The sequence below is a fragment of the Nelumbo lutea genome, chromosome 2, assembly GCF_056320005.1.
Source record: "Nelumbo lutea isolate HS-2025 chromosome 2, American lotus-T2T, whole genome shotgun sequence".
Lineage (NCBI taxonomy): Eukaryota > Viridiplantae > Streptophyta > Magnoliopsida > Proteales > Nelumbonaceae > Nelumbo > Nelumbo lutea.
In genome coordinates, this window is record NC_142685.1 from 50024770 (window position 1) to 50096858 (window position 72089).

Sequence of the window (72089 nt, forward strand, 5' to 3'; positions counted from 1 at the left end):
TTTCTTTTATAGCTCTTACCATCTTTACAGGCTTTAGTCCTGTAACTAGCCGGGTGAAGCCAACACTAAAAGACCCCATGAGCGAATTCACAAGTCACAGGCATCGCCACAACGGCACCCACCGCGATGGAAATCCGTGCAGACATTACCGGAGTAATGAAAACGGCAGGGGTCCCTGTGTCGTGCCTTCTCGCCGAGGTGAGCAAAGGGGCAATCAGTGTAGTCATGCCGTCATGGCTTCGACTACGCATGTGGTGTGCTCACGGAACGGGATCTGCTGTTTTCTGTACCGGATACTTTAGTTAATGGGGAGGGAGTGTTAGAACTGAGGGATTTTGATTAGGAATGGCAACCGGGCGGGTTTGGGGCGGGGCACCCCTCCCCGTCCCCGCCCCAAAGTTAAGATATTTTATTCCGTTCTTGCCCCATTCTTGGTGGCGATCGGGGCATACACTCCCATCAGGGGCGGGTAATCTCAAAATTTTCTCGCTTTAAGATAATTTCTTAAAAATTATTTATTTGTGGATAATTTATACATATAATATAAGAATTTTAGTATATTTTACGAATTAAATTATAATGCTTTGAAAATATTTAAAAACTGGAATTACGAGATTTTAAAATTTTAAGAATTTAGGAAAATTTTATAAACATTTTAAATATTAATATTAAATTTAGAGATATTTTATTAATTTTATTTTTGAATTCGAGTGGGAGAATTATATACAACACTCATCCCTGCCCTGTTGATAATTCGGGGAACAAATATTTTCCTGTCACTGTTTAGGGTAGGGGAAAACCTACTCTATTCGGAATGGGTGGGGCCTCAGTTTAAAAAAAAAAAATTATCATCCCTAGTTTTTGATCAGCTTTTTTGTTTTCTACCGGACACTTCAGTTAATGGCCAAAGGCCCATTAACAACCGGACACTTCAGTTAATGGCCAAAGGCCCATTAACGTTCTCAGGTTTTTGCTCGGACGACCTTAAATCCACGGATTCACAAAACGCGGACTCCGTCTCAACCGAAGGTAAGATCTGCTCCTCATACAGTCTCACAACGATCTTACACCCACATCCCACCGTGCACAATAGGATATGCCTGTGAAGTCGATGTGAGGCGCCAGTTGTGACCAGCAGATCTGGTGTCCAATGGTAGAAGACTAGAAGGTATTGTCTTCAAAAACCCTTTTTTCCTCTTCACACCCCCCAAAACATAGTAGCCCTCTTCCCTCCGTCTATCTATACAGAAACACAATAGCGGGGGGAGAGAGAGAGGTTTTAGTTATCATCTTCGGGGGGAGATAGAAAGCTGCTAAGTTAGAATGGCTAAGCGTGAGCTTTCTTGCACATTGAAGAACTTGAAGGTAAGGCGTCAGAGAGTACCTTCTTTCATGGCTTTATCTGAATACTTATTTGGGTTTATATTTCTTTGAACCTCAATTGGTCTATTCTTTGTTATGCCAGTTCATGCAAAGAGCAGCTCAGAAGGAGGAAAAATCTAAGAAGGAAGAAGAGGTCAAACCCAGTGGTCACTTTGTTTCGCCTGGTACACAGAACAGAAAATGGTATTTTCCCTTCAAGTTTTTTTTTTTTCTTTTTTTTGATTGGGTTGCCTTCGGTTTTTCTTATAAGAGATTATCTGGGTTGTTTCCCTCAATCCCCAAATCCCCTCCCCCGGCCAAAAAAAAAAAAAAGGAAAAGGGGAAGAAGAAAAAACAACTCTTTATGTTTATTTCCTAATATTTGTTGTGTAGTAGTTACTTCATTCATTTGGTATTCTAATTTCTCTTAATATCTTAGTCAATAACTCTTATAGATTATGGATTTGAACCTATAACCTCTCCTTCACAAAAATGGCAGGTTACCATTGAACTATTACACCATTTATATTCTTTTTTGTTTCTTTAATATCTACATTGACCAAATATTTATACGCATTTTTTTTTTTACTAAAAAACATGATAAGCCTTTCCGGTTTTGTGAACAGTCTGAGTCTGACAAATTGATGCAAAATACATCTCCATCTGTCTCACTGCTCCAGTGCCCTTACGCCTCAACAATAAATTGTTATTCACCTTTCTATATTTATTTATGGATTGCATAATTAATACCCCCTTAAAGATTTTTTTATTGTTGCTGTTAATTATTAATTCTTACATTTACCTTATGGGTGAGAAATACACATAATTGTTGTAGTTAGATATTTTGTACTTTAACTTTGGATGAGTGTGCAATGATCAGAAATCTGAAGAATGACTTGTTTGAAATTTGTAAATTGGTATCTTGAATGAATGACACGCACAAAGAAAATATTTTATTTCTGCACACATATAGATACAAGGCTAACCGATTTTGGACAAGTGGGAGGCAACGTGGCTTACTTACAAAGTTGTTGTAACCGCCTATGTTTTGGCTAATACCCCCCTCTCAAGTTGGACGTGGGAAGCAACGCCCAACTTGGATAATATCTGTTGAAATCGGTCTGCACTGAGAGCTTTTGTAAGAAGGTCAGCTGGCTGAAGGGCGCCAGAAATGTGGAAGGTTTGAATTTCCTTCTTCTGGATATGTTCACGTACAAATTGACAATCAATGTCAATGTGTTTCGTACGCTCATGGGTGCTAGAAGGGTAATGTAAGATCAGTAAGGATTCTCATAAGCCACAAAAGTTCGCAAGTAGCAACCGCCATTTCCCGATATTCGGCTTCTGCAGAGAAATGCGAAACTGTATGTTGTTTCTTGGTTTTTCAAGAAAGTGGTGAGTTTCCAAGAAAGATGATATATCCTGTGGTTGATCGCCAAGTGATTGGACAACTAGCTCAATCAGAGCCACAGTAACCTTGAAGCTAGAAGTCATTGTGTGGTGATAGAAATAGTCCATGTGCCAGGGTGGCCTTGAGGTAGCGAACAACACGAAGGGCATCATCCAAGTGTTCCTGATGGGGATCATTCATGAACTAACTAAGAGAGTGGACTGCAAAGCTTAACTCGGGCTGGGTGACTGTAAGATAGACCAATCGACCCACTAAGCGCCTGAACCGGGCAAGGTCAGTGATGGGCGGACTAGAGTTATCATGAAAATGCTTCTGTTGTTCCATAGGAGTCGGGCTTGGTTTACAGTCAAGCATGCTTGCTTCAGTAATGATGTCAAGGATATACTTATGTTGATTGAGGAAAATTCCATCAGTAGTTCCGGAGATTGCAATGCCCAAGAAATAATGTAAGGGCCCACGGTCCTTTGTCTTGAAGCAACTGTTTATGTGGCTTTTAAGAGAAGCAATGCGAGCTGGATCATTCCCGGTGATGATCAGGTCATCCACATACGCAAGGACAACAATGTATGAGTTGGACTGGTGTGATGTGAACAAGGAATAGTCGGCCACTGACTGTTGGAAACCAATGTCGAGGAGAGCTTGTGTGAATTTTGCGAACCATTGCCGTGAAGCCTGCTTAAGGCCATAGAGTGACTTATTTAACTTGCAAACACAATGATCATTATAGGTAAGAAGACCGGGAGGGGGCGTCATGTAGACTTCTTCATGGAGGTCTCCATGTAGAACGGTGTTGTTGATATCCAACTAGTGCAATTCCCAACACTTTGCGGCGGTAACCGCAAGTAAACAAAACATAGTCACCGATTTTGCAATAGGAGCAAAGGTATCATAATAATCCAATCCTTCAACCTGAGTGTAGCCCTTTGCTGCAAGATGTGCTTTGTAGTGATTTGTGGACCCATTTGGCTTTAACTTCAATTTATAGACCCATTTGCAACCTATGGCCCATTTTCCAGAAGGGAGATCTATTAGGGTCCAGGTGTTGTTACGGTCCAGTGCTACAAGCTTGTCGGCCATGGCTGCCTACCAATGAGGGCATTTGGCAACTTGAGAATACGTTGTAGGTTCGGGGGGACGATGGGATGTAGGGGTGAGTAGGGCATGGTGGGTTGTGAGAGATGTAGGAGGTCACACACAAAGTCTTGTAGATGTGATGGGAGGTGGCGTGTGCGAGTGGGGCGAGAATTAATGGGGCCATCAGTAGCATGATTGTGATCAGGCCCATTATTTGTGTCTTGACATGCGATGGGACTGTTGTTGTCTATAATGGATTCAACAATTCTCTCATGCACATGGTGTCCATCACTATGTGAAGGAAGATCACATCCATCACTAGGTTGAGGCATAGGAATTATAGTAGTTTCAGTTGAATCAATAGCCAGGGCAGCAGCAAATGGAGAAACAGATTCATAAAAAACTACGTCCCGTGATGCGAATATCTGTTTGGTGTCGAAGTTGAACACCTTGTACCCTTTTTGACCGTGTGGATAGCCAATGAACACACATTGGGTTGAACGAGCAACAAATTTGTCATGGGGAACTGGTCTGATTTGAGCATAACATAAGCATCTAAACACCCTGAGGTAGTTGTAGTTGGGGGGTCGAAGATGAATCTTCTCATATGGAGATTTTCCTCCCAACAAGGGTGTTGGTGTGATGTTGATGAGATAGGTCGCTGTAAGAAAGCACTTGCTCCAAAAGGAAATAGGTAGGCATGCTTGAAAGCGAAGAGCATGGGCAACTTCTAATAGGTGTCGATGTTTGCGTTTGACAATACCATTTTGTTGTGGTGTGCCAACACAAGACAGCTGTTGGATGATGCCTTTTTGCTGAAAAAAATCTTGCAAGGGGCCAAACATGAATTCTAGGCCATTGTCAGATCGAACTTGCTGAATTGAGTATTTAAATTGTGTTTCTACCATTGCAAAAAAAAAAGGTGAGGTAATGAAAAACTTCAGATTTATGCCTTATGAGAAACGTCCAAGTACATCTAGTGTAATCATTTACTACAGTGAGAAAGAAATGAGCATTAGTGTGAGACGGGGTTTTATAACCACCCCATATATCATAATGTATCAACTGAAATGGACAAGTAGTATGATTATGACTAATTGGAAATGGACTTCTTGTCTGCTTGGCACGGTGGCAGGCATCACAACATACATCAAAGGGTGAAGGAGAAAGTTCAGGTAGCAAAGACAGACAAGACTTGGAAGCGTGACCGGGGCGCCTATGCCACAATTCATAGGATGATGCTGAGTTGGTAAGATGAACTGAGGTGGGAGGAGAAAACGGATGTAGTAGAGACCGTCTCAGAGTTAACTCGTTCCAATCGTGATCTTCGAGATTGGGTCCTGTATGATGCAATGAGTAGAGAAGAAAGAAACAACACAGCATGACTGTTGAGTCAATTTATTGACTAAAATTAAATTGCAAGTAAAAGCTGGAATGTGCAATACATCACAAAGAGAAAGACTAGAAGTGAAGGAAATTGTGCCATGGTGTGTAACAGAGGTAGTATCGCTAGTGGGCAAGTGTACATATTTTGGAGTAGGTAAAGGAAAGTAATACGAGAATAGAGACATGTCAGAGACAATGTTGTCGGATGCACCACTATCAAGTATCCATTCTACAGAAGAGATAGGGATGGTTTTACCAGAAAGATTGGCTGAGATATCGGTTGAATCTTTATTGAGGAGAGAAATCAATTGATTGTACTATTACAGAGACAATCCAATAACAGGGGATTCTTGACCAGAAGTTGAAGGAGCAGTGGTCATTGTGTATGAAGTTGCTTTGTCTGATCCGGCCCGTTCTTGTAGAGGACGAGCATTCTTGTCAGTTCCAGGAGGTCGATGGTTCCAACCAGGAGGATATCCATTGAGCTCATAACATTTGTCCTTTGTGTGTCATTGGCGTTTACAGTGGTCACAGTAAGGTTTGTTTCGTCCAGAAATACGAGTTTGAGGTTTGGAAGCAACATGGAAAGTTGCAACATCAAGAGCCGATGATCCTCTCAAGGAAATAGTTAGTTTGTGTCGCTCCTCTTGGATAACTAAGGCATAGATTCGATTGAGAGGTGGTATATGGATCGGATCCAAGAATCTGTGAGCGAAGCATGTTGAAGGAATCTTTCAGTCCCATGAGAAATTGATGAATCTTCCTCCTTTCCCGATTAGCCAGAAAGAATTTCACAGTGCCACAGTTCAGGCCACAAGTACATTCAGGTAGGTCGGTGAGTGTTGCTAGCTTGTTCCAGAGAATTTTCAACCTTGTAAAGTATGCAGCTACAGAAAGATCTCCTTGCTGGAGCAAGGCAAGATCTCACTCAAGTTGATAAATGCATGGAACATCACTCTGGCCAAACCTTTCTTGCAACTCACACCAGATTTCTATTGTAGATTCAATGAAGGCTATGCTGTGGTGGATTTCCTTTGCTACTAGGTTTAGGATCCAAGAAATGACCATTGAGTTACATTTGTCCCAAATCTCTTCTTCTGGTGAGGATGACAGTGGTCGTGGCAATGAACCATTGACGAACTTGTATTTGTTCTTAGCTTGAAGTCGGTCTTCATTGCTCGTTGCCAGGTGTGAAAATTATCACCAGTGAGTAGATCAGAGACAAGAATCCATCCTGGATTATCAGATGGATGGAGATAGAACGGCGAGCTTGTTGGATCCGTTCTGGCTTCCATGGACAAATTTTGACGCAGGACGTTTGATTCTTGCTTCGATGCCATTGATGAGTTCTGATACAGAGGAAAGAAAGAAAACAGGGGAGACAGAAGGTAGACGAAAGTGCAGATCAGGGAAGATCTGGCTCTGATACCATGTAAACTGGTATCTTGAATGAATGACACGCGCAAAGCAAATATTTTTTTTCTGCATATATATAGATACAAGGCTAACTGATTTTGGACAAGTGAGAGGCCACGTGGCCTATTTACAAAGTTGTTGTAACCGCCTATGTTTTGGCTAACAAAATTGGGGTGGGGGTGGGGGTAAGAAAGAAAAAGAAAGAGATAAGCATCTCATAGAGGGTCACTCTTATGCTAGGGGTGAGTGCTGGAAGTGAGCTTAACATTTAAGTGACTTTTCATTCCTTCTAGCAAATGCTACTGTACAAGATGTCATGTCCTTGATTTCAGCATGCTTTGAAAATTTTGTTAGCGTTGATCGAGAATGTGATAATTTGGCTGACATCAAATGGTGACAATTTGATAAGTACACGGGGACTTTTTTTCACTCATTTAGCTGTTTCTTTTCTTACAGCATAGTCATAATGGAGGGAAATCCCCATCCAGGGGCGCTGAAAGGCCGGATGTCATTTCAAAGTTTTAATCCTTCTATTGATGTGAGTATAAAAACCATTCATAATCTGTTTACCACTCTCCTACTTTTGGGACTTTTACCTTCCTCATGTGGAAGCATTGTCTTGGTACTTGGCAGAAATTAAATGAAGCAGCAGCAAGTCTTTGTCAACCTACCACAATTTCTGGTGATCATAATGGAGGAACTTCTTACAGGTTGGTGACTCAACCTTGTATTCAAATTCTCTATATCAGTTCATTTACTGGTAATGCTTTGTATGCATTGGTAGAAGATCAGATCAATGAAGTAATCACCCATAGATAGTTGAACATTAGAGGGTATTAAGGTGGTTGTATTTCTGTATAAAGAAGGTTCTTGGTGAAATTTCTAGCATGAATTCATATAGGTTATAGACATGCTTTTTGTTTTTTATGGTTCTTCTGTTCAACTTGTACAGAGAAAATGAATTTTCAGTGACCAGGTCAGAGTCCTATGGTGTAGCTAGACCAGATAGTGATTCTGATGGAGACCATAAAAGAAAACAGCTAGATGTAGAGACTGAAACACAATATCCCGATAAATCACAAAGAAATGCAAGTTCGCTAGGTGACAACAAAGGCTCTTATAAGCAACAGAAGCGTGAAAAGCTGGACTGGAGTGTTCTAAGACCGCCAAAGGCTCAGACCAAGAGGGACTGAAAATTATTAGGTGCATATTTTCTCTGTTGTGTGTTTTGTTATTCTATGTACCTTCATGTTCTTTTATATTTAAATCCATAGTTTAAAATTGTAAGCATGGTATCTCAGTGCATCTTGCAATTTTTGTTAATTCATTTTTTTTTCTTTAACTAGTCATTTTAAAATGTTCAGTTATTTTTTGTTTCTTGGCAGGATTTAAATTCTTCTATTTTATTGCTATTACTAATTTATCATTTGCTGCAAGAGGTTTTTAAAAGACTTCATGCAGATTTGATGTTCTAAACTAAAAATATGGATTTAATTGTTTAAATATAGACTTTCTGTTTTGGCAAACCATTGTTCAGCTTTAGAATCTGTGTATGACATACCTAAAGGATGGTATAGCATCGAACTGTCTGGAAGGAGTGTTTCATGTGGGAATTGTCTGAATGCTTGTAAAACCCAGCATTGTTTTTTTTTTTTTTTTTTTGGGTTCTGGCATTACCTGTATGTGCTCTTGCAGGAGCCTCATCTTACTAAAAAAGTTTATTTAGGCTTAAGCCATAGTTTTGAACCTCGTCGCTTAGGCTGAATCATCATGATCATTGTACATCCTACTACTTCGTGTATTTCAATTGAACCATTCCATGCATTGCGATATTGGAATTAAACTTTTTTTTTCTTGAAAGGTGAGATTTTGCTTTTTTTTTTAACATTTTAATCGATGGAATTACACCTGAAAATTAAAACATACTTTCTTTTTCAAAAGGAAAAGGTCCTAAGTGCCTAGGTGGTTGCTCATATAAAAAATAGGGTTATCATCTGAATCTCCCATTCACTTTTCTAATATTCTCTTGTGATTACACTTACTTTTTGATGCCTCCAGAGACCTATTAGACACTTTTATCCATAACAATATATATCTTCTGTCAAGTCAACATTGGTGACAAAATCAACTTTAATTTATTTCTCTCTCCTATTATTTTATTCCATCTTAACTCTTCCCACAACCCCCCAACAGTTCAAGTCACCTACCAATGGTTCAAGTCCAGTGAATTGGCAAGCAAGCGTATTATCAGCATTTTGGTTCAAAGGATATACATGAATGGAGAGCCAGAGAGGCATCAATCATCATCATAATTTTGAGACAAGGTTCCTTTTCTAACCTCAAATGTATGACAAGGGAGCCGTCGGTGGTATTGAAAGAAAAGTGAGGGAGAGTTTGAGATAATAACCCTGGAAAATAAGATTGGATTTGAGTACTGAAGAGGGGTTTTCTTATTTACATTATATCAACCCAGAAAATAAAGTATTAATAAGCTCTGCACCATTTGCGTAGCAAGTGGAAAACCAAATAAGCAGGGCAGCAAAAGGAATAAGGTAAGAAGAGAACTGAAAAACCAAATAATGTTTAAAGAACCATTAACATGAACTTATTTATTTATTTATTTTTTAATCCCATCCATGTTTTAATGTTAAATAGCAAAAAATTTCAAATAGGAAATTCCGTTCCAAGTTGGGCATATTTTTTTGAGGAAAGCCTTGCTCATATATTATTTATTTATTCAGAACAGGAAACCAGATATTATTATTATTATTATTATTATATAGTAGTAGTAGTAGTAGTAGTAGTAGTATTACTATTATTATTAAGTCAATGAGGTCTTATTTTGCGTAGTACCAACCGCCAGATATCCACGATGCTTCTGATAGTGATTTGGGGGGGGGGGCTGTTTTATAACATCAATGTTTTTGTTTTTGAAATTACCACATTTGCAAAAAATAAAAAAAAAAGGTTCTTGAACTGTGTTTTTATTTTGAGAAGCAGAATCAAGTTGGTTTTGTTTCAAAAGAAAAAAAAATCATGTTTCCGAGATAGAACAACAAATTTTTGGAGTACAAATATTGCATGATTTATTATTTATGTAAGATGATGAGAGATCATTAGACAAAGACATGTTTACCCAAAAAAAAAACTCAAGCTCAAGAACCTTTTAAAAAAAAAATACATATGCAACTAAAAGTGGTTTTTTTTTTTTTTTTTTTATGTTTTTGGAATCAATTTGTCTTTAAACCAGTTGGTTTTAATTTGCTTTTGGAACTTCAAAGAAAAATCACATTGAAGAACACTGGAGAGATAAAAGAGAGTAAGAAGCTGATGCATTAGTTGGGGATAGCGTTATGTGTAGAGGACTGGCGTTGAATACTTCTCACTGCACTACGACCATTACCGTTAAGGCTATGTTTGGTTTGAAGGAAAAGGTAGGGAAAGGAAGGGAACAGGGAAACCTATACAAGGTTTCTTTACTTTTCCCTTCCTTTCCCTATCTTTTCCTTCAAACTAAACATAGTCTAAAAGAATGGATGAAGGTAATTCATGTTGAAGAATGCAAATGTCATGCAAGGTGTCAACCAGTTGGTTGGTAAGGTCTCCTGCTGGTGGAGACTTGGGATGGAATCCTGCCTGCACCTGGGTTCGGGGATGGGCTATCCCTATTGTGTACTCATTCTAAAAGAAAATAAAAAAATGGAAATATGATGCATTATGCAATGTGAAGTTCATGAAAATGAAATTTTGATTTAGTTTTATATTGATAAAATTTTACATCTGAGAAAAATCTATTCTGCTGAAAAGACATGGTAGTGGAAGGGCTTTGATCAATCAACTCCTGAATTTCGATAAACACTAGTTAATTGGTTGCCAGTTTTCATGATAGCGGTTGATTGATTATAAGTTTTTTTTTTCGTTTTTCGTTTTTGTATTTTTTTTTTCGGTATCATGGTCAAACTCTGATATTCTTACAAAACTTATTTGGTTTTAATAAGTATAAACATGAATTTCAAAATTGGAATCTATCTGTTTTACATTTTACATTGATCAATTTTGAGTGTTAAAAGTGTGATTTCATTTTTCAGAAATAAACTTTGCTCGCATTTTGAATGCAAATATGTGAGAAAAGAGAACTTTTCTGTTGTTTTTAGTATAAAAATGTATTCTTACAAATGTATACAAAATTAAACCGAAGCGCTAATTTACTTTGCTTCAGCATTTACACTCTTTACCAAACAAGTAATGAAAGACAAAATTTTCAACCCATTTGTGATTTAAATGATTTAATCATTTGAACCATCACTTGACCCCTTTTAGGCTTTGATTTTCCTAAAAGACTAAAACCCACTAATTCATCAAAAGCCGCTGACTTGCTCAAAGACCCAGTGACTTCGATGATTGAATTGTTGACCTATTTTATCCAATCAATGAGTCATGGATTATACATTACAATATATTGAAACTTCTAAAGGCCTTAGTTTTGTACTCGTGGTTGTCAAATTGGGGTGATTTCTTTTATTCCGAGTAATTTTTCAAGAGTCATGCATTTCATTCGGCCCTACCATTTTTTTTCCCAAAAAGAAAGCTCTCTTGGCCTCAATCCATCCAACCAAATGGTTGAACCGCTGATTCATGACTAAAAGACAAAAACGGTTCTAACCTTCAGATTGATTTTTAAAACATTGAGTGAACTTATGACAAATCCCCTCCGTAATTGGCCATTCTACAGAGATCATATCTGCTCTTCATACATGGTGCCTCACACCGACTTCACAGGCACATTCCACTCTGCATTGGGAACATCTCTTGTACTTATGTGTTATTATTTACTGGAGATATTTTCAATGCACGGTGAGATGTGCCTATGAGGTCGTTGTAAGGCACCCTATGTGAGAAGTAGATCCCACCTCTAGGAATGGCAATGGGATGGGTTCGACCCCGATTATGAAATTAACCCCCGTCCCCATCTCTGATCCTTGTCGGGGATAAAATTTGTTCTCCATCCCCGATCCCCGATGGGGATGGGTTTCCTGTGGGGACTTGAATCTCCAATTTTTCTTAAATAACAGTATTTTTCTTAAAAGCATGGTATCAACTATCTCCATGTTTTTTGCATGGTTTTCAAAACTGGACCGGACCGGACAATCGGACCAGAAAAACCGGGAATCGGCTAGATAATCGGTTATGTTTTCCCCCAAACCGGATTTTCTAAAAAAAATGTTGATTTTGGTCAGCAAACTGTTGAATCAGGCAATTAATTGTTCGAACCGTTTAAACAGTTTTGACCTTTTTTATTTTTTTAATGGTCGGACCATTCAACCCGATAACCAAACCCCTGACCGGTTTGGTTTTAAAAACCATGGTTTTTTGTCAAGAAAATCAAGTAGCTGTCTAGACTGTCTAGTTGACACATGTAGCTTTCAATGGGCGAGTGTTTTTGGATTATCATGGTTGTTTGCTTTTTATCTGTTTTTGTGATTCTCGGAGATGTATTACCCTCCCTCTCGTGTAACTAAACAAGGTTTCCCTTCAAACATCAGAACTGGACTAAGCCTCCATCGGATTTCTTTAAGGCTATGTTTGGTTTGAAGGAAAAGATAGGGAAGGGAAGGAAAAAGTAAGAAAACTTTTACAAATCTTGCATAGGTTTTCCTGTATTTTCCTTCCTTTCCAAGTTTCCCTATCTTTTCCTTCAAACCAAACATCACCTAAGCTAAACACAGTTGCATCTTGCAGGGCCCACCACAGCTGCGTTGGGTTTTGTTTTGAGAACATCAAATGGGATATGGTAGCAGCTGGTGGAAGAATGGTACAACCTTCTATTTTAAATCTTGAAGCAATGGCAATGAGAAGAGGTCTGGCGGAGGCGCTCAGCTGTGGTGCTCGGTTCCTAGATGCTACTCAAAAGATCTGATTGCAGCAATTTCTCTTGATTCCAAGGTTTTTAAAATCGAATTGGACAATAAACCGGTTAGGGTCCAGTTTTCAGGTCGAACGGTCTGATCGTTCAAACCGAACGGATGGCCCATTCTGATAAAAAATAAAAATAAAAAACTGGCCAAACCGTTGAACAGTTCAAATGGTTTGATCGTTTAGGTCAGCAGTTTGCTGACCGAATCAACAATTTTTAAGAAAATAACGGTTCTAGGGTAAAATGGAACCGGTCACCTGACCGGTTCTCAGTTTTTCCGATCCAACCATCCAGTCCAGTCCGGTTTTGAAAACCATACTTGATTCAGAGATAGAATCTAGTGAAGTTTGGCCTATAATTCATGACATGAGTTTTTGATTCAAAGGTTTCAGCATATTACCTTCTGTTGGATTAGCAAGACTGCTAATCGAGTAGACCATAAGGAGGCAAATTTTTGTTCCCGTTCAAATGGTTGGCATGGTTGTGCAGCCCTTGGACCTCCTTGGTTGGAGACATTACTAAATGAAGAAAGATAAGTGGTCTGCTATATTGTTTTATTATTTTTATTATCAAAAAATCATAAAATTAGGTTAGCTTTTGCAAAATGGCAACCGGTTGATTTGCAAGATGTCCTGTTGGTAAGAATGAAGGGAAAATCAAAGGAGGGGGAGGGTCGCCACACCCATGCATTCATGGAACAAATATAGATTTTGACCAAAGGATCATCATCATGATTTTCAAAACCGGTCTGGACTAGATGGTCAAACCGAAAAAACCAGGAATCGATCAGGTGAACAATTCTTTTTTACCCCAGAACCATTATTTCCACAAAAACTATTGATTTGGTCAACAAACCGCTGACCCAGACAGTCGAACTGCTCAACAGTTTGGCCAGTTTTTTTTTTGTCAAAACAGGCCATCAGTTCGGTTCAAATGGCCAGACCGTTTGACCCAGGAACCAGACTCCTAACCGATTCATTGTCCGGTTCAGTTTTAAAAACCTTGATCATCATCATCATCCAAGCCTTGTACCAACTCCCAAGTGAACCAGCCACCCCCAAAACAGGGGAAAAAAAAACACGCAGTCTTCATTTCGTATAGCAGAAAAAAACTCGAGTAAATAAAATATCCTGGTTTTATTCACTACTTCATGCTTTAATGTATGAGGTTGATCTCTAAACACTTAGGACCATCTAAAGTTACAAAATTTTAAAGGCGGAATCATGACTAGAAACTTGCAAATACAGCAATTTCAAATGTTGCTGCCAATGACTGGTGTAAGCTCCAAATTGATGATCAGGACACCATATCTCAGAAACGAGTAGAAATTTGAGAGAAGAGAGCCTTGAAATCTTTTGTTGGAGTACCAGTCCCCTCAGGCTTTGAGGCCAAATCAAATGCCTTGAACTTGGATTCTTCAAATTGCAACGCCTGTCACATATAATAATAATAATAATATCGTGACAATTTTTTCACTGCAATATTGTGACAATTATTATCATAACAAATATAAAAAACTTGTTACAATTATTATCATAATGACCATGAAGAAAAAGACTTCCCAGTCATATTAGGTGGGGCAATCAATGTTAAGGGCCCGCGAATAGGATCTCATCACAGGTCGGTCAACGGAGAGAACCTCTTGTTCCCCTTGTTCCTCCCTTTTCTTGAGGTACCTATCTTGGCGCCTTAATGGTGATTGTCCAAGAGATCACCAACTCTCCTCTGCTCTGTCTTGACTGAGAAATTCGATGCTTTATTGAATATCATTAGCTCCTTTAAATAGGAGATTACAAGAAGATAAGAATCCTACTTTTTGGAGCACTCCTACTGATCTATACTACTGAATTTAGATAATAACACATAACAGATAAGACTCCCTACTAATCCATAGACTCCCTACTGATCTATACTACTGAAAACAGATAAGATAGACACTGAATTAGATAAGATGAGAACACTGAGATAAGATGAGAACTGAATTAGATAAGATGAGAACACCCTTTACTGCTGCTGTCGGCGGCGATACTGCTTCCCAATAAAGGCGTCCATAACAATCAAATTGGGAGGAAAGATGAATTACATGTTTTGATGATTGCATACATTACCACTACATCTTTACATAAATAACAAGAGAACATATAGATAGTTGTCTGTATACCTGAATGCAGACTTCAGCTACATCTGCCCTGGCAATGGTTCTAGTTTCAGTCTGAAGAAGCTCATCATCTTTCCCAACAAGTAATTCCCGAATACCCCCATCTTTATCTTGTAAACCCCCAGCCCTGTTTAAGTTTTAGTAAATACCAAGTGGGAATAAAGTGCTCGAAATGGGAACTGGAAATAGAATGCAAGTTTTACAACACTCACTGAATCAACTTACTACCAAAAAAGGTTGCATGAGTAATCAATTAAGTGCTTGATTTTTTCAACTGACCATGTTTTATTTCATACTCATATTATTAATTCTGCAGCAAGAGATAATTCTTTGCCAAGGATCCCTGAGTATAATTTGCATGTTACAGTCTAACCATAAATAATTCTGATAGAGATCTCTGATTAGTGCATTAGAAAGTTGTGCTCTCATATAGTAGCAAGTATTAAGTGCAGAATTGCGCTGGTATAATCTGATTAATCTCCTTGGTGAAAGCTATTGGGGCAATCAACCAACATTTAAGTATTTTCTTCACTCAAGTGGAGGACATTGCTCCAACTGTAGAAATACCTATGAGATTAAAAACCCTGTATATCTACTAATCATATCATTCTACATCCATAATTGGATGCTAACTGATTTATTTCTTGCAGTTAGATCTGTCAATGGGTTGGGCCTACCTGACAACTGAACCAATCAAACCAATTATATTGGTTCTAGTTCTCTAGTTTTGTCCTGATTAATAATTGGGTCGGGACAGTTCTTGTTGTTCCAAACTGATTATATAGTTAATAGTATATAGAGATCACCTGGTTTTCTTGTAACTTTTGTTACATTTTATGTCTAAAAGGGTAAATTTCATACACTATATAAGATATATTTTTGTTAAAAACACTTGTTTTATCAACATATAAACAGTTTATTATTTTAATGTCATTTTTATCAAGGTTATATTATCAAAAGTTAAGTTAGAAGTTGTTATCATCACAAGTAATTATAGATGTCAAGTATAATTGGTTTTAATTGGGTCTGTCCTGATTATCCCAATTAATAAGTGTTTCGGTACTGGGTGTCTCATAGGACCAATTAATAGTCGGATCGGGACTGATCCACCCTGCCCTGAACCAGATCCGACCAATTAAGAGCTCTACTTGCAGAACAAGTAACCTTCTTTTTTGACAGTATAGGTAACTCAAGGATATAATGTGCAAATATCAACCAATTACTGTGCAGGTATGGGTTAAAATAAAGATACCTGACTATTGTGTATGGTATTCCAGAATCAGCCAGATATTGCTCGGCCTTTCTCTTCCATATCTACAATATGATAAGGTTTAAACAAAATATCATTCATTTGCTATTTAAATTCTCAATTAAAGCATTTGTAGAAGATACAGAAACTTTAAAAACCAATCAGGAAGCCAGAAACAGTAATATAGCGGAAAGAAATGACTAGTCCTTGCCCAAATTGTTGAAACACAAGGAACTTAAGGACAAAACATCTCAAACTATTAGACTAGAACCAGAATTTTTTTCTCTTTTTTTTTTTTTTTTTTTTATCAGTACTAGCACCAGACTATTTCAAGACTTGATGTTTATTTTCTCATCCATCAAGATTAAGTCATCACAAGAGTAAAATCTAGATTTATTTAAGAAAATCCATCTTTCAGTTGGTTCACTTCAAATGCAAAATCTGACTAGCAGCTAGAAAGCAGCATAAATTTAAAGGACAAGAAGGCACTGGCATTAATATAGAAGTATTCAAATCTAAGGTTAAACATTGTTCTTTCTTAAACAGGCTTCTCCCACTTCCATTGAAAGCCTTTTCCCTTCAACCCCTGAGGCAAAATCATCATATACTCGCCTGGCTTGTGTTTTTTTCTCTCAAAAGATCTAATATGGCCTATTGGTCCCACCTCATAAGTCACACTATTCTTCAAGAAAGAAAGAACACCCCGTTAGTGCCATAATGCAGGGTAGCTGGAGGGAATATATTACATGGGTGCTGTATTCATGTACAAAGTAAGCAAAATCCACACTAAATGAGCCATGAAGGGTGATGATATGGAGACTAATAAAGATAACGAACTAATGAAAGTAAATAAATAGGATAATTTGATATGGTAATTAAACGTTGAAAAGGTTTAATTAGGAATGAAATATGTTCAATTACAGTTTCTACTTTGTTTATGGCTAAAACCCTAATTTAGAGAGAGAAGATACTATGAGTTTGAAAAAGTAAAGATAATTAGAACTCTAATACTTGATTGAAAAGAGTAATCAATCCCTTTGTGCAGATCAATTCCATTTCTAAATCCCAAGTCCTAACAGCACTAATCATCATTATCATGTAAGCCTTATCCCTACTTTATGGGGTCAGCTACAAGAATCCTGTTTTGCCATTCTGTTCCATTTAGTGCCATATCCATTGTTAAATTATGAGCTCTTAAAGAAATAGAAGGGTGTTTCAAAATGAGTCAAAGGGGTGGAGGAGTTGGTGTCCTTATCATTTGGAAAGCTGGTGTCTTGGGTTGCAGCTGATAAAGACTTTCAGCCTAACACCCTGGGATCCCTGTTGAGTGCTAGGAACTTGTGGAAGTTGTAATCCTGTTATTCTTTGGTCTCTTGCCTGACTGGGAGCTTGTGTCTTGGGGGCTTGTTGCATCTTGCTTAAGTCTCTAATAAATTACCTTACTTTCTTCGAAAAAAAATTATGATCTCTTAAATCACTTCTTATTACTTCAACCCATGTCCTTTTTTGTCTCCCTAGCCCTTCTAGCCCCTTCAACTTGCAACAGATTGCTCCTTCTTACAAGCATGGTTAGAAGTATGGATATGATCAGTACTCTTTTTTTTATTTGAAAGTGAAGTTAGATTTTATTAATTCTGAAACCATAATCATTACAAGCATCCCTCAAAGAGGCACGAAATACTACCTCTCTATAAACAAAACAGAAAAATTACAAGTGAGCCCAAAACAGAGATTGTCTATTCACCCCTTGCTTGGCTAGAGTATCAGCTAATCCGTTTGCCCATCTCCTTACCCATTGTATCCTCAAATTCATATTCTTGGTGATCCATAAAAAGCTTTTTATTCATCCCTATAGCACCATATCACAAATTCTGGATCCTTTAACCAACCCACCACCAATTTTGAGTCCCCTTCAATCACCAAATTGGTTATGTTCAGCTCATTTGCAATTTGTGCTCCTTGTAAGGCTGCAAGCAATTCTGTCTTGAGAGAATCCCCATACCCCAGTGGACCAGAAAACAAGGCTACATTTAGTTTTACATAGTCCTGAAGGTGGGTGGGGGGGGGGGGTGTGCCATGCAACATTTATTCTTTCCTTTCTAGAAGAGCTTCTTGCAACACCTTCCCAGTTCCTCCATAAGTCGTCAGGAGAAATTTGAAAAAACAGGTCCAAAGATTTGATCCAATGGATCACTCTAACCATCACACAATCCTTTATCTATTCCTTGCTTATTTCCTTATCAGAGAAGACTCTCACATTCCTCTCTTCCCAAATGGTCCAAACCATGGCTGCTCTAACACACCTCCACATTATTCTTCCCCTCTTTTTTGACCAAGTAAACATAGAAGGATCAAACAGCAAGTTAATCTCCCTTGGTAAGGACCACCTACACCCAAACAAAGAAAAAAAAACAATTCCATACATCTGCAACAAAAGAGCAAGAAATCAGTAGGTGATAGCAACTCTCACTATCAGATTTGCACAAAGCACACCAGTTTGGAGAGAGACATAAATTGGGTCTCCTCTTCTATAGCATTTCCAAAGTATTAAATTTCCCATGAATTACTTCCCAACAAAAAGCTCTTATTTTAGGGGGAATGGGTTTGCACCAGAACTCTCTCAAGGGAACCAAAGGAGAGGGCAAAGAATAACAGAGAGACTTGAAAAAGGAAGCACAAGAAAACAGACCCTTAGGGTGAGGGGCCCAAACACGCTTGTCTGACTTATCAGGATCAAAACACACACGTTGAAGTATTTGAAGCAAATCTAGACAAGCCCCCATTTCATCACCCCTTAGTCCTCTATGAAAACCAAAATCCCAGTTATGATCCACTAGGTGAACAGGGGGAACAATGAAATTAGAGATACATTCGTTTTTGTACAAAGAAACTGAGTATAGGGATGGGAAGAGATCCTTTGGAGGATGAGATCCAATCCAAATTTCCTCCCAAAATTTAATAGTATCCCCTGAACAAGCATCATACCTTACAAACTAGAGAAGAGTGGGCAAAATGCCATGAATTGCCTTCCCCAGAGACGCTAATGTAGCCCGGTTGGAAACACTTGCATCCCAGCCATTCCCCAACCTACCATGAATATTGGCTATCACCTTGTGCCAGAGTCTGTCCTATTCCCGTCACCATCTCCATAACCATTTCCCTAACAATGCCAAATTCTTTTTATCCACATTCCCAATTCCCATTCCTCCTGCCTCCAGACTTCTACTCACAGTCTCCCAATTAACTAAGTGGTCTTTTTTATCTTCTCCTAGTTCCCACAAAAAATCCCTCATTAGTTTTTCTATCTTATTTCCTTTTTAGGGATCCTAAAGACCGACAGATAGTATATTGGCAGATTGGCCAGAGTAAACTAAACCAAAGTAATCCTACCCTCAAGTGAGATGTAATTCCTTTTCCAAGTTGCTAGTCTCTTTGTACACCTCTCAAAGATTGGACTCCAAAACCTACTTTCTCTAGGATTTGCACCTAGGGAAAGCCCTAGATAGGTCAAAGGCCACCTTGAGATGGAGCAATCTAGGACATTTGCAACAGCTATAAGGTCTCCTCCTTCCAATATTAAGTCCTATAATACAACTTTTCTCAAGATTAATTTTAAGATTGGAGATAAGTTCAAAATCCCTCACCGAGTCTTTCAGATTCCTCACCAAAAGTTGACCCCCCCTTCACAAAAGATTATAATATCATCTGCAAACTGTAAGTGAGTAATCAATAACCTATCCCTTCCAACCTTCCAACCACTAATTTTGTTCTCCTTTTTAGTCTTATGAATCATTCTACTCAAGACATCCACAACTAGGGTAAAGAGGAAAGGTGAAAGGGGGTTTCCCTGCCTCAACCCTTTATGAGCTAGAAAGAAGTCTCTCACAATCCCATTGACCGGAATCGAGTAATGACAAGTCTTAATACATCCAAAGATCCAATTACACCATCTCTTCCCAAATCCACACGATTTCATTACCTCAATTAAGACACCTAATCCACCAAATCATAAGCTTTCTCAAGGTCTAGTTTACATACAAAGCCTTTTTTCCTAGATCCTTTCATTTCTTCCACACACTCATTTGCAATGATGAGGATTTGGTCAGCTATTTGTCTCCCTTCTACAAAAGCCTCTTGTTTTTTTTTTTTTTTTTGATAAATCAAAAGCCCCTTGTTGTTGATTGATTAATGTAGAAAGAACTGTTTTTAGCCTTGTGGAAAGGACCTTAGCAATAATCTTGTACAAGTTGGTCACTAAGCTGATCGGTCTAAAGTCCATAGGGTGGCAAGCATCAAGCTTTTTTGGGACAAGATCTAAAAAGGTAGCATTTATCCCTGGACTAATGAAACCCTTTTTCCACAAACTCGATGAATATCTCAACTAAATCATGTTTCACAATTTCCCAACAATCTTGATAGAAGGCCATAGTGAAACCATCTGGCCCCAAGGGCTTTAGATCTGTTCATTAAAAAAATTGCCTTTCTTATCTCCTCTTCTTCAAAAACCCTTTCCATCCAACAAGCTTCTTCATATTCAAGGCAAGTCCAATCAAGGCCCTCCATAACCACTCTATCAATCAAAGGTCTTCTATAGATGGATTTAAAGTGGTCTACAAGTCTCCTAGCAATCTCACTCTAATTGGTTATCTCCTACCCTTCTATCTCCAATTTAGCCACATAGTTCCTCCGCTTTTTTCCCATTTTCCAGAGCATGAAAATATTTTGTATTACCATCCCCTTCTTTTAACCACTTGCATCTAGATTTCTGTCTCCAACTGGTCGTTTCCCTTAGTAAGGTTTCTTCTAACTCTCTCTTTAATTTGCACCTCATGGCTCGCTCCTCAACAACAATAATCCCATGTGCTTCCTTCTTATCTAATTCCTCTATGATGGACACTAGATTGAGCTTTTTTCTCCTCTAGCCTTCCAAACTACTCCCTATTCTACTCTTTGATTTTTCCTTCAACCTTTTCAATTTCTTATGAAACTTTACACCTTTCCACCACCTCACACCACCCAAATCCTCCTTCCACCATGTTTCTACTTTCCTTACAAAGCCCGGGTGGGTGAGCCACATGTTTTCAAAACAAAATAGGGTGGGGCCACTTAAAAAGGTTTCAAGGCCTAGCTTGATAGGGAAGTGATCTGATGTGACTCTAGGTAAGGTTCTAGATATTAGGTTCTCCTCATGGTTTTCCCGTTCTTCATTAAACAGAAATCTATCCAATTTTGAGCAATGGGGAACTCCTTGTAGATTGGACCAAGTGAGCCTAGCTTGTAAGAGAGGGAGTTCCTTCAATTCACAAGAGTCTATGAAATCATTGAACTGCTTCATACTATAGGTCACCTGGTGGTTTGGACTACTAGACTCATTTGAGAACCTTTTTACATTGAAATCCCCTACCACACACCATGGTCCTTCCCATAAGCCCCTAACATCAAACAGCTCCTCCCACATTTCATTCCTTTCTCGATATCTATTTGGACCATAGAAATTGGTGAGAACCCAAGTAAATCCATCTCTTGTGTTTTTAAACTCCTATGAAACCAAGAATCCACCAATGGCTTCCTCTACAGCCTCCACCACCTCATCCTTCCACATGGTCACAATTCCCCCTGAGGCCCCACAAGGACTACAAGACCACCTAATTCCTCTAGAACCCTAGATACTTCTGATCCAGAATCTATCCACTTCTACAATTTTTGTTTCTTGTATCAAGACAATATCTGGATTCTCCCTTCGAAGTAGGTCTTTTATAACTCTTATTTTCCATGCACTCCCCAGACCTCTGACATTCCAACCAATTAACTTCATAATTCTACTTTGACCCCTGCCACTGAACTCTAAGTCACCCTCCACTTCTGATCTCTTCTTTTCTTCATTCTACCTACAGAATACCTTTATCTTTTCCTTCCCATCTTTTTGTCCATTCTCAGCTTTACCTGTTTTCCCACTCTCCCTGTCCCTCAAGGTCACTCCTTCCCCCTGGCCTAAGTCTATCAACTTATCCCTTTCATCTGATTCCAGCTCTTTCTTCTTAAGTTCCTCGAGCTCAGAGCAGATCAGATTCCCCGGGATTCTGCACCATCAGTTGGCTGAGAGAATGGCAGTGGTGCAGATGCATCTGCAACAGGCACAAGAGAACCATCAGTAGCACAAAACAAATTGACTAGCATACCTGGTAACAGAGGATCCAAGGTCGTCTCAGGACTGGGAGATTGTAAGACAGGTTCAGGTACAGCAACCCTTTCCCCTAAGGGGAGCTGTTGGTCAGTCGTTCAAGGGTCTGTAATGCTTAAGTAGTCAGAGGGACCTTCTTTGTTCTCCTTCCTCCCTGCTGGTTGTGTTTTTCTGATTTGTCAGAGTTGACAATCCCTTACTAAGTTCCTGATTGTGCTGCATAGGCTTGGATTTTATCAAGCATCGAAAACATGGGAATATTTTCTTCTTTTTTTTTTTTTTTTTTTCAGTACAATAATTGGATGGCAGCTGTATGAAGAGGGGTACTAATGTTTAAAACCATTGGAACCCCTCAAATATTTGGATTTGGCATATCAATGACCCTGAAAATCAATATATATCGTATGATATGCACCAATATGGTGTGATATTTTGACCTTGTTTATAGGTGGTGTAGATAGCCTCCTATGCACGTCACCAAACCATCTTAGTCCACTTTCTCTCATTTTTTTATCCCATCCTTTCTAGCCTTCTCCTAGGTTCCTTTGAATGACCATATCTGAACCCATCTTTACTAGTTTTTCCACTCATCCATCACAGTAACGCATTTCTACCATTCATCCAAACAGAACCAATGGGGAAAATTCAAAAAGATAAGAAAATGAGAAGAAATAAGCCCTACAATCACACTAGGGTTCCTTGAAATCATTTCTAGGCTCTAGAATCACTCTTGGATGTAGTTGCACCACACACCTCAATTTTGCAGCAACAATCAATCTAATTCAATTTATTAATCTCCAAAAATCTGATTTTTACAACCATGTATATGCTAATGTAAGAAGGGGTGGATTGCCCTATAGACTAAAAGATCCCATACTCTTACTACTAAGGACTGAAAAATGACCCAAAAAAAACCTATCCCTTTAACTACATGTAACTTAAGAGATTCAAAAGCAACAATAGCAAAAGCTTAAGTGAAACTCAGAGGATATTCTACTATGGTCAGACCAATTTAAATATAAAACAAACTTACAGTTACTACCCAAAACCATAGTTGTCAAGGTGTCTAGGCAACAGTGCAGTGCCTAGTCACCTAGGTGAGCATTTAGATGTCGCCTAGGCAATAGAGTTTTATACAGAAAAAAAAAACTACAATATATGTTATTATAATAGAAATACTCAATATTAATAACATTAGTTTCCTATGAAAATACAGTAAATTATCATATCTGAAAGGATAGCATTTTAAATCAATTAATTTTCATATTTCAAACACAACACTATAACATAATAAGGATTTAATAGAACACCTACATGCAAAGAAAAAAAATATTAGCAACTAGTGAAGGCTATAGTTTTATATAATAAAAAAAGAGAGTAGAGAAAAAAAAGTAATGAAAAGGTGAAAAGAATGAGGCAAAGCCCTTTTATTTCTAAACAAAGCATATATAACATAGACAACATATGATAGGAATAGGATGTATTAACACACAATAATAACATGTAGTGATAGCAATAGTACTACATAAAACACCCACCTTGAATGTTTTTTCAACTAGACGGGCACCTTTACCATATAAGCCATGACATTAGGCTAGGCACCTAACCAAGGTGCCTTGTTGCCAAGGCAATGCCTTGACAACCATGCCCAGAATCAAAGAAATATAATCAACTATCAAGTTGATTCCAAAATCCAAATACTGATACATATTCAAGGGCTGTAGAAAATTTGTTCCAAAAATGTGTATATTATTAAATGATTAGTAAAACCCATGCACCATAATAGAAGAAACATCGAAGATAGGCTGATATGCATCCTACCTTGAAGAGGAAATTCATATCATGGTTAACTTTTAAACTTTGAAGTATTTTCTGAACTTGCCCTTCAGGGAAATATAAACAGAAAAAACAAATGTATGTTTTCTAAAGTTTTCTTTGTTATTTTGTTTGACTGCCTAAAAAAATGAATGAGAAACTAATTTAGAACGAGTATCAAGGATTCTCCACTCTTCACATTCCAAATCTAATTTATGATGAAAGCCTGACATGAAAAAGGAAAGATGAGAGTGCTTCATTATAAGTGGTCTTATTTCCCGCATATAAATAAAAACATCATTAGAAGCAGTATAGTTTCCTACACTATAAATGATAAAGCATCATCATAAGCAGATTGTTTTGTTTCAGCATTCACAACTAAAGCACTTACCAGTATATTCCCATTCCCAAGGCTGTTCAAGGGATGATTAGGATTTGTTCCACCCATAGACCCAACCAAAACAATCTGCTTTACTCCTACAGATTTGGCTGTATACAGAAGGAACACGCGCATTAGACAATAATCAAATACAAAGGCTGGCATATGAGAAAAAGAGGCACTAGAAAGAGTGAATTGGCATAACAAGACTAGCTAGGCTTAGATAACTAGGATATAGGTCAGCAAATGAAGATAATGATAATGGTAATTAAATAAGTAACAAATAAAGAGTCATTGGGCAAAACAAGGGAAGAATTACCTGCATCTATTTGATTCTTCTGCCCAATCCAGTCGACCTAACATGCCAAAATTTTCATCAGTTGATGGGATAAAAACAAGGTAGAGTAACAATATGTGACACCAGAAATAAAGTTATGTAATCACCTGCTCAGGATAGGCTCCATCTTCAAAATAGAATTCGGGCCTCCCACCTTTGCTTGGGTCAAACCCAGGCTTCATCTTTGGCACAGCACTAGTTAGAATAATGAGAGCATCGATCCCTTGGATTGCAGGAATGATGCTTTCAGCATCCCGTATATCCCCTACAAAAACATCATCTGCTCCTCCAATTTTCTCTTTGCTCTCTTCCGTTCTAACCAGGCCTCTTGCAACATATTGGTCAGTTCTCTCCTTCAATTTTCGATATACAATTTGACCTATAAAAACCCATGAAGAAACAAAACATTAAAATTACAACTTATTATTTTTCATAGATAAGAAAAAAAAATGGAAAAGTGAGTGGCATCCTGTCATTTTGATTTCTTATAAGGATACATACTACCCCTAGAAACACGCGCACACAAAGGATCATAATTAGTATGTCATAATATAACCTCAAATTTTAATTAGTACCGCCGGGACAAAATCCAGTAAAATAACAAGGTAGATATTTTGTGGAAGAAGCGTGAGTTGTCATTTTAGTTTTGCATCTCTATCTCTGTCTCTAACAAAATTTCTTGCTATGAATCAAAGAAATGAAATTTTGTGAAAAAGCTTAGTTTTACAAGGCATCCTGAGGTATAAAACAGTATCACTGCCCATTAGTAGAAAGAAAGTTCTGATATTCTAGATATAGAGTCTAAAGCTTAGAAACGGATAAATTACTGAAAGAATCGAATAAGTCACGAAGTAAATCCGAGAAAGACTGTAAGCAGAGGACGGTAGGTCGAGGCAAACCAGTTCTGCCACCGGCTCCAGTGACGAGGACGGTAGGTCGAGGCAAATCCGTCATGGCCGCACCAACGACTCCAAGTCTTCTGAAACTCTTCTTCTCTATTTTGGGGAGAAATGTGGATGTAGACAATAAGCGAATCTTATTGTGATTGGTAATGGAATTCTCGAGAGGTCTGGAGGAGGTCCAAGGGGAGGTAGAGAGTAGATAGACACGTGTCGCCATTGCAACTTTTTATAAAAAAAGAACAGAAGTAAGGGGAGCGGGAACAGGTGGTGACGGTTTCATCCACCCGGCCGTCGGTATCACCACAAAGTGAGTAGAGCTGTAGAGGGAGGGAGTATTTGTAATTCTTCCGAAGCAACGACTGAAAAAGAGAGTGAACAACGGAGATGACACTATAACACAATTCGGCATACCGGCCTTGACGCCTTATCTCTTTTACAGTCTTATCGTGAATCCAGGGAGGTGGGAGGGGATTGCGGAATTAGTAATTGACGATTTTAAGATTTTTAAAACAATAATTTTAATAATCCATTATTGTCTAGTCCGGTTATGATACCTGGCATTTACCCAGGCGATCCGGGTTCAAATCTCGGCAATGGAATAAGCCAGCCATGTTTTTCACTGAAAAATAGTTTTGTATTTAATTGCTTACTTGAATGAGCAATAAAATTAAACAATTCAACAAAAAACATATAAAATAATTGTTTTGATTCGAATTCAAAACCTCCCATTTACAAAATAAGTATTTTGAAGTTTAACCAACTAAACTACGAAAACAATTGTTATAAGAATAAATAAAAACAATTTTAAGAAAAAATTATTCCATCCCTCATCGTGACCGTTAGGCCTACGGGTCATATTATATTTACATTAAACGGGGGTCAGTTCTCACATTAAACAAATTTACTTTTCTTTGTTGTTTTTACTCAAAAAAAAAAAAAAGAATTCATATTTTGTCATAAAAATATTTAATAAAGTTAATTGGCCAATTTGGGTAGTTTGGTCATGTAAAATATTTAAAATGCTTACTAGGGATGGATTCGAGCAGAATACTTGGCTATATGAACTAGACTCGTTAAAATTGTCTTAGGGTTGAGTTTGATTCTATTCAAAGCTCGAGCTCAACTACAAGCCAAGTTTTTTCTAAAAAATAAAAATTATATATAAAAATAATTTCTTATTTTATATACAACAAAATAAGAATTATAAAAATTATTTATTATATATAATAAATAATACACATATAAACATTATTTTTATTTTACATACAAAAAATAAGAATTATAAAAATTGTTTACTATTATACATAAGAAATAAAAAATATTATTATATATAATAAAATTTATTTATTTTATATACTTATATGTATATATATATATATGTGTGTGTGTGTGTGTGTATGTATATATGCATGCATGTATGTATGTGTATAATAAAAAATTATGTATTTATTATATTAGGCTTGTGAACCTCACAAGCCGAGCTTCATTGGACTCAAGCTTGGCCGATTAGCAAACGTGCCTATATATCAGGCTCGAATTGAAAGGATGAAATTAATAAAATAATAACAATCAAATTGAAAGGATAAAATTAATAAAATATAAATAATTAAATTATTTTCATGATTAATAGGCAAACCAGGAAACCAAAAATCACCTCTAACCCTCCACGAAACCAGAAAACACAATGAAAAACCACCAAAACAAATCATTGGTAACCAACAACCTTCCTGGCTACAGTTCTATCTAGCATCTCTACAAGAAAAAAAAAAATCCTAAATAGTTTGGGTTTGCACCAAATCCCTCTATTGAATCATATGCATTTATCTACTAATCCATCCATTTCCCAAAAATCGAGCTAACTTTATAAAGGCAATTAGACTGTGATCATAAAATTTCAATTTTAGAAAAAAGACTAAAAATCCTCATTTTGCTAATTCTCAAATCTTAGATCAAAAAGCAAGCAACAGGTTCATCACAATATCATGTACTTAATTCCCATCTCCTATCTTTGATTTCGTCATAAAACTGTGCAAACTGATCACTTTTTTGTCTCTTTTTTCATCGAGAAATTTAGATGACGTCTCACTTGCAAATGTAATTATATGATAAAAAAAAGAAACAAAAAATATTGATCACAGAAAGGGAAATATTATGAATACACAGAGAAAAACAAAGAAGAGAGGTGAAGCGGAAAATTCATCAACCCGTATAATGAGATTTTTGGTTCAAATGGGGCTCTTTTGTCTCAACAGAAGCAGAAGTTGAGCCTTTTGACATTCTAGTTTAGAACCCAGAAGCCTTCCTCTATAACCAATGACTTGATCCAATTCCAATAATTCCCCCCAAACCCTTGATTTATCGAGTTTGGCTTCAGTCCAGGCACGGTCTATACGTGCACCGTTCGTGCAGTGTGAGGGCGCGCCATGCACCTTAGGAACGTGTACACGCTTTAAACGTGCAAAGTGATTAAACGCTCCTCATTCCTGTTCTTTTCTCGCCAAATTCCTCTCACTTTCACTCTATAAAGGATTCGAGTGGAGTCGAGCCGAATACAATCAGTTCAAATTCGGTTCGAATAAAAAATTCATAAATTCGAGCTGGATTCAATTTGAATTCGATTTTGAGAAAAAACATATTTTATAAAAATAAAAAATTATATATAAAAATATTTTTATTTGATATTTAAAAACATTATAATTATTATTTTAAAATTATAATAAATAATAATTATAATATTTTTATTATATATGTTATTTTCTATATCTATATATATATATATATATATATATATGCAAGTCGATGCGAGTCTCATGAACTGAATCCGTTTGGCGACTATTAACAATCGAGCCAATAAATTAAACTTGAGCTCTAATTCAGTTGAGCTTTTCGCGAGCCAAATTCGAACAGCTCGTGAAAAGCTCGGTCGTTGCCACCCCTACTCCACAGTGAAACCTTGCACTCTCCCTCTCCAACCAGCAGCGACTAATAGCCATCACCGGTGACCAAAGAAAAACTTCGGCAAGCATTAGTAAGACGTTTGGCGACTATTAACACCGAACTGAATCCGCTTATTCTTCTTGTTAGTTATTCCTCTGGATCTCAGTCTTCAGTGATCAACCCCCTTTCTATTCGATTCTATTGAATTTGGTAAGGTGGGAATCCTTGAACACCATGGCATTCCTTTCCAACCATACCCAACAACCACGACAGGAATTGCCTCCCAAAAAACTTTGTCCTCTTTTACCAAAGCGTTCAATTATCCACCTCTCAAAGATGACCTTAATAGGTGGAGAGGATGGAGGGGAAGTTTCTCCCGGCGAGTAGGTGGAAGAAGGCTCTGGGTGTGGAGAAGAAAAACTTTCTGTTCGAAGAAATAGGAGGAGGTTCTACTTTCAAGATCAGAGAAAACAAAAGGACTGTTGTGGTTCTAATAGGGAGACGATAGGATGGCTCAATTCATACATGATAACCTTTTGGCCATTACAGAGAAAGGGTGGAAAGCTGAACTAAATTTGCAGAAGAGGTTTCTGGTAGAAAAGAAGAAAAATGTTAAATGTGAATTTATCTAACTGATCGAGTTTTTTGGTTTGGGTAAAAAGCAGGTCATTTGCTTTCCTGCTGGAAAAGGAAAACAGAGCTGGATGAAGGTGGGCGAGACTTTGGACGATTATGAATATAGGCTCTGGGCAAAGGAAGGTCAGAATGTTTGCAGAGAAAAAACAGTGGAATACCCAGACATGGAACGATATACTGAAGTATCAGTCCTGTGGATAAGCCGCTAGAACTGGGAGGCATGAGCAGAAATACCATATGCTCAAAGATGGTGGCTGATGGTAGATTGGATGAATGGAGAAGAAAGAAGGTGCTCAGATTGAGCAAAACAGTAATGGACGGGGATGGAGTGCTACACCATAAGCGGATTCAGTTTGGTGTGGCTGTTAGTTCAGCTTTTTGCCATTCTTGCCACCACCTCTTCTGCAAATTTAGTTCAGCCTTTTGCCATTACAGAGACAGGATTTTCTCTAGTCACCGGTGATGGCTGTTAGTCGCCGCTGGTTGGAAAGGGAGAGAGGGAGAGTGGAAAGGTTTAGTGTGGAGTGAGAGGAGCGTTTAATCACTTTGCACATTTAAAATGTGTACATGTTTTCAGGACGCGTGGCATGCCCTCACGCTGCGCAAATGGTGCACGTATAGAGTGCGTGGACCGGAGCATTATTCATCATTATGATATGTATGGATGTGCAAGTTTCAAGTGTGGGGGTTTTTGGATTCATGGTATGGTTATGAATGGTGGAATGGAACATGTTTTCATTCTCAATTTGTGAGTTCCAATGACGATATGCTTTTAAAAAAAAAGAAGAAAAAAATAATTAAAAATGAAAGGAAGGAATGGAGGGAATTGCTTTTGATGTTACAAACTATCCATGCCCTTCCTAATATTCCAAGAAAAAGAAGGTTGCTTATACATACAAAAGTGGAAGCTATTGTGAAGGATTGTTCCTGTTGCAAACAAAAAGTGTTCATTTGAATGATCTCTTTTCCAATGCAGGAGTTTTGCTTATACATACAAAAGTGGAAGCTTCAGATGATTCAGTTTTGCTTTACTAGTTTCAATGGCTTTTGAGCTACATTCCCAAATATTTCCCACCTTGATCCTAAGCCACATTACAACCCTTGAGAAGTCATTTTGATTCGTATTATGGATGTAATCCCAATGGTGGAGAATGAGAAGATATGCAAGCCTATGGTGGATCATTTTCATTGGATGAATTTGAGCGAAACACATACCCTTCAAATATGAGAGTTGAGTGTTTATTTCCGTGTTTATTCCATCTTCGAGTGAAAACGCTTACTAAGTAATTGAAAGTTGTTAAGAATGTTTGTTCATGATGTGTTATGAGCGTTGAAGAGCCTGGTTGTTTTCTGTTGATGGCGTTGTAACATTGATACTTTTGGGAAAGTGAATTTGAGTTTTGCCCGAGGACGAGCAAAATCTAAGTGTGGGGGGATTTGATGAGAATGAAAAATATCATATTTTTCTCCCTTAATATTTAATCTTTTATACTTATTTAGTGCCTAAATGCACTCATTATTCTTATATTTTGATTTAGGGCACAAATTGAGGCGTTAAGCGAAAAACAAGGTTAATCGGTTATTATAGACAGTTTCGGAACCACGTCGTAATTTGGGCATAACTCTTTTATCCGAACTCCGATTGAGATGATTCAAAATGCATTGGAACGATAAGGAAAATCTATACAACTTTCATGTTTTGAGTTTTGATAGATACTGACTAAATCAAGGTCGAAATCGGGCCCGAATTATCTATAGCCGCACTGCTAATGTGCTGGAAACATTCCTTAGCCTGCAAGAAGGAGATTTTGATAGATACTGCTGGCATGCCCTCATGCTGCGCGAATGGTGCACGTATAGAGCGTGCCTTAATTGAAGTCGAATTCGATTTATCTCTTTATGTAAGGACTGCAACCCAAGTGATCAGCACAAACCAAATCCAAAAAGGTTTGAAGCCTCTATTTTCTAAGCCCTTAGATGCTCACATGCTAGAAGCTCCAAGATTTAAGATGGGAATGCCAACAGATAAAAGTTCTCCCAAACCCTACAACCAACTGAGGAGAGAGACTGATTTGCGAGAAAGGAGATTGGACAGAAGCTGAGCTTTCACTTTATTAAAGAAGAAGAAGAATATGGGTAAAGTTCCTGTTTCTGCCATAGGAAAGAGGAAGAAGATGAAGAAATAAGGAGAGAGAGAGAGAGAGAGAGAGAGAGAGAGAGAGGGTTATGATTAGGGATTGCAGAAACTTATCTCATCAAAACTTGAAGAAGGCTCTGCCTTGACGGAGAGAGACAGAGGGAACAGAGACAAAGACAGACAGATACAAGCTCCCCCAAACCCTACATCCAACTGAGGAGAGAGATTGACTTTAGAGAAAGGAGATTGGGCAGAAGCCGGGCTTTCATCTTAGTAGAGAAGAAGAAGAATATGGGTAAAGTTCCTGTTTCTGCCTCAAGGAAGAGGAAGACGATGAAGAAATAAGGAGAGAGAGAGAGAGAGAGAAAAACGTTAGGGTTATGATTAGGGATTGCAAAAACTTATCTCATCAAAGCTTGAAGAAGGCTCTGTCTTGATGGAGAGAGACAGAGGGAACAAGAACAAAGACAAACAAGAAAGCTTTCGGTGATGCTGTCTTGACAATGTTGCATGTAGAGGAGGAGAAAGCTCTCGAACACTTGTCAAAATTCGCACTTCGAAATATTATCATGTGAGACCATAGATCTACTTGCACGAGTAGATTCTATTAACACCCATTTCCTATTATATATATATATATATATATATATATATATATATATAAACTGATTTTGAGCATTTGAAACATTCCATGCATGCATCCCCATAACATGATCAAGCATACATAAACACATAAACTGATGATTTACATGCAATCATGCATGCATGCTGATGAAGCGCATTTCGGTAGCTCTCGGCTGGCAGGTGACTCAGATGCCTGGCTGAATGATCCCTACTTGGAATGTGGCTTGGATACCTGGCTGAATGGTTCCTACCTGGAAGGTGGCTTGGACGCCTAGTTGAATGGTGATGAGATGGAGAGGTGGCTCTGATGCCTAACTGAATGGTGACGAGTTGGAGAGGTGGCTCTGACGCTTAACTGAATGGTGACAAGCTAGAGAGGTGGCTCTGATATCTAATTGAGCGGTGATGAGCTGGAGAGGTGGCTCTGATGCGACCTGCAAGGACATAGTGTTAGAGTGCCCGGGTTGCTTTACCCAGGATGGGCACTCCGATGCTTAAGTTTGCAAATAAGAGATTTTAAGATAGCTAAATGTGAGAGAGTTGCAAAGCTACGAGAACTAAATTGTGCCTCCCCCTGGTCGTGCCACGGTTGTGTTATATCAGTCCTTTAAGGTGTTGGTCGTCTACTCCTACAATAAGCCACAAGGAGCTCAACCTATGGGGGCAGCTTTACAAACTGCAAGTTGCCAACTCACACGGGAACCTTAAAAGGCTCAACCTGCAAGGGCGATTGTAGTCTGTTGGCCGCCGACTCCTGCGGGAGCCACAAAGGGCTCGACCTATTGGCGCAACCTTGCGAATAGGGTTGACAAGGCTCTTCCAAGTTGATTACGTGTGTTGCCAGGTCGGCGGAAGCGGGTCGCCAGTTAGGAGGCACGTCTCTAGGTCACCAAGTTGTCAAAATTTTGATAGTTTAGTTTTTCTCTCAGCACCTCAGCCTACAGACACCTCGTCACCTCGACAGGACTGACCTGCGAGGGTGGCTTCACAACCTGCTAGCCATCAACTCCCATGTAAAGCATGAAGAGCTTGATCTGCGACACGACCTCACATTTTGTTGGCTATCAACTCCCACGAGAACCATGGAGGGCTCAACTTGTGGGGTGGCCTCACATTCTATTGGCCGTCAGCTCTCGTAGAGAGCACATAGAGCTCGACATATGAGGGTGGCTTCACAATTAGGGAGATTCTGTCAGGGGAAGACTACAAGAACTCGTCTGGGCTAATCATTTTGCTTCAGCCCTCCATAGGGGGTTCTTTCATTCAAGCGTTGTTGTTGTTGCTTGAAGATGTTATTACTTGAGGCTCAGAGAATTGGGTGAGAAAATAGCCTTTTGTAGCGTTTCCCACAGACGACACCAATTGATGAAGCGCATTTTAGCAGCTCTTGGCTGGCAGGTGACTCGGATGCCTGGCTGAATAATCCCTACCTAGAATGTGGCTTGGATGCCTGGCTGAATGGTTCCTACCTGGAAGGTGGCTTGGACGCCTAGCTAAATTATGACGAGCTGGAGAGGTGGCTCTGACGCCTAAATGAATGGTGACGAGCTGGAGATGTGGCTCTGATGTCTAGATGAGTGGTGACGAGCTGGAGAGGTGGTTCTGACACCTAACTGAATGGTGACGAGCTAGAGAGGTGGTTCTGATGTCTAGTTGAGTGGTGATGAGCTAGAGAGGTGGCTCTAATGCGACCTATAATGACACAGTGTCAGAGTGTCCGAATTGCTTTACTCGGGATGGGCACTCCGATGCTTAAGTTAGTGAATAAGAGATTTTAAGATAGCTAAATGCGAGAGAGTTGGAGAGATGCGAGAACTAAATTATGTCTCCCCCGTGGGGTTGGAGGTAAGGCCTTTATATAGGCATTGTTTAGCGTGAGCATCACACAACACGTCTGGGATCTCCAGGAAGACGTGCCTAACTGCTCCAAAGTCCTCGAAGGTAGTCGTGCATGTAGGCCAATCTTTTTGTCTTACTCGGTTTCTCCCAAAACATTCGGTGTGAGAGTTGACTTCCAAGAGACCCGGGAGTGATGGGATGGATGTAGAAATCGATGGCGAGCACGTCTTGTAGGTCGCTAGGTTGGCGCTAGAGGCAGGTTGTCAAATCGGCGGTGGAGGCAGGTCGCCAGATTGGCACCAGGGGTAGGTCGCCAGGTCGGCGCCAGGGGCGGATCACCAGGTCGACGACAGTGTCAGATAACTAGCTGGGACTCCACCATTTGGCTAAAACAAATTATCGCCTAAATGATTCTAAGTGTCACCCAATTGTTCCAAGATACCATGTGTGATGATGTTAGTGGAGGCCAAATCTATCTCATCACATGCATATATGAGAAAACATGATAAACATGAATGCTGACTTTACTGGCATCATGATCATATACACGAGCAAACAAATTATATCATTTATTATTTGACTTCTATAGATATGATTTTTTTGAGAAAAAATAAAAAAATTGGGTGGTTTCTATTATATATACTAAGCTGGGAAGGGCTGGGCGACGTGGCTTTTCCTTCCCGCAGGGTTTGGTATCCATACATGAAATTTGTTTTAGCGAGCGAAAATCGCTTCCAGTCGGATGAGCTATCCGCACGTGAAATTTTTCGCACGTGAAAGCTTTTCGTCGTCTTGTCTTCTACGACTGTCGTTGTGTTTCAAATTCAACGGCGTGTTGTCTTCTACGACTGTCGTCGTGTTTCAAATTCAATGGCGTCCATTGACGGTAATTGGTTTCACTCTGAGAGACTCTAGAAACTAAGAGTGCGGCAGCAAGAAGTAGTGGTCGTCCTTCGTATACCGTTTCCCTCGCATCTCCGCCCCGTGTTTCTCAGTCCCGGCTGGATTCTCGCGTCCTCATTCTCATGTCCTAGCAAGAGCTCCAGCAGGTCGCTATATTCTAAGGGGTAGAAGTGGAGGACGGTGAGGTAGAGTGAGTGTTTGATGCGGGGAAGTCGAGGAAGGTACGTCTTCGAAATTTGAATGAATCAAGTAAATTGCGGTAACGTCTCATCGGAAACAAATCACATTTCCAGGAAAAGCAGACTTGGAATGGTAAAGAAAGAAGTTGGGGAACGGAAGCCAGAACCTTAGTAAGTGCAGCTTCAAGGGTCTTCAAATCAACGCCGGGAGCAGCAGAAGAAGCTCTGATTGTCCATCTTTTCTGGGTATTGGAGATCTTGTGATTATATTCGAAGGAGAAGAGATAAACATCGCCGCGCTTTCTCACAAGCCACTTGACCTCAGAATCGAGGATAACGTTTGGGTGGCAGTTCTCTGGAGCCAAAGAAATTCAAGATTTCAGTCACCGTGAGTTGCTCTGTCTTTGTTTCCTTTTGCCATTCCGTCTTCCCTGTTCGAGTACGTTGGGTCTTCAAATCAACGCCGGGAGCAGCAGAAGAATCTCTGATTGTCCACCTTTTATGGGTATTAGAGTTCTTGTGATTATATTCGAAGGAGAAAAGATAGACATCGCCGCGCTTTCTCACAAGCCACTTGACCTCAGAATCGAGGATAACGTTTGGGTCGTTCTCTGGAGCCAAAGAAATTCACGATTTCAGTCACCGTGAGTTGCTCTGTCTTTGTTTCCTTTTTCCATTCCGTCTTCGTTGTTCGAGTACGTTGACCCTTTATTTTTGGGCAAAATGGAGCCACAACAAGACAAGTGGATCTCCAATTATACGGACTTATGTCCTTTTTACGAGATGAATGTTAAATTACAGGTGGTTACTTATGTGTTTTTTTAATTTAATTTCTGCATGTTTTATTTTACAGTTGTCGTGCTATGCTCAGTTAGGTTTTTAGAATCTGCCATTTGGTTAATATAGACAATTAATGACTGATAGTATGTATTCTTATAAATATGGAAGTGATGTTACGTTCTCTCTGTCTTCAGGTATGTTTTCTTTTCATTTACAAAGTGATTTTGTTGTTTTTTTTTTTTAATTTTATTATACAGAATTTCATTTTGCACAATGTCCTTAGACTCAGCGTTTTTATTCTTTGTGTATTGTTTCATCTGAAAGGAGGAAGGGTGTTATCATTGTAAAAAACGTATGAATATATTGGAGTTACAGCTATATGTGTCTCAAACATTACAAGGAAATTGGTATTAGGAGTTATTATCTATCTTATTTATAAAATCTGCTGAACATAAACACATACCAGAGATTTTTTTGGTAAACACATACCGGTGATTGAAGTCTATGTGAATAGTGTTATAATGTTAAGAAACACAACATCAGGAAAAAATGGAAAAGAACAGAAGAGAAAAGCATGCACTTGTTTTTGGTATTCTGTTATTGGTTAGCATAAAACTCTGTAAGTATGATGATATATTAGCATAAAGAAAGAAAATAATAAAAATAAATGAGTTTTAACAGTTTAATTTTATCATATTATTTGACAAAATTTTCTGCAAATTGATATCTGGATGGGACCCTAATTGCTTGCATACATAACTCATGACCATAACTCCATATATCTAATTATCCATCTTATGTTTGGTTCCTTGATGGCAACTGGAAATTCGATTGCATAATGAACCAGAGAAAAGCACAAATTAAACCTATCAACATGGAAAATTCTAGAGTATCTTATGTTGACAATTAGAGTGTTTTTACTCATTGAATAATGGCACACATCTTCAAAAAATAAAGACAAAAAGCATGATATAGGCAAATGGAGTAACCCATACTGTAAATTAAAAATAGTGAGATACAAGTATTAAGAAATGACAATTAGATTAGAAAAATAGATACAAAAGCTCCATATAGGCTGTAGGAAACATATTAAATGGGACAGCCCATATCTGTATTCCGGGATCTTAGGAAATTTAGGGTTGTACCATGTTTCCCTTATCTGTGTCTCTGCCAATATCCATATTTGGGCTTCATATATTGTGAACCATGAACCTGAAGTTTGACCAGGAACCCTTCTTCCTCCTATGATCTCAACAACCAACTTAAAAGGAAGTGATAAGAGATTATTAATTGGGGTACAACTTTACTCTGATCATTGTCATCTTCATCTAAGCTTTGTCCACTTATGGGTTCAGCTACATGATCCTGTTTGGTCCTTTTTTTTTTTCTGTTTAATGCTCACACACACACGCACATTTTGTTCAGTTTAATGCTCACACACACAACTTTATTCTGCCCTTTTCCAATGTTTACCCTCTGTTTTCCCTCTCTTGCAATTGGTTCTTTCAGTATATCCTGAAGCATCATTGCGAAGCTGCAATTTTCTTCATTATCTTCCTCACTTTAAATGGCTTTTGATGGCTGTTCCTCACCAACCTTTGGAACAGGGCTACTAATGACTTGGTCTTCTTGCTGACAATTCCTTACATTGAGCATGTGAAATATTCCTTCACCCAATTTCTTACTAAGCTCCAGTTTTCTATCTAGTATTTTTGTAGTCTCAGTCTGAGCTTTGGTCGGCAATGACCCCATAGTTGAGCTGATTGCTTGGTATCCCTTGCTTTTCAGAGGTACAGGTTAATGGAAGTGGGCCCTGTATGCACCTTGCTATACTAACTGTGCTAACTCTCTAACTAGGTTGAGTATACAGGATGCCACTCCTATTGAGGTGAAAGCGTCTGAGCTTTGGTCGGCAATGACCCCATAGTTGAGCTGATTGCTTGGTATCACTGAGGTACAGGTTAATGGAAGTGGGCCCTGTATGCACCTTGCTATACTAACTGTGCTAACTCTCTAACTACCTTGAGTATATAGGATGCCACTCCTATGGAGGTGAAAACCACATCCCACAACCAAAAACTAGAAGAAAGTATGCGCTTTGATCCTCATCACTCTGTCAACCTGAGTGTTTTTCTCATCATGAGTATCCATCATGTCATCCTGAACAGTTGTCTTCACCTTGAATAATTTTCTAGTATAAAATTAGTAAGCTCTCCAGGTAATTGCTCCTCCCAAATTTTGGAATCAAAATTGGGGATTTGCAGATATTGGCCTGTCTGGATCCCAAAACACACCTTACCTCTTCTGGAATGTATATGTTGGCAAGGTGGTAGCCACACCAATCGAACTATCCATTGTGTAAAATATAGAGGGATCTTCTAAAAGATTTGATAGTCAAAAGATGTAGTGAGCTTTTATATAACAATCTTGATAGACTAAATATAATTTGGTTGGGGTGCATCTTTCCTTATGAAGACGAGACGAAAAAAGGCAAGAATCTCCATTTATATCTATATATATATATATAGAGAGAGAGAGAGAGAGAGAGGACTTAAAGAATTAAACATTAAATTTAGTATGAGGATTTTGAAAACCTAATTACCATGATGGAAAGCTTTGTTACTTCAAGGGTATTCTCTTGCCCATTGATTTTACTTCTAGTTATGGTATTGACTCCATGCAAAAATGATTCGAGTGATTTGATTTGATATAGGCACACCACCGGTGATTTAATTTGATAGGGCCACATTACATTTTGTATTTGGTTACGTTCAAGGGGTAATTAGGATACAAACCAATCAAGGGCTTTAGGGCGCTCTTTTTTTGGATTTTGAGGGGAAAGGTTGGTCAATGGGATTTTGATTCCCATTGACCATCCCATGTTCTTTTTTCAGATTTATGTGGGGATTAGGGAAAGTTTATTTTTTTGGGTATCACTTGGTTAAGTGATACCCATCTCCTAGGTGGGTAAATAACTTTTCCACCTGCGAGAAAATTGCCAACACTTGAATGAGACAAAAATGCCCCTTTTAATAATGGATTTTTATGGCTAAAATGGTCATTGCTTTATTTACGTGGGAAATAAAAGAACATGGGTAAATGTACTTACTTAGGTATTTACCCGGGTAAGTAACTTACCAAAAAGCAAACAAGGCCTTAGACTATAAGTAGATCCAAATTTATTTCGTTTATTTTCAAAATTGAATAATATGTTAACTAAATGGAATTTGGTTTGCAATGTATAAGTAAGTTAAACATAAAATGATTAAAATATTATACATTATTAACAAAATGAACTAAAAATGATTTTAATGTTGTATTTCACGAACAAAATGAATTGAAAATTACTTATTTGAAACTTAAACCTATGACAATTTAGTAAAAATACAACACTCAAATTAACTAACTTTACTAAATAATAATAATAATATTAATATTAAATATTACATAAATAGTTAATAAAATAATAATTCTTAAATAGTAGTTCATCAATAATTATATAATTAGATAATTAAATAATGGGTAAATTACTTAAACTTCTGCAAAAACTTCCCGGTAAACTATAATAATTAATCCCTTCCATTGTTTTGACATTAGAAACTCATGGACATTGATGAATTGAAATATGTAGAGTTAATGTGGGTCAGGCTAGTGGCGGCCCACCACGACTGGGGCCGTGCTTGGCACAACACGATCGCTATAGTACTCTTCTATGCCAGGGCATGGGAATCCGGGTTGTGCTGGGCCTAGGCTATGGAGGGAAACGAACTCCCAAAGCAGAACCTGGTCAAATGGCCCAGCTCGGCCAAGCCTGACCCATAGGTATGACATAGAACAACACAATCCGGATTTGAGAATTCTTTTTATTAGCTTCAATTTTATTTGAGAATTATTTGTAATCCAATCCCATTGTAATTTTTCAAAGTATTTTTTATTTTTTATACACATTAAATTTGAAATGAAATAAAATTTTCACAAACTTTCCAACTTATTCTATTACGCGTGTTAATTTTCTGCTATTATATGTTTTTTATTTTTTTCCTAATTTTTCTTATTTTAGGAAATTGAAAAAGAAAAAGAAAAGGCCCAACCAGCCATGGCTTGGTTCCTCGGGCCTGATACGACTCAGAATTGGGCCACAGGCCATGCTGGGCCTAACCAGGGAAGGGGGACCATGCTGCCTAAGCACGACTTGCCAAGGACTGAGGCCCAACACAACATAGCATGAATGGCGTCCGAGCCACCTTCAATCCATGCCGTGCTAGCACAACATGACCCACATTACAGGTCTAGAAATATGTGATGCTTTGAAAGGTCTAGAAATGCCCAATTTACCAATAAGTGTCGAAATTCGATTGTCCATGTTAAGACCAATTAAGTGGTGGCTTAGTTGGTATATAAGTTGGGGAGTCCGCAACTGCTTTTCACAAAGCGTGTCTCACACCAGCCTCACAACATGTCTTGGTCACACATCGGGAACATCTCCTGTACTTGTATTTATTATTTATGGGGAGATATTCCCAATACAGGGTGGGATGTGGGTGTGAGGTCAATGTGGGGCGCATTCCGTAAGGAGAAGATTCCACCTCTAGTTGGGTAGTCCCAAGTCCCAATGGAAATGTGGATCAATTCGAATCAGATCATAATTTTGTCGGATTCGAATAACTCTATCAGATTTTGGATTGAATAATATGATCCGATTAAAAATTGGGTTGACTTTAGATCACCCAATTTCGATTCAATCCGACATATATATAATTTTGTATATTTGATTAGCACAAAATATGGAGACAAATTACAAAAATAAATTTGTAATAAAGAAAATACAAGGGAATTTAACTCTCTTTGATTTCTGTTCGATGACATGAGCAACCTTTGATTAATAGTCGAATTTGGTGAAAATGAGGGCCGTCGGCATATTTCTCATACTTCTTGAAGTATTGATGTAGATTTCCTTGATTTTGATGCTTTTGGAGATTTGGTGTAGATTTCTTCATTTCAGACTTCACGCTTGACTGACCGTGAATGATGCTTCTCTAAGAAGGGCCCTTTTGTGGTGGTTTGATTTTCTTGGGAGAGCTTGAATCCAAGTGTGTTGTAGAGAATGAAGAAGCTTTTCCCTTCTTTTTTTTTTTTGATCTTGTAGTTACTGGATTTTGCAAGAGCTTGTGGTTACTTGCAACCTTTAGTGTTGGTGTCTGAGAGCTTCTTGGAGTGCGTTTGTGAAAAAGAGGCCCTTTCTCTTTCTAGGCAAAATTATTTATAGCCAAGAATTAAGACTGACATTTCAACCCACTTAGCTAACCAATCCCATGTGAGTGGGGTATTGGATTAGGATTAACTCACATATATGCACCATGATGTAGGAGTTAGTGGTCTTGCCAATGGGACCACTCTATTATAATAAGAGATAGGTTGAATTAATACACTTGAATCCTTAGGTCACCAAGACATGTTTATATAGATTTGGGTCTTGGGCCAATGATGGCCATATTAATTCAGAGGTTGTTATGTAAATTAAGTCCACTTATTTGGCTTAAAAATTCATGTCTACAAATATCCCCTCAAAGATGAGGTGATGGGGTTCAATAAAACGTCAATGTTCTCGATGATGTTTGGATGCCTACCCCCATTACATTTCACATTGCTTGATTCACATCACAAGCTTTCAGTACAAGTGTTGGGTGTAATTATCAAGCCTGACCAATCTTTGTGAGCTTCTAGTTTGAGAAGCAAGGCTTATAAGAATATGATGCATGTATCAATACTACAATTGCAATTGCATTTGATTTGACTACAGGAACAATATCTTTCATCAAACTCCCCTTTAACTTGACGAGGTTATATTAGTGGATCAACTCACAGATGAATGTAGGCCTCGGTTATGACATAGTTAAGAGATAAAAGGACTTCACAAGCTAAGGGAATTAGTTTCCTAGTTAGATGAGGAAACTAGTCTCCATACGATTATGTATATAAGGAGACGTTCTGGATCAGAGACTCCTCTTCTTGGGGAATATAATATTCAATTCTCTTGTTCACCAATTTCAAATCCCGTAACCACTAGGCGAACCAGCAGACTCGGTGATTGTTGCAGTCACGAGGATGCCATTCAATTCTCTTTGCGTTCATTCTTGATACGAGTTGGAGTCACTACAAGAAAATCGGTCTAAGCCAGTGGTCGCGACCACTGGCTTTGATCTAAGGTGGCAGTCTTCAGTCCCTCCCCTAAATCTCTACTGGCTTAGGTCAAGACCGCTGGTTTAGATGCAAAAGACCGCCACCTTAGGTGGCCAGTTCAAATTTCTCTAACGCGGCGGTCACACCGAACCGCTGGCTTAGCATTAATCAGGCAGCGGTTTAGACCATCGCCTTAGATTTCTGTCAAACTCCCTCATGTTCTAAGTGGCAGTCCGAACCGTCGGCTTATATGTTTGTGGCTAAACCGACGGTTTCATGATTGCCGGCTTAGATATTTTTTTTTCATTTTTTATTTATACTAGGTTAGTTCTAACATTTTTTGGTCATGTTGATAGCTAAGCCGGCGGACATGACCGCCAATATATACCTATTTTTTTCAAAAAAAAAATGCAAATACCCACTTAATTGTAACATTTTTGTGGTACCTGAATTTTTTTATTGATTTATCATTTTCATACCTGTTTAATACAGCAAAACCATTTGATAAAAATAAAATCTATTAATTCAAAAATCATATATTAAAATATCCAAAAGACATTGTTCAAATACAATATAGAATTGACATATAAATAATACAAGAACTTAAAAAATAATCGAATTCACTAATAATGCAGCACCTTCCAATGCAAATCCACTTAACGTATTGGTTGAACCTACAAATCACAACATATAAATATTAGAATGATACTCAAGTATTTTAACTATAAAGATAGGAATAGTAGAATCTTCCCCAGCTTTTTCAGCCATGTAATAAGGGCTGGGAATAGTATAATCTTGGATATTTCTTCAAACCACATGTAATGTAAGAAGGGCAAACAACACCAAAGGTGGGTGGATTCAGTCCTCGCGTAACTGTGGATGCCAACCGTTTCACTGGTGAAAACCATAGAAGAGGCTTACCTCAGCACAAATTTTGCCAACAATGGATATGGTCTCAACAGGATATAAACCCCCCAGTGTCTCTGCACCTAGAAGAATTGCATCACTTCCTGCACCCATTCAAAAGTGAAATAACTATAAATCTATAGTACCAAATAGCACCTAGACATGTAACTTCACAAAAATAAATAAATAAAAAAGATGTATGATGGACCATGGAAAAATATGAGGATCTCGCACTTGGGATATGACTTACCATCCAATACGGCATTTACAACATCAGTAGCCTCAGCACGAGTTGGTCTCAGGTTATCAGTCATACTGTCCACAACTCGGGTAACAACTGCAGGTTTTCCAGCCATGTTGCACTTGTAGACAGCAAATTTTTGAAATAAGAAAACCTGATCACAATTCAGGAAGGATAAGTATTATATCCAGGTCAGTTCCAATGGTTAGCATAGCAAATCACTAATACCAGATGGTTAACCAACAACCAGAGTTCAATGGGTTGGCAGATTTTCTAGCCAAACAAGGGGTACATAGGACTCAGCTATGTTGGGCTCAATTGTAATATTTTTGGGATGTTTTGAGGCTGCACCTCGTGCCTCCTTGTGTGGGGTACTCTCAATGTATCTTTTGATTACTCATTAATTAAATCTCTATTACTTACCAAGAGAGAGAGAGATTGATTGATTGAATAAAGACATTTGCAAAGCGAATCATTCTAAACAATAACTCCTGAAATATATTATTTTAAAATAGCACAAAGTTCAGAAAGCTGACCTTCTCAGGTGGGACATCAATGCTAGGTTGCCACGAGAGAGGATAATGCCATCAGCTTCACGTAGGATCTCATCAAAATGGGTTAAGCCCTGCAAGAATCGAAGCATTGTCATACAAGCACTACCGTGAAGAAGATGGTCAAAACTACATTAATTTAGAATGTACTAATAATAGTTTGGAAGCTTACCTCAACATTTTAAATCTTTGCAAAAATCTTAGTCTGACTAAGGTCACCTAATTTAGAAAGGTACTCACGAGCCTGCATCACAGCATCAAGCTCATTATGTTAATTAACAGCTAATTTTATATATTTAATCCCAGAAGAATCCTTGAAAATAGATTACATATGCACATGTATATACATAAACTGTTACAAGGAAAATAATCTAAGCATGAATATTCACAAAAAGAGATCCTTACATGGCGAACATCCTCTGCATGACGGGTATATGACAAAGACAGAAAATCAATAGTTTCTGACACCCCATGTACTTATTACCGGAAATAATCAATGAAATATCATGAAACATAATGGACAAAAACCCATAGGCAAGCAGCAAAACACCATAACATTTAGTATGAGAAGATTCAAATTTTAAAAGCACCTACTCGATCTGAAATTCACTGAAGATCAAGCTAAGACTAAGAGATCCATAATCACTAGATGAAAGTTTCTAAGTAATAAATCTTTCTTTTTACATCCATAATCACTAGATGAAAGTTCATAAGTAATAAATCTTTATTTTTACATTCTAAACGTATCAAATGTTTCATCATGTCCACCCAACTCAAGAAACGCAACTTCTAATAGCCATACTATTGTTTAGCATAAAATGGGGCATATTAATAGTTCTATAGTAGGAAAGGTTATTGGAAAATAACTAAAACTTACTTCTTTATCTTTATCAGTCAGGGTAGGCAGGTCAATACGGATTTGAGAAACACGCAATGTGAACAATGACCCAGCCAATGTACCAGAGTTCTTTATCATGCAAACTACATCTTCCCCCTTCAGTTCAGAAACCTGCAATGAAAGACACAAGTTTACAAATTCAGATTAGTGTCATTTCCATTAGGCAAAATATTATCTTACTTGAACTTACATACTTTACTGAACTACTTGCTCCACCCAGGCTAATTTCCCCAACAGGTCACACCACCCAAGTTTTTCTGTTTTTCCACTTCATTTTTGTCTCTTCTTTTTAGCCGGGGGTTAGAGACAAAAGATTTTTAAATTGGTATATAGACTAAACTTTGAAATGCTAGGACCCTTCATTTAGGTTCATAATACTTTTTGAAGGAGGCTAGGTCTACATGAGATACATGATTTGCAACTCAGGAATTTCAACAAATCAAAGGACCTTCAAATAACCCAGTCAACCAGATTTTTCTTGTAAAAGAACATTTATTAAATATTAATTAGATATATACAACAGAGCAAAGTCACTACCCTTTTCTATAGGATGGCATAAGGGCCACTTAACCCAAACTTCTTGTTTTCTTTAAAACCCTACCCCTAAACAATATCTGTCAATTTACCCCTTGTTCAAACGGTTGAGTTTTGGTGGCAGTTAAGCAGTTCCACTGTGGTTTAGACATCTAAGCATTAGTGCCTCAATTTTGAATTTTTGTGTTTGCTTGATTAGAATGAGGAATCCATCTGATTCTTGATTGTAGAATTATGTAATGTTCAACTTAGCTTTCACTGTGTCAGGCATGAGGACTTGGTTGTTGCACTTGATCTCTATGAATTTCTTTCTAGGTCCACATATACCCTGTTGGTAGCAGGGCTGAAAGTTATCTCTTAAGCCCTCAGTAAGAGTGTTATCAATGAGGCCAATTAGTTTAGAATTCTTGGTGTACTTTGTTTCAGGATAGTCCTTTTTGGGTACTTTCTTGGCTATTGATATTTTAATGTTAATTTGGATGAGTAAGATGCTTTACTGGCCAGGTCATCCAAGAGATGGTAGAACAGGTTAAAGAGTTGGGTTATTGGTGAATGACAGATACTCTATGTTACAATGTGGATTGAAGTTTTTGATTTCTTGGGTTTGTAGAGAAGCCTGCCTCCCACAACTGGATCTGGATCAACAAAAAGCACTCCAGAATGTTACAGTGTGTTTCATTCTTTTTTACAATGGATCAACAAAAAGCACTCCACAACTGGATCTGGATCAACAACTGCATGACAGATACTCTATGTTACAATGTGTTTCATTCTTTTTTCCTGGAGTTGAATGGGATTTAGGCCGGCTCAAAATCCGGTTCAAATGCACAACCGCCGTGCCAGTTTGAAAGTCCGCCGCCGGACTTTTAATTTAATTTTGTAAGTGGCGGCGGTCTTTAAGACCGCCGGTTCTAAATCACCACCTCAGGCAGTTTTTCTTGTAGTGAGCGATCAATTCTTGCTCTGTGAAGAGGTGTTAAATTTGTGGAATCTCAAATCAGGTAGTGAGACATTCCTTCTTCTTACACCTGTATTGATACATGCACCTTTTCATTGTTTTCTCCTTTTTTTGATTAATGGTCAATGGGTGTCAGTGACAGTGACCAAATAACCACCAAGAAGCCCATGGTGGCATTCTGTGTGTTGTTTTCCACCTACCTAGATGGCTATGGTGGCATTCTTACACCTCTACTGAGTCCTCCACTTGAACATGATGATTGAGATCTTTTATAGTCAAAGTGCATTAAGCGAGTTAATTGCAATGAAAACCCATGAGAAGAATTTTGACCAGTGTCAACGGACTTTAACTCATGTTGTTCTCATACGAGGCCTGACCAGAATTCTTTGGATTCCATGATTAGTTGATCCTTGGTGAATTTCTTAAAGCTCCGCAATCTTTCTCATAAAGCATTGTTCTTTAATTCTCCCTCTTTGACAAAACACGACTACAATGCTTCACTTAAAAGATACAAACTTGTGTATAACTTGCCGTCATAACGATATCTCCCCTTTCCATGAGTGTAAGAAATGGAGACTTTCCTATGTAGCTTGATTTCTTAATTTCCCCTTAATTTATTTTGCTCCATGACATTGAACTTTTTGGTAGAAAACTGCCAAGCCCATGATTGGATTGCATTGAATGCCATTGAGTACTAAAATTGCCACCTTCCTTTGTCATGAAATTATTGTAATCAGTTGTGATCATGTTGATCTTATGGACCTCTTAATTTCATGATCTGAAAAAAGACTATGAACGACTGCACCAACGTTGCCATCTAAATGGTGTTAATCTCAGCTGTGGCATTATCACCGTATTGAATTTTCTTCATCCTCTCTCTAATGGATGCATTAGCCCCCTTTAATTAAGGAAAAGTTGATTTTTTCTTCTATCCTTATGTATATATTTCCCTTTCTATATGTAAGGCCCGTGAATTGGCTTGCTTCCTTGGTCCATGATTTCATTTGAGGTATCATAGAATCCATTTGCTTTTATAGTATGTGTTGAGTTAGAGCTTCACCACTCGGTACATTTGTATGGCTTCATCATCAGCAAACCTTTCCAGACTTTCAATTAATGGTCTGGAGTCTTTAGGCCCAGAGCTTCATAGACTTTCGGGTCCGAGGTCTCTTGGGTTTAGGGATTAGTTTGCATAGAGTTTCTTCACTAGAGAGTCACAACATGTAGAGCTTCATCAGCAGTAAGCCCTCACAGACCTTCAATGGTCCGAGGTCCGAGGTCCCTAGGTCCAGAGTTTTGTAGACTTTCGTGTCCAAGGTTTTTGGATTTAGGGATTAAGTTGCATAGAGCATCTTCACCAGAGAGCGTGATGCACAAGGTTTCTTTTTTTACCAAAGAGCACAACATGAGAAGCTTTATCAGCAGCAAGCCCTCACATACCTTCAATGGTCCGCAGTCCCTAGGTCCAAAGCTTCGTAAACTTTCGACTCCAAAGTTTCTTGGATTTAGGGATTATCTTGCATATAACTCCTTTCTTAGAGGACTTGATGCACAAAGCTTTCATCGTGAATATAGGGCAATGACGGATGTGGGTTCAAAACCAGATTTGCGTTCATCGATTTTCTTATATTAATACATAAAAAAAATCTATCAATTTCTGTAATTTTCTTACGTTGTTTATGTTTGGTTTTCTTGTACTTTTGTCATTTATTTGCAATTTTTTTTTGCTTGATTATAGTTTTTGTTGTTTTTCCTGCATTTTTTATTTTTTCCATTTTCTATATTTTCTTTGCATTTTAGTTTTCCTATAATTTGTAATGTTTCATAATTTCTGTTGTCTTTTTTTTGCAATTTATATATTTCTTGTATTCTTTGTTATTTATTTGCAACTTTTGTGTTTGTTTTCTATAATTTTTACATTTTTTTATACAATTTCTATTTTCCAATTTTTATATTTTTCTAAATTTCTGCATTTTCAAGTTTTTGACATTTTTCCTGTAATTTTGTATGTTTTATACAATTTTCTGTTTTTATGTGAAATGATACTTTCATTTAATTATTATTATTTTTCTTATAATTTTTTATGTTTTACATGAAATATATTTATCATTTTCAGTGTTTTGGAGCATTTTTATTTTAATTTAAAAAATATTTTTTGAACTTTTTATCATTTTTTTATGTTTCCTTTATTGATATATACATTAGAGTTTGGGTCAGGGTGGGTCAAAGTGGGCCATATGGGTGGGTGGGTGACCCACTAATATCAACAAATATGGGTGGCAAATGGGTTAGAGGGCCAGTATGGGTGGAATAATACTCAACCCTCATCCAACCCTACCCAATTCACTCATTTTCTACCCCTATGTGGCAAAGATTCGATTACCCCACTGACATGCTCCTACTCGGGATGAAGTTGGGTTTCAACTCTAACACCGACCATAACTGGTCTTTTGACTCTTTTTCTCTGGGCAGGGATCCCACTATTAGAGAAGTAGTTTTAACTTTTCGTGCGTAAATTTGATTTATGGGAAGAACAAACATTTCAACCATTTCGTTAATATTTAAAGACAATGGTAATTGTGAGAAACGGTAGGGATAGCGTTAGCGTTAGACAGTAATCAAACAATAGGGATAGAGTTAGTCAATTAGCTAAATCATAAGGGTAGTTTAAGAAATTTATCTTTTAAATAACCATTTATAGTGTAGGGACTACACTACAATATTAGTCTGAATCTCCTGGCCACAAGAATTCTGCCCACATTAATCGCAGCCATACATGGAGAACATCTCATCCTCTACATAGTATTATGTAGGGGAGATGTCCCCAATTCAGGAGGGGTAGTTGTATTATGAGTAGGCGTGGACACAGTTCTTATGGATAGGAGATCCGGAGTCCTACAATATTGGCTTCTCCTCCTGCTAATAAACGTCAAATAAACCAAGGAAATTATATTGGTTGGAAGAACCAGATCATGGGAATGTGAAAATCAATTTTGATGCATCAAAAAGAATGGATGCATCAATGAAGCTGAAGCTTGGGTGACAGTTGAAGCCCATAAGGTTACTTTCAAATTTCCCCGGCATCAATTCATTATAGAGGGTGACTCGAAAGTAATTATTGATAGTCTTAAGGCTTGTGTGGACCCCATGGAACATCAACAATCTAATTGCAGAATGCCAAGATATTTGCACTTGTTTCACCAGCAACATATCCTACAATCACGTCCTTAGAGAAGAACTTTGCAATAGATTGTTTGGCCAACTTTATTTTATTTGCTTGTTTGATGCTTATGGTATTGTAACAAGAGATATTCAGTTCTAGTAAAAAATAAATCGAATTCAATTTGATCCGTTTACATCCTAGATTCGATACCCACTACTACCTGTTACCACCATAGTTATTAGTATGTTGTGTTAAAATACTAAAAAAATGGATAAATGGACGAAAATAATTTATCCATAAATGGTTAGTTCTCCATTTCTACTACCTTAACACGGTGGTGACGGGATCTGCTCCTCGGAAATGGGCGCTTTACAGGCACATCCACCTTGTATTGGGAATATCTCTCATGACTAATAATTAATAAGTACGGAAGATATTCCTAATACATGATAGAATGTGCGTGTGAGGAGCAGATTCAATCTCAATATGGTGAGAGTTTTGTGCACGTGTAATGAATACCGTAGAACTATAGAGGTTTACTTGCGTGACAAGACAAATCGGTTTTGATACTTGTACCATGGGAATAGAAGTTTTCACTGAGATCAGCTTCAGTCAGTGCAATGCTCGTTCGAACAGCCTGTGAATACCTCTGTACTTGTATATTTTATTTAATGGGGAAGATATTTCTAATGCAAGGCTATAAATGTTGTTCGAACGGATTTGCACTGATAGAAGGAGTCTGGATCTCCTGCTCACATTTATCGCAATCATACATGAAGAACATCTCATCCTTTGCATAGTATCATCCACTCTAAAGGAGTTCGCATCTCCGCCCCATCCACTCTCGCCCCGCACGTCGAGTGCCCGCCATCTGTCCTTCCACACACTATCAGCATTCCTGCGTGTTAGCCCAAAACCGAGTCAAAACCCTCATTTACTCATTTTTACATTCCTGCGTATTTGAATTGAACATGGATTTGTTCAAGAAGACGATGGGTCCCGTGAAGAAAGCTCTAGAGGATGTAGGTCTGAAAAAGATGGACATTCACGAGATTGTGCTCGTTGGAGGCAGTACTCGTATTCCCAAGGTCCAACAGCTTCTGAAGGAGACACCTAGGCACTGACCTGGCGGTGTGGCACATGCGCCGACCTGGCGGTATGGCACATGCACTAACCTGGCGGTATGGAACATGCACCAACCTGGCGGTCTGGCACATGCGCCGACCTGGCGACTTGTAAGATGTGCTCGCCGACGAATTCGGCATGCATATCCAAACACTCCCACAATCCTTGAAAGTTGGCCCACGTGCCGAACGATCTGGAGGGTGGTCAACATGCATGGCGGTTACCTCCAAGAATCTCGAACTAGTTAGATACGACCTCGTGGAGATCTTGGGGGCGGTACATGAGCAAGGCCTATATAAAGGCACCAACCCCAATGACAAGGGGCAAGTGAGCAAGTAAGCAAGTTCAAGCTCTCAAACTTTGTGATTTTTAGCTCAAAGTCTACTATGAGAGTACTGACTTAAGCATTGGAGTGACCTCGTCGAGTTACTCACCCCAGGTCCTCTGACATTTGGTTCCTTGTAGGTCTCTAAAGAGCAACGAACCTCATCAATTCAGCTCGCTTCACAGGCAGCCCTGCACCTGGTCGGCCAGGTGCCTCACAGACAGCTCGGCACCTGGTTAGCCCAGCACCTCACAGGCAGCTCAGTACCTCACAGAAAGCTCGACACCTGGTCAGCCCGACCCCTCACAGGCAGCTCACCACCTAGTAAGCTCGACACTATAGTCAACTTGCCACCTAGCCTGCCCAGCTTGACTCAGCTCAGCAGTCAAAGTTCACTTTGTCCTGAGGCCACTTGAAAGTAGACCAAATGATGAGGTACTTAGCCAAAAAATCGATACATCAATAAAAATTGATTCATCATTTGGCGTCGTTTGTGGGAAACACTACAAAAAGCTAAGTTCTCATCCTCCGAAAGGCTAAGTCATCTTCTTCCAGAAAGCTAAGTTCTCACCTTTTAGAAACTAAAAGCTCTCACTTTCTAGATTCCATTTTTTTAACTCAAAGACTATGCAGGAAGTTGATGGCTAACAGAACAAGCAGCTCTACCAACTTTATTTCAACTCGGATAAAGCCTCATCATTCCTCTTCGTGAGGTACCCTCTACAAAGATGAGCTCTTTGTGGCTTCCGTGGGAGTAGGCGGCCAACAGACTGCATGGACGCCCTTGCCGGTCGAGCCTTCCAAGGCTCCCATGCGAGCTGGTGACCTAAAGTCAGTAGTGCTGCCCCGGTAGGTCGAGCTCCTAGTAGCTTCTTGTAGGAGTGGGTAACCAACGTCACTAACGAGGATGATGCAACATAGCCATAGCTCTAAAGAGCCGACCTGGCGCGGCCTGGCATAGGTGCGATCTGGCAGCCCGACATAGGTGTGGCTTGGTGGCCTGGACTTGGCACAACCTAGCCCAGGCGCGAACTGGCGAACTGATAAAAGACCTCGGCATTACGGTAAGTCCTAGTTGCCTCCTCGACATAGGCATACAGGTCCCAATCGCCTCTCTGGCATGGGCAAAATCAAAGATCAAGGAGAGTGGACTACGAGTCGCTCCCACAACCTAAGGGCTAAAATACCACATAAGACCCAATCGCCTCTTTGGCATGGGCAAGATCAAGGAGAGTGGACTGCGAGTCGCTCCCAGAGCCTAAGGGCCAAAATACCGAACTAGCGAAAACCTCCTTACCATATAAAACCCAGTCACCTCTTCGGTATGGGCAAAATCAAGGAGCGGATTGCGAGTCACTCCCAGAGCCTAAGGAATTGAGTTGATGCTTACGAGCTCATCAAATTATTCATTCTGGGCGAAAAGGAGAAATCTACTCCATTCGCCGAGTTACTTTCGACTCGGGAGTGGGGGGGGGGCAAATTTGGCCCTCCAATGATATTGTGACACATGGCACCTCAGAACAACTAGGTGACACCCGGAACCACTTTGGCAACAACTTGCCTTAGCCAAGTTGATGGTGTTCCACCTAGCAGCCTGGCACAGGTGCGACCTGGCGGCTTAGCACAGGCATCGAACTAGCGGTCTGGCACATGTGCTGACCTAGTGACTTGCAAGACGTGCTTGCCGACGAATCTGACATACATATCCAAACACTCCCATGATCCTTGGAAGTTGGCCCACGTGCCGAACGATCTGGAGGGTGGTCAACGTGCATGGCAGTTACCTCCAGGAATCTCAGACCAGTTAGACACGACCTCTCGGAGATCTCGAGGGCGGTGCATGAGCAAGGCCTATATAAAGGCACCAATTCCAATGAAAAGGGGCAAGTGAGCAAACAAGCAAGTAAGCAAGTTCTAGCTCTCAGATTTTGTGATTTTTAGCTCGCAATCTACTATGAGAGTACTGACTTAAGCATCGGAGCGACCTTGTCGGGTTAGCCACCCCGGGTCCTTTGACATTTGGTTCATTGCAGGTCTCTAAAGAGCAACGAAGCTCATCAATTTAGCTCGTCTCATAGGCAACCCTGCACCTAGTCAACCCGATGCCTCACACAGGCAGCTCGGCACCTGGTCAGCCCAGCACTCTGCTTTTTCTTCCCCAAACAGAAGGCTGTTGGACTTCTTTTGCTCTTTGACCACAAGGGACAAGAAATTTTACATAGATGTTGTTGAGACAAAATCCTCTGCTGCTATAAGCATTATTGAAACAGATTGTGAGGTGGATTTTGCTCCCCCTCTTGATTATAAAGAACCTGAGCATTCAGGACCATCCAGTCGATCAAGCAAGGCATCAGAACAAGGGTTTTTTTTCTTCCTCTATATTTCTTTTAACTTGGGAAGATGTGAAGATGTTCCCATCTATAATACATAACCCAATTATATGGTCTTTCAGTTCAAGAGGAGTCATCCAGGGAAGAAACCAAGTTCATCCCATTTACAGGTTTGGCAAGACGCTTGGATGGGAAGCCTTTGGCACCATCACGTGGACTGGTTTCCTCTCCCGTTGTGAAAGTGCACCAAGAAAATGGTGCACTTTGTCCAAGCAACCACCAAGCAATTCCTCACGTCAGGGTTCAGGAAAGCTTGTATTTGGTTCTAATGCTAATCTGCCTCTGAAGGAAACACCAAAGGTAAACTTTGTCCAAGTTCCTTGAGAGTTCCCAATTAATGCAGCAGGACGTGTGTTACTTACGAATGATCCTTGATCTGTAGATCACCACAAATGGAACCAACATGGAGCCTTGGGAGGAACAGAAGTTCCAAGCATTCACTGGGAAGAAGTATTCATTAAAGGCTTGATGCCGATGGCTTTTCCTTTTGATCCTTTGTACCACTTTTTTTTTTCCTTGGCATTGTGTCACGGTTCCTTGCAAAGTATATAAGAAATCGTTCTTTTGTAAATTACTATTTACACCTTGGGGTCATGGACTCTGCTTTTTCATCCCCAAACAGAAGACTGTTGGACTTCTTTTGCTCTTTGACGTTGGAAATGATGCAGTTTTTTGTTCAATTCTATCTGCGTTCATTGTGTTTGGGGAAAACTTGCTTTTATGACAATCAAATTTGGATATTTTATGCCTATCCAAAAATAAAAAAAACTGGGTCTCATTCCAGTTGATTCAATTCCCATTCCGATTCCTGTCTGAACCAAACAGACAAAGGGAATTGACCATTCCAATTCCAATGCCGATTGTAAACCAAACGAACCCTTATTTTTTTTATCATTTTGTTCATGCCCCATCTCTGATCTCCCCCGCTCAATCACCTACTTGACAATTCCCACTTCGCACACATGAAGCTTGTTCTCTAGAAATAGCGTCCAACTCCAGAATCTTATGACATGTAGGAGAAAGTTGGGTGAACAAACTTGACAGCAACAAGTTACTTCGATTAGATGGATATGATCATCCAACCAGCCTCTTTGTAATTGGCATTTGACATAGAATGCAATTCACCATTTCCATTCCTTTCAACCCATTTTGGAGTTAGGCTAGCATCTCATGTAAGGAGGACATGGACTAATTATGATTTATGAGAACCTATAATCTCAGCTATGAAATTTATAATTTTTTTTCCGACTTCTGAAATGTGGTATCAACATCCCTGATTGCTGTAGTTGTGGATGGTTCAACATCCCCGATCAGAATATGCCCAAAACCTTACTTGTGTTGCTATAAACCCATTTAACCCAAGCCCAATGGTTAAACCGTTAAAGGATTGAGTTTTTGTTTCAAAGAGGCTGCATAATTTTAGTTTTAGATTAGCGGGGTGCCGGGGCCCCTTGTGATGCATGGGATGGGGCACTCCTCTCTGTCCCTTGCCCCCGTAGTTAAGACAATCTATCCAATCCCCGCCAAGTCCCCAATGGTAGGGCGAATTCGAGGTGAGGCACCCATTCCTTGTCGTGGATGGGAAATCCCCAAATTTTTCCCATGCCAAGGCAATCGGTTAAAAATAATCTAATTTGTGGATATTTTACAAATAGGATTATGGGAATTTGGGGATATTTTAGGAATTGGATTATGATAATTTGGGGGTATTTTATAAATGGAATTGTGGGATCCTAGGATTATAAGATCATGAGAAAAACTTAGAGATATTTTAAAAATCAATATTAATTCTATTGATATTTTACTAATTTTCCATCAATGAATTATATGCAAACCTCATCCCTAATTTGGAGCAAAAAGATTTTCCTCGTCTTTTCTCCATCCCTATTTAGAGCAAAAATATTTTCCATGTCCCTTCCTTGTCCCTAATTTGAAGCAAAAATATATTTCCCGTCCCCACCCTGTATCTTCACCATCCCTATTTAAAATTCGAGAAAACTTGCATCGTTCAGGATGAAGCAGGGTAGGGCCCTAGTTTTATAGGGAAAATTGCCATGCCTACAATTCTAATAATTTTCTATAACTAATTAACTAACAATAAATTATAATATTTTATGATAATTTTCAAAAATTATTGAAATTGTTGTTGATTAGCAAAATTGTATAGTAAATTAGTTATTTACAATAACAATAAATTAATACGAGTTAATGTAAATTATATACTTTTTAAGCCTAAATTATTTACTATTAGTCAATGTGATGTAATTATAGTAAATTAATGTAATTATGGTAAATTACTTTAATTTTAATTAAAAATAAATCATTTGTTGTTAATTAATGTAAGGCCAAGAGTGGTTGAAGTCAATCAAGTGGTTTAGATCAGTGTGGACAGATTTGATAATTTTCATAAATTATTTCATAATTATTAATAATAATAATAATAATAATAATAATAATAATAATAATAATAATAATAATAATGGATAAATAAATATGGAACAATTTCTGATAGATTAATTTCTTATTTTTTTAATTATTATTTATTTAAAAAAGTATGGATTAGTTAAAGAGTTTCCCTAAGTTATTTGATAATTGTTAACTATAATTATTTGTTTCATAGAAATTAGTAAATTATGCCAATTAGTAATATCTTTTATGAATCAATACTTGTTGTAAAAATTTAATGAAAATTTATTAAATTACAATGATTAATGCAAATTGCGCTAAACAATCTCCAACTGAACTGAATTGCCTAGTGGTTGGCTGGTTTTGAGTGGCCAACTCTTTAATCCGACTAGATCATTTTAGCTAGTTAAACAATCTCCAACTGAACTGAATTGCCTAGTGAGCACTTCTAACTTCAGCTAAGTTAATAGTTTAATCTCTAACAAATAATAATAGTTTAATCTCTAATAATTATTGAAAATTTATAGCAAATATACAAAATTGCTAAAAATATGTTTATAATGAAAATATAATAAATAACTAATAAATATACCCTACCCCTCTCCGTATGAGGCAAGTTTTCTCGAATTTTAAATATGGATGGGGAAAGGGAAAATATTTATGCTCCAAATAATGGATGGGGTTTGTATATAATTCCCCAAACCCGATGGTAAATTAGTAAAATATCAATAGATTTAATATAGACTTTTAAAATATCTCTAAGTTTTTCCTCATTCTTATAATCCTAGGATCCCACAATTTCATTTATAAAATACCCCCAAATTGTCATAATCCAATTCCTAAAATACCCCAAATTCCCATAATCCGATTTGTAAGATATCCATAAATTAGATTATTTTTAGGTGGTTGCCTCGAGGTGGGGAAAATTTGCTGATTCCCCATCCACGATGGGGAATGGGTGCCTCACCTCCAACTTGCCCCACCACCAGGAACAGAGCGGGGATGGGGTAGAGTGTCTTGACTACGGGGGCGAGGGACAGGGAGGGGTGCCATGTTGGTTATAATTACTTTTGTGATTTTAATATTTTTAAGTTATAACATAATTTTGTTATTTAATCTTTTTTTTTGTTTTTGAAATAATATATAAGATATGATTTAGTTATTAATAATACATAAATAATACCCTACCCTCTTCGAACCTCTTCAAACGGAGCAAGCTTTCTCGAATCTTAAATAGGGATGGGGAAAATATTTTTGCTCCAAATCAAGGACGAGGAAGGGATGAGGTTTCCATATAATTCCCCAAACCCGATGGTAAATTTGTAAAATATTAATAGATTTAGTATTGACTTTTAAAACATCTCTAAGTTTTTCCTCATACTCTTATAATCCTAAGATCTCCCAATTCCATTTATAAAATACCCTTAAAATGTCATAATCTAATTCCTAAAATACCCCAAATTCCCATAATCCTATTTGTAAAAGATCCATAAATTAGATTATTTTTAGGTGGTTGCCTTGGGGCAGGGAAAATTTGGGGATTCCCCATTCCTGATGGGGAATTAGTGCCTCGCCTCTAACCCACCCCACCACCAGGGACGGGGTGGAAAATTAATTTTGTTATTAATTATGTAAAATATAAAATTATTATTAATTCAGATGTTATGGAATCTATTATAATTATTATTCTACTCTTAAGAAAATGTTTCAAAATTTATTACATAATTTTGTTATTTTAACTATTTAAAATTTAGTTATCTTAAATATTTCATTAAAATAATCCATAAAATTATAATTTATATTGTTATTACATAATTTCATTATAGACTTCAAAAAAATATAAAATTATTCATAATATGAGTATTTCATTATTTATTAATAATATGTTAAATATTTCATTATTTATATATTTAAATAATATGTAAAATATTTAATCTTTTTTGTTATTTAAATTTTATTTCTTTAAATTTATTATGTAATTTTGAATATTTTGTTACATAATTATTTATCTATTTTTAATATTTTGTCATTTACATAATTTTTTAAAATATTAGTTAGTTATTAAATTGAATAATCCATAAATTGTAATTTATATTGTTCTTACACAATTTCATTAAGAATTTCATAAAAATATAAAATTTTTAATAATATGAATATTATTAAACCTATTATAATTATTTTTTTGTGATTTTAATAAATATTTTAAAGTTATTAACATAATTTCATGATAATATTTGAATAGTTGTTAAATGTTTTAATTGAAATTTTCTTTAGATAAATATAGGTGAAAAGTGAGGGAGAGGATAAATATGAGTTAGAGACAATTTAGGAGATAAATAAGAATTAGGGAGAGAGATAGAGATAATTTAGGAGAAAGTGGGGGATAGTTTCCTAATAAAAAGGAGATAAGCCATGTTAGGTGGCAACCCTATTGCTTCTAAAGGGAATCTTGCTCTCCCTCTAGAATTGCTCAGTTTGGGTAACAGAGCAAGTAGAGGACTGTTGACATGGCAAGCTCTACTTCAGTGTGTGTGTGTGTATATATATATATGAAACCGCTTTTGTCGATTGCCCTCGATGGGTAACCCTTGCATAGACCAAAGGACGAAGTAGTATTTTAGAACTCTCAAGTGAACCAATTGCTATTCAATTCATTGATGTGCATCTGGGATTTGGGTAAATGAGCCAGAAGAAGAAAATCTTTTTCACGACCATACATTGTAGTACTAGGAGAGGCACCTTGCATTGTAAGCTTGGGAGTTTCAATTCTGCAACTAGTTTTGCTGCCATGAACCAACTCATGATTACAATTAATAGTTAGACCATGTTTGGGAGTGCATAAGTTAAAAATAAGTGCTTAAAAACAAGCGTTTATTTGAATAAGCACTTATTTGCATTTGGCACCCAACTTTTTCAAGTGCTTAATTTTTAAATAAGCACTTATTTTATATTGGGCATTTGGTAATCATTTTTCTCTAATAAGCATTTGTGACTATTTTGTCCTTCATTTTCTTTCAAATTTTCAAAATATACCCTTTGAAAGCACTTTTATTAAGTTACTTTTATAAAAACACTTTTATGAAAATACATTTATAAAAGTACTTTTGTGAAAGAACTTTTACGAAAGCACTTTTATATAAGTACTTTTATGAAAGAATTTTTAAAAATGTTCTTTTATAATATTTTTTAAGTGTCCATAAAGTACTTTCATAAAAGTGCTTTCATAAAGTACTTTCATAAAAGTGCTTTCATAAAAGTACTAAAAAGTACTTTTATAAAATATTATTGTGAAAGTACTTTTATAAAAGTGCTTTTGTAAAAGTGTTTTCACAAAAATGATTTTGTAAAAGTGCTTTCACAAAAGTACTTTTATAAAAGTGCTTTCGTAAAATCGTTTTCATAAAAGCACTTTTATAAAATTCAACTAGGAATAATTTTATAAGTGGTATTTTAAAATTCAACTAGGGATAATTTAAAAAAAAAATTGAGTAGGTGCTTATTGTATAAACACTTAAAAAGACCTGGAAATTTGGGCTTAAAAAATAAATCATTATTTTTAAAATAAGCACTTATTTCAAACTTATTTTCTAAATATCAACAAGTGTTTAATGGTCCAAATAAATACTTATTTTCTAAATATAAAATAAATACTTTATGATACACTTGTTATTTTGAAATTGCGTTAAAGGGGGTTAGCACTAGTTACACCCTGGGAGGGGGATTGTCCTTTTGTCATTTAGACGGTGTTTGATTGCAATACAAATAAAATAAATTAAGACGCAACAAAACAAAATAAAACAAAGATTTTCATTTTTTATTTCGTTTGCGCTCCCATGCATTTGTGCTAGTACAAATAAAATTTCACAGCAACTAAACACAGCCTTAGGGATATATACTTGAGGATTCTTATAATCTTGCTTGCTGATGAATGAAATTAACCGAACGGGTGCTACTTCCAAAAAAAAAAAAAAAAAAGACTAATTTTATGATACATAATGATAAAGGCATTTGAAAAATAAAGAAAAAGGCCTAAAGAAATAATGTTCAGTCAAGTCCAAACCAATCAACTTGGAAATAGACAAGTGGGCTATTTTACGTTAAAGTATCTAATAATTATCCTAAGTATTTATGCAGTGTAGAGAGAGATAGAGAGAGAGAGGGTACGGGGAAAATGCAAATTGAGGTCATCTTATGATTATTAAATATTATCACAAAACTTTATGATTGAATGTTTCAATAACACTCATAATAATGCCAAAAAAAAAAGAATCTTGTTTTTTTTTTTCTTTTTTTCAATTTAATTGAAATGTTAGACATGAATTCGCGGAGGAAGAGATATATATACTGACTGCCTTTGCTCCACCGCTCCACCTTTTCTATTTACACTATATACTTGTTACATCTTACATTTCGCTCATGCAATCGAGTAGTTTACGAGCTTGCTCAACATAACGTTAGGCATAATGGGGACTAATGACTTGTTCCCTATTTATCTGACTTTCCATAGTCTATGGTTTTTCTTGAGACGTAATTCTTACATATATTTTTTAATTTCAGAAAATACTACGTACTTGTGGCTGTTGGCATTACATCCTCAGAGAAACCTGAAAAGTCATCAACCCCCGTGTGGCCGTGTGGTAAACATTTCAAAAGCCCAAAAAAAAATCGATTTTCCAGTAAAGCTATGGTAGGAAGCTTCTCCGAAGCGGCTCAATCACGCATAAGCCCTCCCAAACGGGCTCTTAATAACAATTATATTGACAACGATAATAAATTTTAGAAACATTTTAAATGTGTAATATTTATTTAATATTTATAAACCATTCTCACCAATATATAAATTAATCATTCAACATCCATGTACGTACATATACATGCACATAGGCTGGCATCATTCTCCTTTAGCCCATGTACATACATTGAACCAAGACACATCCTTTAAGCTATAGAGTGCAATCATGGATGACGAGCAAATACTCTATGGGAGGACAAAGGATTTCAACGTTGTACCAATTAAGTCTGAAAAGCTTGCCCTGCAAATCATTTCATCTGGTAAGGGCCTCCATTTCTGAGAGAAATTAAAGCTGCAATAGCTAGCTTCAAGTTCATTTTGCAGCTTTGAGTTTCCACAGCCCAATAGCTTACTAAAAAGCATGCATTCAAGAGGAGTTACAGCCTCACAGGTATATATATAGTGATGGTTTGGCTCAGCTGCAGGATGCGTGGAAGATTATTTATTGCTTGATACATGGACAGGGGATGATGATAGTTTATGTGGATGATGATGATCCATGCGCATCACAAGTCTCTCACTAAGAATGTGTCTATGGCTATATTATATAGTCCATTCCAGCTTCACTTTAACTGTTATTTTTAATAATATATCCTTTTATCTTTCTCGAGCTATTAATTTGTCATTAAGTCTCGTGGCTCTTGTTTTATTTTATTGATCTTATCTTGATGGATTATTAAAAATAAAAGAGACCAGGAAAGGCAAAAGATAGAAATCTCTGACTCTGTCTTATTAATAAACAATGACTTCTCGATCTTGACATAGTCTTTTCACCCTTTCCGTTATTTGCCAGCCCAGAACGTACGACTCTGGCTACTGGCAAGCAAAGCTGAGGCCAATATCTAAAGAGCCAAACGGAGAAAGCATCAAATAGAGGAAGTTATAATAACTAGAGAAAGCGCAGGTGGTCGGTGGCAATGGACGCTACGTGACGTGAAACACCAAGCTCAAAGCCGAAAAGTAAACGTAAAAAAGGTGGAAATAGGAGTTTTTTTTATTAAATGATCATAACCTATCTTACACTATTACAGATTTACAGCATTAACTTCACAAGACAACGAAACTAGACACAGCCAAACACATATTTTCCTTCTACATATATATATTATTTGTTATGCCATCACCTACGCTGTCACGGATGTCTCAATTGCAACCTTGCCGGAATACCTGACCTTCTCCGACTTCTCTTCGGCTTCCCAGAGTTCCGGCAAGGCTTCCCTGATGTTGTGAATGCTCTCTAATGCAAAATCTGCACCTTTGGTTCTATGAGAAGTTCCCACCTGCACATTAGAGTTGGTAGGATTAAAATCAGCTCGGTGGGAAATACTGAAATAGAATCCTCCCCATTTAAGGCCATAGTCATGCCACAGATTTTTCAGGTGACTTACCAGCACAGTATGAAGACCCACACGTTTTCCTGATTGTATGTTACGGACACTATCTTCAAAGAACATCTGAAAGAGAAAGAATTCACTCCAATCAGCATATGAATATGCTTTCTGTGCAAGAAATGTTTGAAAAGAAAGACAAATTCTACTTCTCAAGGAGTATAATCACCCCGTAAGGCAAGGCTTTCAAACTCACTATTTAATGGTTCTGCCTTTTTTTAATTTGTAAATGGTAGCCACTGTTACATTTCTTCCCATGATCAAGAAAGAAATGGATGAACGGTTCAGGCATACATCCATGGATTCAATGCTTTACAACCATAGTTGGGTCAATATTTTAGTCAAACAATTTACCAGAAGATCCGACAGAACGTCAATTCTGTTGGTATGTGGATATAGGCCAGGCTCTGTGTTTTACTGACAGGAACCTATGAGAAACCCTGCCCCTTTCCCTCCAAAAAAGAAACAAAATTTATGGATCCACTGATTTCTCGCTATTATTTGATTATCTTACCGTTCTTTGGGGATTGATGTTGGCTATCTTCAGTGCTCTTTCAATGGCACTTTCAGATGGCTTGCAGACAATTGGTGTCTTTGGCAGTTCTGATCCAGCATGAGGCTGAGAAAAGTGACCAATAATGTCAAAGTATTCAGTGCAGGCAGTGGTAGTTGGTTTTGAATCTCCGAACTCAGACGCATCCTCATCGTCAGAAACTGAGTTCTTGTGTGTTGGATTCAGGGTCTCAAAGCAAATAATCCCTTCAAAACAGTCCTCCAATCCAAGTTTTCTAAGAACTTTGGCAGCGTGGATCCTATCTGCGTTTGTGAATATCTGTTTTACAGGGAAGGGAAGATTTTAATCAGAAGAAAGCTTGGCAGATAAGCTATACAGAGGAGTAGAGGACTTCCCATTAGAGATATGGAACTTACAACTTTCCGAATAGGTAGACTTAGCAAGAGATTCCTTAGAACAGGGTCTGGTTTTAGATTTTCATATGGTAATCTTCCATGAACAAAACTGTAAAACAGGACAGAGGAAGGTCATACTCATATCACCTTGGTAATCGATATACAGAACAAAAGAAACACAGCAACAAAGAAGGTAAAAAAAGGAAAGGAAGGAGAAAATTGTTACCCGTGGTAATCATCATAATCAAAGTCATATCCGATGGCCTGCAAGAAAAAACAAAAGATAGAATTCATAAATGGGTTATTTGTATATTCTTGTTTAGAATATTATGAGCAGGAGGATAAAAGGCGTACCCTGAGACCTGCCATTGTTGTTCCATAGTTCTTGTACAACAGATTACACATATCAGGGATTTTGCCCTGCTCTATGCCAAGCTTTTGAACCATATAATCTAGGAAGAGGCATCCACGGGAAATTCATCAGCAGAGGCAATTTAATGATTTGTAGTTAGTTGAAAAACAAGCACTGTGTATGCATACCTTCAATGTTCTTGCGGCATTCCATTGCCAAACCAGAACTCAGGGGATAAAGAGTATCATCCAGGTCTGAAATTTAAAACCCAATATGAATTAAACTCATTTTGCTAACAGTTCACTTTGTCAACCAAAAACCCAGGTAAAAAAATAACGTTACCAAAGAGAAGGCAGTCATATTTAGGTCTCTGAGCTTGTTGATATCGGCCCTCGTATTCCATTTTTAATTAAGAAGCTTCACAATAGAACAGAGGTATGTTAGAACCAGTATAAGGTGGACATGAATCCATGATAACACTAGAATAATCGTCCTGATTTCCAAAATTCTATCATGTTTTTGCAAAATCATCAAGTCTTGACAGCATTAACTCAGATTTCCACTATAAGATTAAAGGAGCCAAGACAACCCTTAAACCGGTACTGGGTGAATTAAAAATAATAATAATAATTCGAGTTGAGTTGAATAAAGTTCTGAGACTCTGGAACTCAAAAGAACTAATTAAATATTAGAAGTTCAGTTCAGCCGCCAAGCCGCCAATCACTCAAAAGAACTAATTAAATGATATATTTTTATCAAAACAGAAGGAGGAACTTCATGCAAAGGAAATGTGCTTTTTACATAACAATACTACTTAAAAAAAAATGAAATACAACTCAAACCACACTTGCGCTAAGCTTTTGGCATATAAAGCTGTATATTAAAAAATGGCTGAAACTGAAAGGAAGCTACTAGGAAAGGTCGAGGAGGGTCATTTGACGTGGCTGATTCTTGAGTCTCATACATCAACCTCAAATCTGTCGAGTGGTTGAGATTGGAGGAATGGTGGACCTGAAAGATTCAGAGGAAAGACTTCTCCGTTCACCACCACCTTCAATCTCGACCTTGGTCTGTATGTGATCTCATCTCCTATGCTTTATAAAGAAAAAAATAACAATTCATCACCAGATTAACCCCTTCCTAGATAAGGTTTCTGAATCAATCTGTTGGTCCAACTAATGAGAAGACAGCCTAAAAATGCCTATAAACTTACAGATATATCAAACAAATACAAGCAGATGGGAAACAATTAACTGAAAGTACATGAAGCGGAAAAAGACGAAAGAAAGAAAGAGACCCAAAATAATAATCCAGTTCATAATCCGCAATTTATTCTAGAACAAATGAAGCGGGAAACCTAAAAGGCTAAAACATGCAAGGGCGAGGCTTCGAGTGATGAACACAATATGAAGCAATAACTTAGATTCATGATCATAAAATGAAAGCCTCCCAAATATAATAGGATTATTTTGTCCTCCAGATAATTACTAGAAGAGAAAAACACCAGAAGGGAACTTGGTGTCCATTCTATCATCCGGTCCAACACTAAGACCTTTTAAGTATTGAATATTAACTCCCAGGAATTGAAGCATGATTACAGAACATAAGTCTTTCTGAATTCCCAAGAGACAAACTACATATTAAAGGTAAATATGAAACATCAAAAAATGAACAAACTTCCAGCATTGAAATCTGTAAGTTCAAAGGGGAAACTCGAACACCACCGCAAGCAAGAAAAAGAAAAAAAAAGCACCTAAAATTTACATTTCAGGACAAGAAAATACCAGTTTCAGATGGCCCAATAGCTGAGAGAAAGCAAAAGAGGACCAGAGAAGGGGAGAGAGAGAGAGAGCAAGAGATGGTGAAATGGAGGATGCAGAAGAGGTGGAACAGAAGCAATGAGCGAGGATGGATGAAAGATGCGAAGTGGATGAAGGCGGGAGAGGATGGGGGGAAGAGAAGCGTGGAGGGAGGGGGTTTAAATAGGCAAACCGTTGCTGTCTTTCACTTACCAACAAAAAAAAAAATTAAAACGTCGATCAGAAAAATAAGCTCCATTGATTAAAGGGTTAAATATGATGAAGGAAGAGACAAGGGGGCCCACCTTGTGTTTGTCCTACATACAATTCATACGTTTCGTACGCCTCACAGCTGTCAAGTTTGTATTCGTAGTTTCTCGACCATTCCCGACGAGTTTTACTTCGACCGGATCTGCTCCTTCATCCTTGCACGAAGGACTCCACAGTCCACGGCAAGGGTGATCGTTGACCGGTGATCACTGATTCTAGGTACACACGTAAACAACCTTCTCCAGTTCCACCATCCCGCATTTAATGGTAGATTTGACAAGTTATCGAACCCTTGTATGACCTCTACAGAACACTGACGTTTTCACTTTTATTGGCTAACATAGCCGGATGTACAAAACCTGTTTCTAGTATATCCCACCCTTGAGGCATTGACCCATTACCCACCCCACCCGGCTCCCGCGGAATTCGTGGGCTTCAATTCGGATTTGATCATCAGAGAACCATCCTCACATCGTCCTTGTAGCCTTTTGCAACCGTGCATCGGTAACATTTTAGAAATCTGCATCAAATCTGTCCGTACTTGTTCGATAAAGATATCCTCAATATAGGGCTGCATGGGGCTGTCAGGACGGTGTGAAGATGAATATCCTCAAAGTGGAATTAAAAATAACTTGGTCGGAAAAAATCAAAAAACACATAGTACGGCGAAAAAGGAAAACGTGAAATTTGATATTTTGTGCACTAGTGTGTGCCTACCATCTTATAATAAATAATAAATAAAAGGGTTAAGTACAAAAATTATGAACGATAACTCTCAATAGTCGGACTATGAGTAGCCCCTCTACAAACAATTTGACATAATCCACGGTGAGTACAGTGGGGGTTAAATTCTAAGAGTTCAACGGTGTTCATAGGTGTCGAGTATGTAGCGCAATATACTATTTTGTTTTAATATATTTTGGGGTAGAATAGGGGCATTGGCCTACTAGAGGTTATTATAATTATTTATTGCGGTCGCGGGGAAGGGGTTTGAGAGCATTAAAGTCAAAGGTGATTGATGTGATGTGGTAGGGGGCAATTATTAATGAAATCAACGGATGGAATGGTTTTGATTAGATATGATGGTGAAATAATGTTGAAACTCCCGAATTTGGCGTCGAGCCTTGCACCCACGTTTCGAATTGCCCGAAAGATCGGAAAGTCTTTCTTTATAAAAAGTAAAAAGGAGATCATATGGGTAGATCCCGTGATCTAAGATGGCCAATAATTCAAATATTACCACTCCAATTTATGTCTATTGTGCGATGGATATCATATTTGTTTCTGTTATTTGCATCCTTTTACTAATGCGTTAGCTGAATAGGATGTCATAACACTCCACGCTATTTATAAAAATATATTGCCATGAAAATTCAAGTGGTTGTAAATCTTGAGTATTTTATTTAATGATTGGCATTAACATTATCATTTTTTCTCCAGTTGAATGGTTATTGAGGTCAGTTAGTTTTTTTATTCTTTGTCTAAGATCACTTCATTTTTGCCTTCCTTTTGCTTTTTCTATTTTTTTTTTTAGATTAAAAAAAATGGTCCTTTAATTTGTACTAATTTATGCTAGGGACACTGTAACCATCAGCCAGGGAGTTTTAGAAATTAGAGTGAAGGTTGTAATATAGATAGGGCTTCTCCTATATTTATCTTTTTATCTCCAACCAAAATCATGAACTTATTAGCATTGGGAACATGATTTAGAGCAAGCTATTACCACAATTTATATAAATTTAGTTTCAAGGAAGCGTTTAGGCCTTTGAGATGGGGACATTCCATAAGCTTTCACAAAAATGAGTTTATAGATTTTTATTTTTTTGATACTATTATTCATGGATAGTATTCAAGCTAATTTCAGGGTGTTTGACAAGCCTTTTGGTCGGGTCTTAAAGACTTTTCAAAGCTCTGAGTTCAGTCATTTTCCTCTCTCGCAATGAAAGCAACTTAGAAAGACATATGCCCTAAAAAGTTAATGAAAGTCCAAGATGGCAAAAAGAAACTTATTGTTTTTCTGTGCCTAACAACTTGGTAGACTATGTTAGACTAGGATACTCACAAAATAATCTAGATCTTTAAAGACAATACCCAAAAGCTCATTACATCTTTGGCCATTTGGGCTGTTAGAACTTAGAAGACCTTTCTAAAAAGATTAGCCAAGTGGCACATTCATTTGCAATTATCTTTATAAGGGTGTCACTTCTTCTTCTTCTTCTTCTTCTTCTTCTTCTTCTTCTAGTTGATTTGAGACTAGGCTTAAGAATGAAGGGTTTGCAAACTTGAATTTACATAATTTCCAAGTTTTGGCACGTGTTAAAAATCACCATGTAGCCAAAAATTGAAAAAAAAAAATAAGGAAAAATCCATGATACGAGAAAGGATTTGACCAGCAATCAAAACCTCTATAAATTTTGATGAATACCCACTTGATTGATTGCCACTTTTGTGATGCCAGTTGATTGGTTATAAGTTTTCCTGGTGTCATATCTGTCCAGCATCATTGTTGAATCCAAAAAATATACTTCATTTGTGATTGAACTAAGCATGACCCCATACTTAGTACGGGGTCATTAATATGAACTATTTTAAATTTTTATTTTTTAAATCAATTATATTAAAATTTTAGGTTAGGTTTTTCATTTGATGTTTTGATAATTTTTTATTTGATTTAAGAGACTTACCATATTTTATATAGTGTTTGGCCCCGTCACGGGGCAGTCACATGTATGTATCATTTGCTTTTTACACTTTTTTGTTTATTACAGTAATATTATTTTATTCGAGTTTCACTATTTATTTAATAATTATATTTACATTTGAATTAAGAAATTGAATTACAAACATTTAGCTAGTGAATGGGTTAGTATGGGAAAATTCACTCAAGTTTGATTTCCAACATTTGTATTAATTATTTAGTCATTTTTATTATTTTCATTCATAATTCATTTATTAATTCTTAATCATTTTAAGCTAATTCATTATTTAATAAAGTTGTAATAGTTTAAGCACATTTATGAATTTTTAATCTGTTTTAGAAATTAATTAATCTTTTTTGTTATTTAATAATATTATTAACTATGTTAGTAATCAATGAAATATTTATTTAAGATTATTCCTTTTAAAATATTGACTTAATTAATTATTTAAAGAATACTATTATTTTTAATTAGTGATTTTTATAATTGTTATTATTGTTCTTATTAATAGTGATTATTATTGTAAAGAAATTTGATTTCCAACCAAGTACAATAATTATTTCTTCTATTTAAATTATTATTTTGCATTTATGAATATTCATTAATGATTATTATTAATATTATTATTTATTATTTATTATTTATAAATAATAAATAATAATGTTTGGTGCATGTCTGACATTTTTCAAAATCAATTCAGATGCAAACAAATGTCTGGTGCATGTCTGACATTTTTCAAAATCAATTCAGATGCAAACGAATGTCTGGTGCATGTCTGACATTTTTCAAAATCAATTCAGTCCCATTATTTGTTTGTAGATAAATAGTGCCAATGCCAATCACCTTTGACAAACCATTATTATCCATCTTTAAAACCCCATAATCATCTGGAGTATAAGATGTGAAAAAATCATTTCTTGATGTAACATGAAAACAGGCACTACTATCAACAACCCAACTTGTCTCATCACAAGCAACATCAATCAAATTCTCATCACAAACAATCACAAGATCACCTGTAGTGGTGGTGACAACATGATCATCATTGTCATTATCTTTATTTTGCTACTTACCTTTGTTACATTTATTGTCATTCTTCAGCTGAAAACAAAATTTTTTGATATGTCACTTTTTACTACAATAATCGCATTCAATGTTTTTGTACTAGAACTTGATTTGCTTCTAGCCTTACTTTTACCTCTGCTACTTTGTCCTTGGTCTCTATTATTGCTTATCCCCCTGTTTTCAGTAATTAAAACCTTTGACTGAGAATAGGATGCCTACTGAGTTCGTCGTCTGACTTCTTCATTCAAAACAATAGTTTTTACATATTCCAATGTCACTACACCACTAGGAGCAGAACTGGACAAAGTCACGCATAAATTTTTCCAAGAGTTTGGTAAAGTATTAAGCAACCAAAGTCCCAAAATTTCACCATCAAATTTAATACCCATGTCGGAAAATTGATCAAAGCACCCTTGAAATTCACTTATGTGATCAAAAATAGGAGTACCTTCCTTGTACCTCAAATTTATAGCCTATTTCAGCAAAAACAATTTATTATTCCCAGATTTAGAGGCATACAAAGTCTCAAGCTTACCCCACAAGGTTCTGGCATGTGAATCATTCGCAATACGATTCAAAACATTATCATCTACCCATTGTGGAATAAAGCCACAAACCATCTCATGCTCAAAAGCTCATTCTTCATCAGATTTATTTTTAGGTTTTTGAGTAGCAAAAACTAGTAAATGTAACTTTTTCACAAATAGTAGATCCTTCATTTGTCCTCTCCACTTGTGATAATTGGTGCCATTCAGACTAATCATTCTACCATAATTAAACTCCCATCATTCAATCAAACAAATCCACAAACAAATAACCTTGCTCTGATACCAGTTGTTGAGAACACACAAAAAAATATCCTGACAACAGATAATGCTAAGATGACACCAATAATAAATAGGCAAGGGAACACACAATTTTTAACATGGAAAACCTCCTTAATGTGAGGAGTAAAAACCATGGGACCTAGTCCAGTAAAATCTCCACTGTAAAGATATAATAAGTATAACAAAGTGTCTCCAAACAAAGGATTCACCACAAGCCCCTACTCACAATCAACTAGTGAAAATCACAAAAAACTGTCCAAATGACCCACAATAGGGTACAAATAACCCAACCAAAAGAGACGAAGAAACAAAAATCTGACCATACAGATTAAATCACACGATGTCAAAAACAATATACTGAAAAATCATAAAAGCGGAGCACAAATGATTACCCGTTTTGATGAAGACAGTGAGCAGAAATCTTCTCTCGTTGAAGGTTGAAGACACAGCTGGCGTTGCTGGCTACTGCCCGTGGCGGCCGGCGGTGACTGTTACTACTATGGTGACGTTGGAGCGGCAATTGGTGAAGGCTAGGGGCGAATGTCGAACAAGCAGAGAAGACGAGGGTTTGCTTTTCGTTCGCAGAAAAGAAAAACAATGACAGTCGCCTATCCAAAAATTTTTATCTCAGTCAAGTCGGCGGTTTCGTCGATAGAGATAAATAACAAGGTTTTTTTTTTCTTTTTATATTAAAGGGTTGTGGGCCCCCACTTGAGGAGGACCCACAACAATGAGTTCATTAGAACAAATGTTTTGACGTATATTTTTTTTCATGAGACAAAGATTGAGAAAATAGAGTTCAACTTGATAAAATAAATGAAACACAAAATATAAACATGTTTCCAAACTCAAAACTTTATACGTATAAGATACACTGAGATGAAATGTAAAATTACCTAAGTGGTTGAAGTTGAAAACATCCAAGTAAGAATTCCAATGAAGTGGACGTAAGCTCTGAGAAATTACAGATTTGGAGAACATCGTATGCAAAGACTGTGGAGACTAGAGTAGAATTTAGAGTTTGAAACTGATAGATTGTGATAGATTGAATGAGAATGTAGATTTTTGGACGTGAGTTAGAGTCTGACATGAACATGGGGTTGAGTTGGTTGCAACAGAATTTTTGAATTTATCTCCTAAAATTAAATTCTCTTTGAAATTTTGAAAATTTGAAAAGGCATTTAATTAAAATAAGACACATGTCTAATTTATTTCATGGTTTAGAAGACAAGTGTCTGAATGGAGAAGAGACACATGTCCGACTGGAAGAGGCTTTGGCCTGATTTCATTACTTTAATATATATATATATATATATATATATATATATATATATATATTAGATTTGTAGTAAAGCATTTGTTTTATAGCGTTTGTGCATTATTTCCTAAAAGCCTTTTACGTGTAGTTCCAATGGAGTCATTCATCCACCATCCAAATGCATGTATGCAACAAAAGCTACAAAGTTATTATAATGCAACCCACTTACGGGGGGTGCTCAGTGCTCACCAATATGTATATGCTTTTTTGAGTTTTGTCTACTAATTAAGACAAACAATTGCCACATTAGAATCAATATACTAGTGGTGTCTCCGAGTCCACTAAGCTGCAGACTGCTTTTAGTGGTCTTTTGAAATGAGAGATCGGCCTTTTCACCAAAGCCAAACAAATATTTTACTTTTCTCCTGGCCTATAATTAACACTATAATGTTTCTCAGAATGTTATTTGGGATTTCTTAATATACTACTGTGTGGAGATTCTTGGAAGTTGGGTTTTCTACAACAACAGATTTGCTTAGTGGTTTAGTGTTTAGGCTAGTACAAAACTTTGCATTTTATATTATTTTATACGTATTTGTGCTGTACATATTTGTATTTATACTCTTTTCAAATTGAGCTTTAATAATGTTAGGAAAAATCTTTGCTAAAATCCTTCTCACAAATTTTTATTTGTTTATATGGTTAATAACAGATTGCAACTTTCAAAACTCTCATATTTGTATCAATACCCCCTATTGTCATTATTCTCAACCATAAAATGTAATAAATATTTGTCAAGTAAGAATAAATGAAGATTGGAGAATATTAGTTGGGGTTGTATCAAATTAATAAAATTAGAATGAATGGATGATCATCCTTCAAACCCATCTTATTAAACCGATTATAGTAGATACTGTACCTGGTAAGTATATAAAAATAAACAAATAGAAAGAGAAAATGAATAATGTTAATCCATGGAAAGATCCAACACACAAACAAAAGACATATTATAATAAATGAGATTAATTTATAGGAAATTCGATACCATGAACTATTAATTTGAACCAATCTCTTTAGTAGTTTCAATCTGATGGAATATAGGATCCACAATGATGAATTCACAGGGCATATTTTATAATTTTTGTGTTGTTTTCTGATTTTGGTAAGCAACCCATATTCTACTTATTGTTTGAAGGTGGATTTATAATTATCATAGAAATTTGAAGGTGGGGTTATAATTATAATGGATTTATAGATATAATATCAGATATACATGCATAAAACAAGCATATATAATATGCTTATTTCCTAATTATATATTAGTGGTCTTGCTGCCACTAATTAATATAAGTGAATATGACCAACTTGTCTCCACCTTGACACTAACTTGCTTATTTGATTGATAGAAAATAATATATAAAATCAAATGGAAAT

At 37.3% G+C, this 72089-nt stretch overlaps 4 protein-coding genes and 1 pseudogene across 9 annotated transcripts; 2 read left to right on the top strand and 3 right to left on the bottom strand.

Annotated features, from left to right (window-relative positions):
• Positions 1–1016: 1016 nt before the first annotated feature.
• On the top strand, positions 1017–7998 carry LOC148870569 (uncharacterized). Its single transcript, XM_088973791.1, has 5 exons — positions 1017–1365; positions 1466–1566; positions 7106–7187; positions 7283–7359; positions 7602–7998. The coding sequence occupies exons 1-5, from the start codon at positions 1324–1326 to the stop codon at positions 7840–7842; spliced, it is 543 nt and encodes a 180-aa protein (XP_088829917.1). The 5' UTR covers positions 1017–1323; the 3' UTR covers positions 7843–7998.
• Positions 7999–13680: 5682 nt separating this feature from the next.
• Positions 13681–26075, bottom strand: LOC148870570 (NAD(P)-binding Rossmann-fold superfamily protein). 6 transcript variants are annotated; one of them, XM_088973794.1, is made up of 7 exons: positions 25582–26075; positions 24790–25061; positions 24665–24701; positions 24358–24455; positions 15974–16035; positions 14725–14848; positions 13681–13994 (listed from the first exon to the last, which is right to left on the bottom strand). In XM_088973794.1, exons 1-7 carry the CDS (start codon positions 25799–25801, stop codon positions 13875–13877), a joined length of 933 nt encoding a protein of 310 aa, XP_088829920.1. In that variant the 5' UTR covers positions 25802–26075; the 3' UTR covers positions 13681–13874. The 6 variants fall into 6 exon arrangements, with proteins under 6 accessions (XP_088829920.1, XP_088829922.1, XP_088829923.1 ...); XM_088973796.1 differs by having other exon boundaries at positions 13681–14339; positions 25582–26069; XM_088973797.1 differs by having other exon boundaries at positions 13681–14591; positions 25582–26069.
• Positions 26076–42455: 16380 nt separating this feature from the next.
• LOC148870571 (pyruvate kinase 1, cytosolic-like) lies at positions 42456–44473 on the bottom strand (annotated as a pseudogene).
• A 5548-nt stretch (positions 44474–50021) lies between these two features.
• On the top strand, positions 50022–53359 carry LOC148870572 (ubiquitin fusion degradation protein 1 C-like). Its single transcript, XM_088969978.1, has 4 exons — positions 50022–50167; positions 52703–52861; positions 52953–53190; positions 53273–53359. Exons 1-4 carry the CDS (start codon positions 50022–50024, stop codon positions 53357–53359), a joined length of 630 nt encoding a protein of 209 aa, XP_088826104.1.
• A 7703-nt stretch (positions 53360–61062) lies between these two features.
• On the bottom strand, positions 61063–64780 carry LOC148870573 (Haloacid dehalogenase-like hydrolase (HAD) superfamily protein). Its single transcript, XM_088967885.1, has 9 exons — positions 64522–64780; positions 63080–63154; positions 62926–62991; positions 62740–62837; positions 62612–62649; positions 62407–62494; positions 61991–62308; positions 61477–61542; positions 61063–61368 (listed from the first exon to the last, which is right to left on the bottom strand). The coding sequence occupies exons 2-9, from the start codon at positions 63138–63140 to the stop codon at positions 61213–61215; spliced, it is 891 nt and encodes a 296-aa protein (XP_088824011.1). The 5' UTR covers positions 63141–63154; positions 64522–64780; the 3' UTR covers positions 61063–61212.
• Positions 64781–72089: the final 7309 nt, after the last annotated feature.

Coding starts and splice junctions, on each gene's coding strand:
- LOC148870569 (XM_088973791.1), top strand. CDS start 1,324: ATGGCTAAGCGTGAGCTTTCTTGCACATTGAAGAACTTGAAG. Junction 1,567..7,105: donor GGTACACAGAACAGAAAATG/GTATTTTCCCTT, acceptor CTTTTCTTACAG/CATAGTCATAATGGAGGGAA. Junction 7,188..7,282: donor GTTTTAATCCTTCTATTGAT/GTGAGTATAAAA, acceptor GGTACTTGGCAG/AAATTAAATGAAGCAGCAGC.
- LOC148870570 (XM_088973792.1), bottom strand. CDS start 25,801: ATGGCGACACGTGTCTATCTACTCTCTACCTCCCCTTGGACCTCCTCC. Junction 16,036..24,357: donor TTGGGAATGGGAATATACTG/GTAAGTGCTTTA, acceptor ATCATATTGTAG/ATATGGAAGAGAAAGGCCGA. Junction 13,995..14,724: donor TAGCTGAAGTCTGCATTCAG/GTATACAGACAA, acceptor TATATGTGACAG/GCGTTGCAATTTGAAGAATC.
- LOC148870572 (XM_088969978.1), top strand. CDS start 50,022: ATGGATTTGTTCAAGAAGACGATGGGTCCCGTGAAGAAAGCTCTAGAG. Junction 50,168..52,702: donor CTTCTGAAGGAGACACCTAG/GCACTGACCTGG, acceptor TTTGACCACAAG/GGACAAGAAATTTTACATAG. Junction 52,862..52,952: donor AGCAAGGCATCAGAACAAGG/GTTTTTTTTCTT, acceptor ATGGTCTTTCAG/TTCAAGAGGAGTCATCCAGG.
- LOC148870573 (XM_088967885.1), bottom strand. CDS start 63,140: ATGGAATACGAGGGCCGATATCAACAAGCTCAGAGACCTAAATATGAC. Junction 62,992..63,079: donor ATATGACTGCCTTCTCTTTG/GTAACGTTATTT, acceptor TTTAAATTTCAG/ACCTGGATGATACTCTTTAT. Junction 61,543..61,990: donor ACATCAATCCCCAAAGAACG/GTAAGATAATCA, acceptor TTTCTCTTTCAG/ATGTTCTTTGAAGATAGTGT.